This window comes from Oncorhynchus masou, chromosome 18, assembly GCF_036934945.1.
Source record: "Oncorhynchus masou masou isolate Uvic2021 chromosome 18, UVic_Omas_1.1, whole genome shotgun sequence".
NCBI lineage: Eukaryota > Metazoa > Chordata > Actinopteri > Salmoniformes > Salmonidae > Oncorhynchus > Oncorhynchus masou.
The window spans coordinates 64,455,875-64,524,216 of NC_088229.1; the positions used below are offsets into that span (position 1 = coordinate 64,455,875).

Here is a 68,342-nt window from a genome sequence, read left to right on the forward strand (position 1 = left end):
ACCCCCATAACCTCATGCAAGGCCTTCTGCCTCTGTAATGGTTACTTTTATTACGAGAAAGAGTGTAGGTTACCACTGGGAATCTGGGTTCCCTGTGTTTTTTCTTAACAATTATGGAGCCAAATCCATACCTTAAATCCAACATAAGCTGCCTAGACCCTGACACATGGAAGGTTATTTTAAAAGAAGAAATGGCTTTTGTTCATCTCATTCACTATTGTGCAGTGTGGCTGTCCTCCAACGACCACCACACGAACAACTGAATCCATCACAGTTGCCAACTTGCTAAAGACTCTGTGGGGTCTTTTATAATGACAAGGCCAAAACATGACACTTCAATAAGTTACTGTTTTTACAAGTTGCAGTTGGACCCACTTCCAATTGAAGTATGCATGGAATGCTGTTTCAGAGAGTAATTTGTAGCAGTAAAACAAGGGATTATTTACCTCTGGGCCAATTTGACTGGAGCATCCAAGCAGCAAGGCAAGTAAGGGGCCAACACTGGTCTGTGTCTGATGCTCATTTAGAAGTTGAAATGTTATAACATGCTAAACAGTATCTCTGACACATAGTAGTGTAAGTTAGGCATACCAATATACTGTAGCTGTCTCTTAGCTGCTGCAACAGGCCTGAGAAGGAATCGTTAATGTAATGACATGACAGTAGTACTTCCACTGACACACATAGGCGGCTCAAACTTGGACTTACCTATTGAAACAGATGATGATGATGATGATGATGCATTAACATGCACGACCGCAAATTCCTGAATTGACGACTGAATCGGCTGGTTTGATTGAATACCAAGTGCAGGTCCAATTGCTAACGTTGGCTAGTAAGCTAGCTAGCAAATTCAAGCAAGCAGTAGCCTGGCTAGCTAGCTAGTTACCTCAACAGCAAAAATTCAGTTAAATGACCTTACAAACACTGCTTGATATGAAAGCACCATATTGATGACTGAGCAAGTCAAATCCAAAACACTATGGCTAGTTGTCAAGTAACCTTAACACCTTTCCCTGAAACAGATGGTTGTATTTTCTTCAGCCAGGCGTATGGCTATGTATGGTCCACCAAAGCATCAAGGTTTTGTCATCGCCTCTCTCCTAGTGGTCATTTGTTCATTCAAATTTCTTGTCAAATCTTCATTGTCCTAAAAAAACGCTTGTTTCGCTTGTTCAGCAGCTAGCTAGTGTTGCTAAGCTCGCCGCTGTCAAGTGCTCTCAGTTGCTCTGCTCACTGGACTCGACTCTCGCTGAATCATCCACAACCACATGCGCACTGCCACTGGTCTCCTAAACCTGTCCCTAGACAAAAACAGTTAGCATTGATACATTGTGGGAGGCAACAAATCTAACTAGGAAGATTTTCAACGAAACCAAGATAGACCACAGCCTGTCGTGTCAAATGGGAACAAATTAGTCATAGTGGGCAGAACAAACAGGGAGGTGGGCAGAGCCAAGCACGAGATCCTATTGGTATGTTCTAGCAATTAATTTGCATATTTCCGTTAGGGAACGCAGACTCTGTGATTCGAATGTGTGTAATAATTAAACTCGCCCTTTCACTCATAAACGCTATTTTTTTTTTTACATCTTTTGCAAAGGGTAATTTCTAAAAAAAATTGTTCACTCTGTACAGAACATATTTTAGTTTTGCAAACAGAAAACTGTATTGACATCAAACGTTTAATCGATGAGAAAATGTGCAGAAAATCCATCGAGTTCTAATTTCTCCCACTGGGCTGGTAGTGAGAGGAAACGCCAAGCGGATGCTTCACATTTATACATCCGGTGAAATGCAATATAATTTTTTTGGAAGCAATAAAGGATTTATTATTCGAATGTGTCAAATATCCAGCTTTGCAACAGCCCAGACTAATGTCTAGGTTAACAGTGTTATCACATACTTAAATAATACAAATAATAAAAAAATTGGGGAAAAAAATATGAAAAACAACCAAAATCCATTTTAATCACCAAAATGAGCCTCAAAAAGTTCTGCAACTGCAAATGTCAACTTTTCAACTGAGTTTACCATTCATTCATCAAATGTCATTAGCTGTAATTTGGCCAGCAATAACGCAACATAGTATGGTTTCCATTTGAATGTGAATCCATAACTGAAACACAGTTCACACATGTGAAATGCCAAACATTGCAGCATTGCATGTCTTTATTGATTACATTCCTGTAATTTAATGTGATATTTTTTTAACCAATTTGTTCCCTCCCACTACATACGTGTTGATTTGTCTCATTTACATCATAAAGTATAGAAAATAATAAAGGCTATAAAATAGTCTGTAGAAAACAAACCTTAAAAAGGCCCAATGCAGACATTTTTATATCAATATCAAATCATTTCTGGGCAACAATTAAGTGCCTTACTACAATAGATTTTCAATAAAATTGACAAATTGCTATTAGAAAAAAAAGTTACTCAAGAAATAATTTTGCTAGGAGTTGTCTGAGTGAGGGGAAAACTGAAAACTAGCTGTTATTGGCAGAGAGGTTTGGAAGGCTTTGTTATTGGTCTATTAACCGATATACCCCATGTTGATGTCACCATGGAAAGCACAAAACTCCCACACATGTAAAATTGCTGATTTAGATGGTCATGTGTAGATTGTATTTTCAACCAGCAACTATCAGGAAATAACGCAGATTTTTTTTTTTTTTTTCATCAGCTATTGTACAATATGATATAAACACAGGAACATTTTATTTAGCCTGCACTGAGTCTTTAAGAAACAAGTACATGTGGTAAACAAATTAAATCTGACTGATGTTGTGGAAGTACAGGCTATTCAGCTGAGCGGTTCTGTTATAATACAAAACCTACAGCTTTTTCATAGCCCAACCTCCAGATTCAGTTTTACAGGCCTTTTCCAAATAATATCAATGCATCTCTGGCTGCAAAATGTTATCTATATGCTTATTTAAGCCAAATAACTGATCTTATAAAAGTTGCATGATTATGTACAGTATACACTAACATTACATTATTCAACATAGGCATATTTGGTTTCTGCGTTTCACTAGTTTACTTTTCATAATTGCTTAAATGGGAACAAAAACACCTAGCTCCTGACAGCAAATCCTATTTCATTTTTTTGCCCAGGCTAAAATCAAGTTAAAGGGGGTTCCCCTAGCGATTAACGTGCCAGTCTTCAAGGCTCTCTTTAACAGCAACGCAAACGACAACAAAAGCCTCTCAAAGATTGAAACCATTTGCCCATCACTATGTTAGGTTGAGGCATAAACACATTTGTGCATCTTAAGATTCCGTTTGTCTGAATACCTCTTCCCACATTTATCACAGATGTACTGTTTCCCTCCTGCGTGGACATGCCTCTTGTGTGTTCGGAGGTGACTGCCCTGACTGAAGGTCTTCCCACAGATTTCACAGCTGTACGGCTTCTCTCCTGTATGGATTCTCTGGTGCAACTTCAGACTGTTGGCGTTGTTGAATCTTTTCTCGCAGAAGCTACACTGGAAAGGTCTCTCGTTAGAGTGGGTGCGTCCGTGAGACATGAGACTACTCTGCTGACTGAAGGTCTTGCCGCATTCTGTGCAGATATATGGCCTCTCTCCAGTGTGGATGCGCTTGTGTATTTTAAGATTAACCGATTGACGGAATGTCTTGCCACACAAGTCACAACTAAATGGCCTGACGCCTGTATGAATACGCTGGTGGTTCTTCAGATTGACAGCGTGACGGAAACTCTTCTCACACTGAATACACTTGAAGGGCTTTTGTCCAGTGTGAATGAGTTGATGGGTCTTCAGTGTTACAGCGCGTGTGAAGCCTTTCCCACACAGTAAACAGGTGAAGATTTTCTCTCCCGTGTGAATTTGCTGGTGTCTAGACAGATTCTGAGCCAGGTTGAAGCTCTTGCCACACACAGTGCAGCTGTAAGGCTTTTCGCCCGTGTGGATTATCGAATGGGTCTTGAGGTGCGCCTGCTTGCCGAAGCATTTCCCACACACGCCACATATGAAGGGCTTCTCACCAGTGTGGGTGCGGATGTGATCATTACAACTCTGTTTGTGGGCAAAGGCTTTGTTGCAGAACATGCACACAAATGGTTTCTCGCCAGTGTGAAGTCGCTGGTGGGATTTGAGGTTACTCTGCGTGGAGAAACTTTTCCCACACTCTGTGCAAATGAAAAGCTTCTTTTGGGCAAACAAAGTCTCCAATAGGATGTCTGTGGGGTTCACCAGGGGACCATCGCTAATCATACCATACTGGTGCTCTGAAGAAGAGTTCCCTGCAAAAGCATCATCGGCAGCTCCTGTAAGACATGCATAAAACATGTCCGTGAACAAAATATCCATGAAAAAATATCATCTCAGGTGGCAGTTAATACTATGATATGGGCTGATCTTATGCACTGTCAAGACACAAGTACTTGCTTTATACTTACTCTCTGCAATGGCCCCCAGGTCTATTTGCCCATGCTCGTCTTTGACAGAAACAGCCAAGACAAGGGGAGATTCTGGTGTGTCCAATTCCTCCACATCTGCAGACTACCAGCACAAACAGATTGCTTAGGTGTGAAAATGTGGAGCATAATTGGATCATATTATAGAAATGGCACAGAATGGACACAGACTACAAACATTTAATGGTTTGCCTATTGAAACCAGCCAAAGTGTTTGCAGAAACTATTACATTGTGATAATGGCTGCAGTTTTATGCTCTTAACCAATTACCTCGACTAACCGGTACCCCAGCGCATTGACTCTGTACCGGTACCCTCTGTATATAGTCTCGCTATTGTTATTTTACTGCTACTCTTAAATTATTTGTTTCTTTTATTTATTTATTTTTTGGGGGGTGTTTTTCTTCAAACTGCATTGTTGGTTAAGGGCTTGTAAGTAAGCATTTCACTGTAAGGTCTACACCTGTTGTATTTCAGTGCATGTGATAAATAAAATTTCATTTGATATCAATTGCATGACTCTTGAAGCAATCTGCAAAGAACTTACCTCCATTGAAATAGTTTGAGCCGCAGATTTACCACTTCCGCCATAAGAATGTTCCTCCGCTGCACCAATGAAAGAGAAGTGAGGCATAAATAGGTAGTTCTTCTTCTTCAGGTGAAGCTAGTACTTTTTAGTTCTTCTTGAAGTGCAACAGATAAAGAAATAAAAACATCTGTTACTTACCCATTCCTCCAACTGACAGAATATTCAAGATGCTCGCTTGTGGTTTGGCTTTTTTCCCTCTATGGCCTTTGAAGGACTTGGATTCAAAGTCCATCAAAAACTTTGTTTCATCCACAATTTTCATTATTTTACCCAATGCCTCATTGCCCAGTATCTCCATGATGGTGGCAAAGTCTGTCTGTAAATGAAAGAGATTATTTTATTTCACCTTTATTTAACCAGGTAGGCTAGTTGAGAACAAGTTCTCATTTGCAACTGCGACCTGGCCAAGATAAAGCGTAGCAATTCGACACATACAACAACACAGAGTTACACATGGAATAAACAAAACATACAGTCAATAATACAGTAGAACAAAAGAAAACAAAAAGTCTAGATACAGGGAGTGCAAATGAGGCAAGTTAAGGAAATAAATAGGCCATGGTGGCAAAGTAATTACAATATAGCAATTAAACACCGGAATGGTAGATCAGCAGAAGATGAATGTGCAGGTAGAGATACTGGGGTGCAAATGAGCAAAATAAATAAATAAATACCCATATGGGGATGAGGTAGGTAGATAGATGGGCTGTTTACAGATGGGCTATGTACAGGTGCAGTGATCTGTAAGCTGCTCTGACAACTAGTGCTTAAAGCTAGTGAGGGAGATGTGAGTCTCCAGCTTCAGAGATTTTTGTAATTCGTTCCAGTCATGGGTAGCAGAGAACTGGAAGGAAAGACGACCAAAGGAGGAATTGGCTTTGGGGGTGACCAGTGAGATATACCTGCTGGAGCGCGTGCTGCTATGGTGACCAGTGAGCTGAGATACGGCGGGGCTTTACCTAGAAGAGACTTGTAGATAACCTGTAGCCAGTGGGTTTGGCAACAAGTATGAAGCGAGGGCCAACCAACGAGAGCGTACAGGTCGCATGGGGGGTAGTGTATGGGGCTTTGGTGACAAAACGGACGGCACTGTGATAGACTGCATCCAGTTTGTTGAGTAGAGTGTTGGAGGCTATTTTATAGATGACATCACCGAAGTCGAGGATCGGTAGGATGATCAGTTTTACGAGGGTATGTTTGGCAGCATGAGTGAAGGATGCTTTGTTGCGATATAGGAAGCTGATTCTAGATTTAATTTGGGATTGGAGATGCTTAATGTGAGTCTGGAAGGATAGTTTACAGTCTAACCAGACACCCAGGTATGTGTAGTTGTCCACGTATTCTAAATCAGAGCCGTCCAGAGTAGTGATGCTGTAGTGATAAGCAATGTATTATTTCAAAACATACCATGAATAGATTGAGGGTGGCTATTGTATTCATGCATGCCCCTTTCCATGGTATCTGCCACCTGTAACTGTTAATAAACATGATGTCCTATTGGACAACTGATCTGTGTTAAGGGAAAAGCTAGCTAGCTTGCTTGCTTCAGTATCCTAGCCAGCTGCTAGGCCTTTCCTCTCTCACTCATGGTGACTTACCATCTTATTCTGACTCTCCGTCTGCACTTTTGCCGACAATTCTTCATCCTCGCTATGCCCCTGGGTCAGTTCCAGGCTGAACACGAAAACAGAACTGTCCTCTACAAGTTTACCCAGTTCGGCCACCGCCGCGTGAACAAGGGTCTCCATTACAGAGGCCAACTGGGTCTGCAACGCGATGAAATTTGACATTCTGTTTGTTGGTGTTTATCACGAGCGTAGCTAATTGACCACTCTTTTAGATTAGCATTTATGAAATATTAAGATAATACCACATACAGGTGAAGCTAGTACATCAATATATTTGATTAATTAGGAGTACAGAGACTCTTTTTTTGTGAATGTGCTCACACGGAAGTATTTTGTGAACTCCAAACTTCTAGTTCCGGTTTAGAAGTGAGTTGAGTTTATTAAAGAGACAGCTACTATATTTTGAAAGTTACAAAGTTGTACATTACCTTATTCAAACACACTGTAGTGTGATTATTTTGTTTATTTAATACTTGACCTTCCAGGAAACCCCATACGTTTATTTACTTTGGCATTTAAACATAGGGCATCTGGTAATCAAGGGCATTGAGAATCTTTGAAGAGGCTGTTTCGAAAACCTGTGGGGCGATCATATGAATTATACGATGACGCAAATACCGCGCCAAATTTTGTAGAGAGCTACTTGCTTGTTGACAATTGGGAGCTAGAAAGGTACCTAGCTTGCTATCCAAAAGACACGGACACAATCACAATAATAACCTGTCATTCACTCCAGTCAAAGGACGCGTGAGTTGGGAGACATTCTTATTTTTGTTGGCATGTCCAGTCGGAATAGCTAGTTCCACAATTTCTGTAGGTAGAGGCCGGTGCCAGTTCCAGTGTCTGAGATATTTACGTTAGCTAGCTAGCATCAGCTGCTCGCTAAGTAGCGCAATCTAGCTAGCAAGTTAACGTTGAGCGACAAGCTAAATTATTGAAATTGACGGTCATGTTATTGGCGATTTTGTGTGGTTGTAGCTCCGACTTTGTGCGTTTGGTTATTGTTTTGGGGAAGTGAATTTGAGATAGACGCTACTGTCTGGGCAGAAAGAGTCACGTTAAAGGGGATAGCGTAGCGTTAATTGGCTAGTTACATTAGCTATATCACTGCCAGTTAATTCCTCACACATTGTTTACATTTTATGTTGCATTTTTCTTTATTTGTCCTAGTTGCTAGGGGAAGCAGACATGGGTTTACTGGATCAATGTGAGGAGCTGTTCAAGACGTCAAACCTTTATGATGTAATCGGTGTCACAAATGATGCATCGGAGGCAGAGGTTCGACGGGGTTATTATAAAGTCTCACTACAAGTCCACCCTGACAGATCACCAGGTGACGGGCAAGCCACTGCCAAGTTCCAGGTAGGCAAGACAACACTTACATTCAAAAAATAATGTGTGAACTTTTGTTTACCTTTAAAACTTTGGTTGATATATTGGGAGGAGCAGGTGTCCAATGATCAGTTTCTGTCCTGTTTGATATCTTGATGTGTTACTAGACTCTAGGGAAGGTGTATGCAGTCTTGAGTGACAAAAACCAAAGGGCCATTTACGACGAGCAGGGCATAGTAGACGAGGAGTCTGACTCACTTGACCAAGATCGTAACTGGGAAGAATATTGGAGAACAATGTTTCCTAAGGTAGGACTTCAAGTTAAGCATTTTTTCCCCCAGTGCAAGTTACAAATGGATACATTCAGTGCCTAGTGAAAGTCTTCACATCCGCCTTGCACAGTTTTCACATTCTGCAGCCTCAAATTAAAATCTCAGCTCCAATGAATTAACACTGAACATTCAGAAAGTCCCAGGCCTGGACATGATCAGTTAGGTCAAGACTGTGCATTCTCTTTGCAGATCACACTTCAAGATATCCTGAACTTTGAGAAGTCCTACAAGGACTCTGAGGAAGAAAAGCATGATCTGATGCGGGTCTATGAGGAGCACAAGGGCGACATGGACATGATCATGGAGAACGTGCTGTGTGCCACCCAGGAGGACGAGCCACGGATCAGAGCCATCCTCCAGTGCGCCATCGACTCCAAAGTGCTGCTGGCTCACAAGGCTTTCACCAACGAGAGTGCTAAGAAGAAAAGCAGCCGCAAACGCAAGGTGTGTGAACTAATCTACCACTCTATATATATTCCTCAGTGCATTTTGAGTTTGTTTTATCTCATGCTCTTATCACAGAGACATAGCTAACTGATACAGGTGAACATCAGTATGGTCACCATTGCAGCTGTCAATGTTTGTGTCATTGTGTTTCCAGGCCGATAAAGAGCGTAAAGAGGCAGAGGAGATGCAGAAAGAGATGGGCCTGAACAGCGAGGACAGCCTGGTGGCCATGATCAAGGTGAGACAGTTAGTTGACCAACGTGATACAACGTAAATGTACAACCATTACTGACCTTTTTTCGAAGCTGCCGTTGGTTATGTATCTCGTATCCCCCTCCTTTTCTTTTATTTCAGAAAAATCAGAAGTCAAAAGAGGCAGGCTTTAACAATTTTATGGATAACCTGGAGGCAAAGTACTGCAAGAAAAGACCAAGCTCCTCCTCAGGAAGGAAGGGAAAGAAGTGACTTTTTTTTTCTAACTCACCTCTGCGCTGTTGCTAACAGTCATGTTTTCATTATATGTTATGATTAAAAGTTGATCCTGCGCAAAGACAGTTCTTGAGACCACTCTGTCATAGTGAAAGATGATATTCTGTTCATAAGTCACTTAAGACCTAAACATGGTCCGATGATTTGAGTGGCAGGGGATGTGCCTATATATATGGGGGGTGTCACTATGAAAGAAGTAATATGTATATTTCCAAAGATTTAAAAATAAATGATTTACTTGGTAACGGAAAGTCTTATCATACTAGCTTCTGTAACCAGTGGCCTAGATGGTTATGTAGCAACAACACATTATCAAGACATTACGATGTAATGTTGCCGATTGGTTTTATGTATAGCCCTTAAGGATTCTTTTATTTTTCACATTGCACTTAAATGTATTTGGTTTTTAAGTCAAAAAATAAAAGCGTCCAAAACGTTCAGTCTCTCTTGGTGGCAACAGCAGGCTTAAAATGTATATTTAGGCTTTATGGTTTTATTCAGTTAGTTTCTGTACATACACCAATCAGGCTTAAAAAAAACATCAGTTTAGGTTTTATTAATTTAGTCTGTACATATAAGTATGATATTATTACAGGGCTGATACACTTATTACAACCATTCACTTTGTAAATCATTTTGAGAATCATTGCAATACTGTGGAGGTAGTTACATTATTTAAACAAAATCAGTTTAAACTTCATAAAGGCCTAGTGATCACACAAAAATGTATGCAAAAATGTCCTTTACATAGTGTGTGTATATATATATATAATAAGAATAAAAAAGGTTAGCTATAAGCCAAGCCCTTTGATGGTAATACAGTATCTCTTGAAACACAATGTCCTGGTCAAACACTTTTTTTCCTCAAGTGAGATGTATTTCCTGTCAGTTCCCCCCATGTCTGTTCTTGACCTGTATGTTTCATTCCCATCTGTGTGTGTTACCAAGCACTTAAACAGTACAGTGTTCCTGCCTGGTCTTCTAAAATCATCTGTGTGGTGTATTTGCAGCTTTGATGCTCTCTGTTGTCCACCCATCTTGCTATGATTTGAGGTGTTGTTGATTGGCCCATTCCTGGATCAACCGGTTAGCTATGGCGTAGCTTGGTGGGACCCAGAACACAGTAGGCTCTCCTTTGTTGTTCCGGGGTGGTGCCTTGATCGTCAGCGCCTCTTGGACTTCATCTAGGCTGAACCACCGTGCATCCTCTAACTCCACCTTATCCACACTGACCTGTTAGGCAAAGCAGTTCAGATCAGCAACGTACAATTAATTCAGTTTTCAACGTATTTTATTTATTTCAATGTACACTATTGACATGGAAAATATTTTCTAAAATATTTATTACAAATATAATCTCAAAGTCTCCTTAAAAGTAAAAAGAACAAAAAACAATTGAACAAAACAAATGTGATCTGGCAGTTATTGGACACTAAATGTACAACAATGGATAAGCAGGGTTGGATTACTGACCTGATTTTATGTTTGAGTAACTGAAATAGCATATGAACCCTGCATTAACCATGACAAAATGTGTAGAATTGCAGAACATTTGCTTTAAAACTGCAACACTATCTCTGGCCCATGGCAAAATGTGTAGAATTGCAGGAAATTAGCTTTAGAACTGCAAAATATTCTCTCTGCCACCCAGAAATAGGCCAAAAAATGTTTGGACCTAGGCCCCAGATTTGGTTAGTGGCCTGTGGAGAAGGCTTCGTCTAGATGTCTTGCTCACACTCAAGCCAAATGAATGTATGAACACAGAGAAAGTTAGAATAGTGAGGCAGCCATTGACTGACGTGTGTCTTGTCTGGGTTGACGGTGGCGTGACAGGCCACCATGAAGGAGCTCTGTGGGAAGGGCCAGTGCTGAGAGCCTGAGTACTGGATAGACTCTACCTCCAGCCCCACCTCCTCAGCTATCTCCCTGCGGAGTGCCTCCTCCATGGTCTCACCTGTTGACACATTCAGGAACCTATACCAGTGCTTATGCCAACAGTAATATATTAGTCTTAACAAGTACAGTTATGGATAAGTGAGTTACATCTCTCAGGCTGTTTACATCTGGGTAGCATATTAGGACTGGATGTAGCCTATGTAATAGACATGTTATAAATAGTCAATACACATGCCTCATTGATTTGAAATGTGCGGCATGAGACTCACCAATGTCACAGAAGCCTGCCAGTGCACTGTACATCCCCCGTGGAAAGGTGGACTGCCTCCCCAGCAAACACCGTTTCCCATCAGACACCAGTACGATCACCACCGGAGACATCTGTAGAAAAACAAAAGACACAACCAAACTATTTTTCACCCAGCTTGGGGAAATGTACTAACTACTCTATTTCATGATGAAAATCCAATGTGATATGAGAGCTGTTAAATAGCTGATTGACCTTTTATATTTGCTAGATAAGCCCCGTTTCTTACCTTAGGGTAATAAGTGATCCCACTGCTGTGACACACACGCTGACTGCCAGACTGGTTCCTTTGGGTGGGCTGCCCAGTGGAGCTGCAGAAGCCATTGGTCTGGTGCCAGCGAAGGAGAGCTTGCCCCTGACGATCAAAACATACACCCAGGTATTATAGCAAACACAGAGAGACACACGGTATAATACAATACCAGAAAAACACAGTGCAACACTAGATTGGAGACTTGACTCCAATACCCACTCTGGCTACAAGCGGTGCCTCAGACCCTCTCAGTAGGAAGAAGGCTTTCCTCAGGTCTACGAAGGTTCCTCTACACAGCTCCTCCACAGCAGCCTGCTCAATCGCCCCTGCAGCACAGAGAGACAGTCGGTCAACCTGTCGTCTGACCCAAGAGACACAGAGGACAATGTACTGTAGTGGGAGAACGAGATGGATTGTTATTCCAGATGGGAATTTGATGTACCAACTAACTGTATGTTCCATGAAGTAATGTATTATATGGCCGGATGTTCTCGTACCAACATCAAAGGAGAACTGTGCTTCGTTCTGTTCAGTGCAGTTGATGAGAATGGATTCCTTCACCATCTCCTTGTCCTCTCCAAGCTTTTCCAGAATTTCTTCTACATCTGAGAGGAACAAATGTATTTCCATGACGTGCATACTACATGTTTGTGTTGGTATATACAGGTACATCTCTGTTGAAAGTTGTTCCTGTCAAGAAATGCCCATTTCTATTATGTCATTGCAATAATGTCCCTCTCAATTTAGTGGATTCTGAAGTGAGAGGGGGCTGTCCTTGTTATATATAGTTAAGTCTCAATCCTAGCTCCAATGGCACTAATCATCTGGCCATACAATACCTTTGGTCTGGAGCGCTGGGAGCTGGTATATTCCACTGTCAGTCCGCCGCAGTAGAGGAGCCAGTTTGTGATAGAGGAAAATATTCCCAGACTGCAATGCTGCTCGACACGCCTCATCCTCCTCCTTTATCTTATTCAAGTGCCTAAATCAGACATGCCATAACTTTAGCATGAATGTAATCCCATTCAACCATTATCTAACTTGCAGTATGTTTATTAAATGGGTGGGTATATCTGACAGTTAACTGAACTGACCTCATCCTGGACACATAGCTGGCGGAGGACCGTGAGACCATCCACTTGGGTCTGAAGAGAATCCTCAGTGGCTGGAGCATGTTTAGGGTCCCACAGATCTACATACAATGAGAACAATTGGTCCCAGGTGAGTTGTATTGTGTAGAACATCTGAAATAATGAACGTATTACAAATAAATATTACATGTAAACAAATTAAACGGAATCAAGGTGAAACACAAAGTAGATGATAGTGGAAACTGTCTTTGTAGCGCTGTTCTGGCTTAACCAGGGGGCTGAGCTCTGGTTCCAATGGAGCAGAGCCTGCCAAAGAAGCCATATCGTGGTGAGTTCCAGTAAGAAACATTTCGTTTTAAACATAATTAAATAAATGCAGTGAAACCACATCTCAATCAATGTATGTACAAGTATATTATTGCAGTCATATTCTTTGCATTTGAGTGTTGTCCTTCACGTATATGTTCATGAACAATCGCATGTAGAGGACAGTGCAATCTGACAGTAGCCTACACGTTGTACCAACTCATTAGGACTTCAAAATGGAGGTTGTTTCGTAATGTCTACTCTGTGCGGCACAAGTTCTTGCCAAACCATTACTAGGCTAAACTAAACTGAAAACGTGATACCGTAAGACAAAATAAATCTAAATTCACCTTGCTTGCAGTCCAAATCCTCAAACGAAAAAAATAGAAAGGGAAAACAACTTGCGTCAAGACACAAGAGACCAAACGTATTAATAACAGACAGAGCGTGCAGCGACCTCTGCCACTGACAGAGGGTATATCTTCTCTGCAATAGTGGAGTCAAATATAATTTTCCCTCATTCATCTGTAGTTGAGTTGTTTTTTATTGGAAAATGGCAATGGATAAGAATATTTCGTGTTGCAATAATTAACTATCAATTGATTGCATTTCATTGATGGAAAAACAAGATCAAATAACTAATCTCTTTTTTTCCTTTCAATTGACATTCCAGTCTCTATTCACATTTTTCAATATGCTGTTATAGCTGGAGTTAGGCCTGGACTATAGTAATATTCCTCACCTGCTTACCATTGACTGTATGATCCTTCCCAGTTATATGGGTTTTCACCTGAGATAAGAATAATAATTGTAAAATGTTTTAAATAATAATATATAGAGTACCAGTCAAAAGTTTTGACACACCTACTCATTCAATGATTCTTCTTTATTTTTACTATTTTCAACATTGTATAATAATAGTGAAAAACTATGAAATGACACATAGAGAATCATGTACTAACTAACAAAGTGTTAAACAAATCAAAAAATATTTTATATTCCTCAAAGTAGCCACCCTTTGCCTTGATGACAGCTTTGCACTCTTGGCATTCTCTCAACCAGCTTCACCTGGAATGCTTTTCCAACCGTCTTGAAGGAGTTCCCACATATGCTGACCACTTCTTGGCTGCTTTTCCTTCACTCTGCGGTCCAACTCTTCCCAAACCATCTCAATTGGGTTGAGGTCGGGTGATTGTGGAGGCCAGGTCATCTAATGCAGCACTCCATCATGCTCCGTCTTGGTCAAATAGCCTTTACACAGCTTGGAGGTGTGTTGGGTCATTGTCCTGTTTAAAAACAATTGATAGTCCCACTAAGCGTAAACCAGATGGGATGGCGTATCGCTGCAGAATGCTGTGTTAGCCATGCTGGTTAAGTGTGCCTTGAATTCTAAATAAATCACAGACAGTGTCACCAGCACGGTACCCCCACACCATCACACCTCCTCATCCATGCTTCAAAGTGGGAACCACACATGCAGAGATCATCCGTTCACCTACTCTGTGTCTCACAAAGACATGGCGGTTGGAACCAAAAATCTCATTAAACCAACGGACAGATTTCCACCGGTCTAATGTCCATTGCTCATGTTCCTTGGCCCAAGCAAGTCTCTTATTAATATTAGTCCTTTAGTAGCCACCAGGCTGTCCTCGCTGTTCAGGCCCATTTTCTTCACACAGTCTCCTCTGAACAGTTGATGTTGAGATGTGTTACTTGAACTCTGTGAAGCATTTATTTGGGCTGCAATTTCTGGGGCTGGTAACTCTAACGAACTTATCCCCTGCAGCAGAGGTATCTCTGGGTCTTCCTTTCCTGTGGCGGTCCTTGTCAGAGCCAGTTTCATCATAGCGCTTGAGGGTTTTTGCGACTGCACTTTAAGAAACCCTCAAAGATCTTGACCTGTTCCGTATTTTCTGACCTTCATGTCTTAAAGTAATGATGGACTGTCATTTCTCTTTGCTTATTTGAGCTGTTATTGCCGTAACATGGGCTTAGTCTTTTATCAAATAGGGCTATGTTCTGTATATCACCCCTACCTTGTCACAACACCACTGATTGGCTCAAATTCATTAAGAAGGAAAGAAATTCCACAAATTGACTTTTAACAAGGCACACCTATTAATTGAAATGCATTCCAGGTGACTACCTCATGAAGCTGGTTGAGAGAATGCCAAGAGTGTGCAAAGCTGTCATCAAGGCAAAGGGTGGCTACTTTGAAGAACCTCAAATATATCTTGATTTGTTTAACACATTTTTAGTTACTACATGATTCCATATGTGTTATTTCATAGTTTTGATGTCTTCACTATTATTCTACAATGTAAAAATAAAGGAAAAAACTGGAATGAATAGGTAAGTCCAAACGTTTGACTGGTACTGTATATACACAGTATATACAGTGTCAGGACCCGGTTACGAACCCAGGTCTCCGGAGTGAGAAACAGTCACTTAACCAACTGAGCCACGAATAGTCAGCAGAACCCAGAAGATGAGGCAGACACAGCAGTACTTGAGATGGTGTATTTAATAAAGTAAAAAGTGAAGTCCTTCAGGAAAACATGTAACTCCACAACCTCAAAAGGAATTCCACAAGAACAAGGTAATCCACAAGGTAATCCTCCAAGACAAAAAGGTAAATCCACAAGGTGGTAGGTATAGCATAAAAAGCCTCAAAAGATACTCAAAAATAAATAAACAAGAACAAAAAACAGAATTCCACAAGAGCGTCCACCGGGATCAACAACAGTTCACAGAATACTAGGGCTGGGTGCTAACATACAAACACAGAGCAAAGAACTGAGGGAAACTAAGGGTTTAAATACAATCAGGGGAAACGAGGCACAGGTGCAAATAATAATGGGGATCAAGGGAAAGCAAAAGGTCAAAAAGCACAATGGGGGCATCTAGTGACCAAAAACCGGAACAACCCTGGCCAAATCCTGACATACAGTGCCTTGCGAAAGTATTCGGCCCCCTTGAACTTTGCGACCTTTTGCCACATTTCAGGCTTCAAACATAAAGATATAAAACTGTATTTTTTTCAAGAATCAACAACAAGTGGGACACAATCATGAAGTGGAACGACATTTATTGGATATTTCTAACTTTTTTAACAAATCAAAAACTGAAAAATTGGGCGTGCAAAATGATTCAGCCCCCTTAAGTTAATACTTTGTAGCGCCACCTTTTGCTGCGATTACAGCTGTAAGTCGCTTGGGGTATGTCTCTATCAGTTTTGCACATCGAGAGACTGAAATTTTTTCCCATTCCTCCTTGCAAAACAGCTCGAGCTCAGTGAGGTTGGATGGAGAGCATTTGTGAACAGCAGTTTTCAGTTCTTTCCACAGATTCTCGATTGGATTCAGGTCTGGACTTTGACTTGGTCATTCTAACACCTGGATATGTTTATTTTTGAACCATTCCATTGTAGATTTTGCTTTATGTTTTGGATCATTGTCTTGTTGGAAGACAAATCTCCGTCCCAGTCTCAGGTCTTTTGCAGACTCCATCAGGTTTTCTTCCAGAATGGTCCTGTATTTGGCTCCATCCATCTTCCCATCAATTTTAACCATCATCCCTGTCCCTGCTGAAGAAAAGCAGGCCCAAACCATGATGCTGCCACCACCATGTTTGACAGTAGGGATGGTGTGGTCAGGGTGATGAGCTGTGTTGCTTTTACGCCAAACATAACGTTTTGCATTGTTGCCAAAAAGTTCAATTTTGGTTTCATCTGACCAGAGCGCCTTCTTCCACATGTTTGGTGTGTCTCCCAGGTGGCTTGTGGCAAACTTTAAACAACACTTTTTATGGATATCTTTAAGAAATGTCTTTCTTCTTGCCACTCTTCCATAAAGGCCAGATTTGTGCAATATACGACTGATTGTTGTCCTATGGACAGAGTCTCCCACCTCAGCTGTAGATCTCTGCAGTTCATCCAGAGTGATCATGGGCTTCTTGGCTGCATCTCTGATCAGTCTTCTCCTTGTATGAGCTGAAAGTTTAGAGGGACGGCCAGGTCTTGGTAGATTTGCAGTGGTCTGATACTCCTTCCATTTCAATATTATCACTTGCACAGTGCTCCTTGGGATGTTTAAAGCTTGGGAAATCTTTTTGTATCCAAATCCGGCTTTAAACTTCTTCACAACAGTATCTCGGACCTGCCTGGTGTGTTCCTTGTTCTTCATGATGCTCTCTGCGCTTTTAACGGACCTCTGAGACTATCACAGTGCAGGTGCATTTATACGGAGACTTAATTACACACAGGTGGATTGTATTTATCATCATTAGTCATTTAGGTCAACATTGGATCATTCAGAGATCCTCACTGAACTTCTGGAGAGAGTTTGCTGCGCTGAAAGTAAAGGGGCTGAATAATTTTGCACGCCCAATTTTTCAGTTTTTGATTTGTTAAAAAAGTTTGAAATATCCAATAAATGCCGTTCCACTTCATGATTGTGTCCCACTTGTTGTTGATTCTTGAAAAAAAAATACAGTTTTATATCTTTATGTTTGAAGCCTGAAATGTGGCAAAAGGTCGCAAAGTTCAAGGGGGCCGAATACTTTCGCAAGGCACTGTATACACTGAACAAAAATATAAACACAATATGCAACAATATTAAAGATTTTACTGAGTTACAGTAAATTAAAGGAAATCAGTCAATTGAAATAAATTCATTAGGCCCTAATCTATGGATTTTACATGACTGGAAATACAGATACGTATGCATCTGTTGGTCACAGATACCTTAAAAAATTAGTATCTCTGATGGGCATAGATCAGAAAACCAGTCAGTGTCTTGTGTAACCACCATTTGCCACATGCAGCATGATATTTCTTCACATAGAGTTGATCAGGCTGTTGATTGTAGTCCCACTCCTCTTCAATGACTGTGTGAATTTGATAGATATTGGCGGGAACTGTAACACGCTGTCTTACACATCGATCCTGAGCATTCCAAACTTGCTCAATGGGTAACATGTCTGGCGAGTATGCAGGCCATGGAAGAACTGGGACATTTTCAGCTTCCAGGAATTGTGTACAGATCCTTGCAACATGGGGCTGTGCATCATCATGCTGAAACATGAGGTGATGGCGGCGGATGAATGGTATGACAATGACCCTCAGGATTTCCTCACAGTATCTCTGTGCATTCAAATTGCCATTGATAAAATGCAATTGTGTTAGTTGTCCATAGCTTATGCCTGCCCATATCATAACCTAGCAGTTAGCCTAGTGGTTAGAGCGTTGGGCCAGGAACCAGAAAGGTTGCTGGATTGAAATCCCAGAGCTGCCCCTGAACAAGGCAGTTAACCCACTGTTCCCCGGTAGGCTGTCATTTTTAAATACAAATTTGTTCGGCACTGACTTGCCTAGTTAAATAAAGGTTAAATACATTTTTTAAATTAAAAACACTGCCACCATGGGGCACTCTGTTCACAACGCTGACATCAGAAAACCGCTCGCCCACATGATGCCATACACTCTGTCTGCCATCTGCCGGTACAGTTGAAATCAGAATTAATCTGTGAAGAGCACACTTCTCCAGCATGCCAGTAGCCTTTGAAGGTGAGCATTTTCCCACTGAGGTCGGTTAAGATGCCGAACTGCAGTCAGATCAAGACTCTGGGGAGGACGATGAGCAAGCAGATGAGCTGACTTGAGATGGTTTCTGACAGTTTGTGCAGAAATTCTTCAATTGTGCAAACCAACAGTTTCATCAGCTGTCTAGGAAGGAAGCCGGATGTGGAGGTCCTGGGCTGGCATGGTACCACATGGTCTGCGGTTGTGAGGCTAGTTGAACGTACTGCCAAGTTCTCTAATACGATGTTGGAGGTGGCTTATGGTAGAGAAATGAACATTCAATTCTCTGGTAACTGCTCTGGTGGACATACCTGCAGTCAGCATACCAATTGCATGCTCCTTCAAAACTTAAGACATCTGTGGCATTGTGTTGTGTGACAAAACTGAACATTTTAGAGTGGCTTTTTATTGTCCCCAGCAGGCGCAATGATCATGCTGCTTAATCAGCTTAATCAATTCAGATAATTCATTCACCTGACAGGTGTGGCGTATCTCGCCAAAAGAGAAATCTTCACTAACAGGGATGTAAACAAATGTGTGTACAATATGAAAGAAATAAACTTTGTGCGTATGGAAAAATTCTAGAATATTTTATTTCAGCTCATGAAACCAACACTTTACATGTTGCATTTATATTTTTGTTCAGTATATACTGTATAACCACAAAGACCCCCAATGCAATTGGTCTACTGATCATCATTTATTAGGGCCTTAAAACAATCATTTATTTAAAGAATCAGTGTGTATATGACCACATAAATGTTCATTCCAAAGCACAGAGCATCCATTAAAAATATTTTAAGTACATAAGGTTCAAGGAATTCTGATTAACTTGTGCAAAGATAATATAATTATGTCAGAGGTTGGTTTGAACAATATACTAATTATGCATTCTGTGGGAAAACAGTTTTTTTTTTATTCATTTGAAATATAACACAAATACAGTTTAGAATACATAAAAATAGTCATGATATTTTTGGTTGAAAATACATTGGAAGACTTTGGTCTCTGTTCTTCTTGACATAAGAGCAAAATATGGCATTTTCATTTGAATGGCTTCACAATTTTCATTGAAATGTAGTTCTGGAATGAGAAAAATTGTAATTAGGCAAGCATTAATCACATCAAAATGTAAGCAATCTGTCAGTTTGTTATTTAATTTATGTGAATTTCATTTAACACAGTTTAATTGAACAGTATCCCCTCCCGCCTGTTCTTACCGGTAAAGAGTACAACAGGATTCCGACGAAGAGCAGCACTAGAATCAGTAGGATCAGTCCAATGAAAAGCCACTTGAATCTGCGCCACACAATGAACTTCATGGTCTTACAGGGGTTCGTGAACCAGAAGAAGGACGTGTCCGGACGCCTGTTTATGTTGGAAGAGAGGAGGAGACAGTTTAATATGGTCTATATCGGAGGTATACATCTCCGTTAGGCCTATAAAAGGGTGAATATACACAGAAGAGTGGAAATCCTTACTTAGGGAAGTCAAGCTTTGGATTCATGTTGGGTTCATCCCTGCCCTTCCCAGCAGGCTTTTCGTCCACTTCCTTCTCAGACACGATTTCCAGAGTCATCTCAACCTTCCCCTAAACATTACAGATGTTAATTCAGATTTATTCCACACAATGTTTCACATATAGTCTGTAATTTGCAAAGTAGTAACCTTCTTTAGAGACACTAAACATGGTTGAATATAAGATTACAGCTAAACCAAGTTGATTTATATACTCTTGATTTTGTCCGTTTAAAATGAATGACCTCTTAGCCGTACTCACACCAAGGACTTTCTTCCCATCCTGTTCAGTGACACATGGCCACCAGCCTCTGACAGACTTCTGAGCGAACAGCGAATTGGCCAGGTCGGATTTGTGTGGTCGTGCATCCATCACCTCCTCCATCATACTCAGATTGCACGTCTTTGAAACCTTGGCCGGAGGGGTAAGTTTACGGAGATCCAGCTCTACCGTGCCTGTACAATGACCAGAAGACCATCTCAGGACCATGTGTTATATAGCTGATTTGATCAGCTGGAGCAAAATTATCATATGGTCATTTTTGGTTGAAAAAAGTATTGTACGGTAATTCATAGTGCTAAAGAAATGTCTCACCCAGGTAATCATCCAATGAGAACTTGTCATTATCCCAAATTTGAACAATCAACTTGGGGGGTATCCTGAACTCTGTTTTGTCTAGACTCCAGAAGTGCTCCTGTTGAAAATAATAAGCAAGACTTACAAAATTGGCGGCAATGAAATGTACCTCAATTTTGTCTTACTACACTATTCCGTTTGTAATTGTTTCTCAAGCCTAAACACACCTTCTTGGAGACCAGACACAGCTGTTCAGCGGGCAGGTATTCAAAGCCAAAGACGAACCTCCAGTTGAAGTTGCCGTCTCCGTCCAGAGACCTGTAGTGGACGTCAGTCTTCTGCTTGTCCTCCTCCATACCTGGCATCCAGCTGGACCGACAGACTAACTGATTAATTAATTTAGGTTCTCATGTGTTTGAACAAACCACAAGTGTGTTATATGCATGGCTGCCATGGTAATAGTCAGATCATAATATCGCTTCAAAAAACATTTCAACACGGATACCCTTTGACGTAGATATCACTCATGCGCTCCCCAGTAATACTAGTTTCATCCAGAATGACATCAGAGGTGTTCCAAACAACAGCTCGCAGGAAATACCTTTAAATGGAGACATGGTATTCATGAATAGAATAGAATATTATAGACAAGATCACTTTGAAATACCAAATTGTGAAATGATTCTCCTTACTTCTTGGCCTTGCGTGGCACAATGTCGAAGGGAGGTCCGGGAAGGCCCATGTTTTTGGGGAAAACATCCACCCACATTTGAAGGCATCCCTATAAGTGAGGGGCAAATACAGTTAGTCTCAGATATGGAGACATATTGAAGATAAAGAGGAAGAGAACATGGATAGTGACCTGAGAAAGTTGGGGCTGGAAGCTGCTGAACAGTGTCCTTGTCTCCACATGCTCAGGCACCAGTCCATGTGTTCTGAGCACGTGCAGAGAGATCCGTTCGTCGGCAGGACCCAAGTGCTGGTGGATCTCTTTGTTGGCCTCTAAATGTAGATGGTAAATGTGAGTTACCTCATATTTAGGGTCCATGTTTTTTTGCTGGTCAGGAAAAAAAAACACTACAGGCACTACTCATGTCACACAAAACATACTCTGGTCCTCATGTCCCTAAAATGAAAGTTGAATGTTACGAAAAGTCCATAAAAAAAACAGCACATGAATTACCAAATTGAGCCAGGGTGTACTGAGTCCCATTGAATGACAGTGCTTTGCCATCATCTTCTAACATGGGTGGAGGGACGCCTTTGAGGCGGGCCAGGTTCTGAAGGATCTGAGAGGGCTTCAGATGGTCACGCCATTGGTTGATTCCAGAGCTGTTTCATGAAGATCAACACAGCCAATCAATCAGAGTCCCCCATAATGATTATGGGCTCAATTAAATTAGAGTGCCTATCTTTCTCATTCATTTCAGATTGAGGAATGTAGTTGCTATCTGGACCTACACAACAGATGGCATGACACTATGACTCATATCAACACCAAATTAGAGTTCTGAAAATGTCTGACAAACGTAGATTTTTTGACGTGAACTATGACATAAAATGTACAGCAGGAACAAGTCTCCTCACATGCAGTATGTCTGAGGCAGGCCACAGTAGGAGCCAAAACGTGACAGGAAGCGGTTCTCCAGGTCAATCACTGTCTCTCCCACTTTCTCATCGCGGGTCAGCAGATCATAGTCATACACTGAGATCTTCAGGTCTTTGTCTTGAGGCAGAAAACATGACATCTCAAACATTCTGCAAAAAGGAGGTGTGGTATAAGTGTAGAGTAGAATAATATAAATACTGTTTCAAGTTGTACTATGCAGAAATCGCTATGGCATTTCCTGGTTGCTACAACTCTAATAGTTTACCTAATTTCAGTTTATGTGACAAAATAACATAGTATAGTGTAGAAAATCATTGTACCACACAAACTGCTGTGGAAATATATTTTCCATTATCAGAAATATTGTTGTTTCAGCTGGTGTACAAAACCGAAAGTAAAAGACGCAAAAACACAATTTAAGAATGGGAAGAATAGCCCACATAGAACATACAGTGCCTTGCAAAAGTATTCGGCCCCCTTGAACTTTGCGACCTTTTGCCACATTTCAGGCTTCAAACATAAAGATATAAAACTGTATTTTTTTGTGAAGAATCAACAACAAGTGGGACACAATCATGAAGTGGAACGACATTTATTGGATATTTCTAACTTTTTTAACAAATCAAAAACTGAAAAATTGGGCGTGCAAAATTATTCAGCCCCTTTACTTTCAGTGCAGCAAACTCTCTCCAGAAGTTCAGTGAGGATCTCTGAATGATCCAATGTTGACCTAAATGACTAATGATGATAAATACAATCCATCTGTGTGTAATCAAGTCTCCGTATAAATGCCCCTGCACTGTGATAGTCTCAGAGGTCCGTTAAAAGCGCAGAGAGCATCATGAAGAACAAGGAACACACCAGGCAGGTCCGAGATACTGTTGTGAAGAAGTTTAAAGCCGGATTTGGATACAAAAAGATTTCCCAAGCTTTAAACATCCCAAGGAGCACTGTGCAAGCGATAATATTGAAATGGAAGGAGTATCAGACCACTGCAAATCTACCAAGACCTGGCCGTCCCTCTAAACTTTCAGCTCATACAAGGAGAAGAATGATCAGAGATGCAGCCAAGAGGCCCATGATCACTCTGGATGAACTGCAGATATCTAAAGCTGAGGTGGGAGGCTCTTTCCATAGGACAACATTCAGTCGTATATTGCACAAATCTGGCCTTTATGGAAGAGTGGCAAGAAGAAAGCCATTTCTTAAAGATATCCATAAAAAGTGTCGTTTAAAGTTTGCCACAAGCCACCTGGGAGACACACCAAACATGTGGAAGAAGGTGCTCTGGTCAGATGAAACCAAAATTGAACTTTTTGGCAACAATGCAAAACGTTATGTTTGGCGTAAAAGCAACACAGGGCATCACCCTGAACACACCATACCTACTGTCAAACATGGTGGTGGCAGCATCATGGTTTGAGCCTATTTTTCTTCAGCAGGGACAGGGAAGATGGTTAAAATTGATGGGAAGATGGATGGAACCAAATACAGGACCATTCTGGACGAAAACCTGATGGAGTCTGCAAAAGACCTGAGACTGGGACGGAGATTTGTCTTCCAACAAGACAATGATCCAAAACATAAAGCAAAATCTACAATGGAATGGTTCAAAAATAAACATATCCAGGTGTTAGAATGGCCAAGTCAAAGTCCAGACCTGAATCCAATCGAGAATCTGTGGAAAGAACTGAAAACTGCTGTTCACAAATGCTCTCCATCCAACCTCACTGAGCTCGAGCTGTTTTGCAAGGAGGAATGGGAAAAAATTTCAGTCTCTCGATGTGCAAAACTGATAGAGACATACCCCAAGCGACTTACAGCTGTAATCGCAGCAAAAGGTGGCGCTACAAAGTATTAACTTAAGGGGGCTGAATCATTTTGCACGCCCAATTTTTCAGTTTTTGATTTGTTAAAAAAGTTTGAAATATCCAATAAATGTCGTTCCACTTCATGATTGTGTCCCACTTGTTGTTGATTCTTCACAAAAAAATACAGTTTTATATCTTTATGTTTGAAGCCTGAAATGTGGCAAAAGGTCGCAAAGTTCAAGGGGGCCGAATACTTTTGCAAGGCACTGTGTCTACCGCTTCTTAGACTTGCTTTCAAGTAGAATGATAGATCTATAACTCACATTTCTATGTGAATTTCATCAGGTCGCCCAAAAAGTAACAAATTGCCACTTTAAATGAATGTGAGATTTTACCTTCCAAAAACAGGGTTGGTGGTATTTGGTAAGTAGTTATCTCGGTCCTCAATTGACTTCTTTCCGAGGGAAATCTTTATATAGGGATCACACTGTAAAGGAAAGGCACATTTAGAAAACAACATGTCATCATCAAGTATAGAAAAGTAGGTAAGAGAACAGCAACCTGGCAATGCACAGCGTGAGAGCTTAGAATTCTAAGGTTATATAGAGCATGCAAGTTAAGCATTTCACTCTACTTGTGCATGTGACAATAAAACTTTGCCATTTTTGGCAAAACTGAGTTATTGACGTAACCCTTTTCTGTGCAACGTTCTCCACCTATATGGTACTTTAAATACCCCAATTCATGTTGCTAAGTCAAAAATAGTACAAAATGAGAATTGCTCACACCATTCAAACCAATGAGGGTTCGGAACTTTAAAGCCAATTATCTCCGAATAATCTTTTCACAGATAGAATTCCAAGGTCACGGCGCTGGACTAACCTGACCGTTGTTGTCCTTGGGCTGCAGGTCGATGCCTCTGACCACATAGATCCTGACCAGGCACTCCTGAGGCACGCTTTCAGGCAGCTCACGGAACTGGCGAGGAGGAGGAGCCACACCCGGGTCGTCTGATAGAGGGTACACCTTAAAAGAGCCCTGAAAACACAGTCATCCGTCATCAGCCATCACTGACAGGTAGCAATGCCTTAACTCTACCACTAGAAAGGGATCGGTAGCCTGATTTATGATGCGTTCTTGTTGAGCCAATGTGGTTATGCATATGTATGGAGGCATGTACGAGCATGTATATGGAATTTGTGGAATAATAGTGAAACTGCTGTTCCACCTTGAATTCTCCAACGACGGATGGATCATCCTCCTCATCTTCATTCTTGCCTCTCTGCAGTTTGAAGGTGTTGCAGAAATCGGTGAGTTGTTTGAACTCAGGAACATTCTCCAGTTCCTTATCATACACCTGAAAACAGAGATGTAGACAATTATATTTCACAGTAACATTTTATTGGTCACATACACATGGTTAGCAGGTGTTAATGCGAGTGTAGCAAAATTCTTGTAAATCAGAATTCAATTTGAGTCCAGGAAAGAAAAACTAAATGCCAACTAATTATTGGAGTTACTTCAGATGTATGCAGCACAGGTGTATTCTGTGTGAGACATCAAGACTTCACCTTCAAAGTGTCATATCCTTTCTGAAGGTAAGGACGGCACTTCTCATGATCTCCAATGGAAGCGTAGAATTTACTCCACCAATCAACTGTCTCCTTCTCCTAATGTAAAAAAAAGTGAAGGTAGTATTAAATTCAAGACCGTATGTCACAGAGTGCTTCTTATGTGATAGAGAGATGTATGTAAAGTTTCCATATCTCACCTTCTCTGCATGCTTTTAAGGAAGAAGGGGATGAAAGGAAAGATAAGTAAACAAGGTATCAAGTCAATGGGAGAACCTTAATTGCATTTCCTTGATTACACGCGTCCGCTCTCCTCGCCTCTTTCTCAAAACCCATTTGCGGAGAACGTCAGAGGGGAGGGACCTTGGACTTTCTCATCCAATGGGTTTTGTGAACGAAGCGAGGAAAGAGGAAGCAAGGATTCAAGGAAATGCAATTGAGATTCTCTGAATATCATGCCAGCTAGTGAATTTGTAAATCGCTGTCACATGAATCATGTGAATCATTGGAATCATTTAAAACTGTTTCACATGCATGATCAATCTGGTAGATGGTATAAAATCTGTTGTGGAGTGAACAAAAAACTTGGCATACTTATTTGATACAATGATTATACAGTTTGATGCAATGATCCCCGATTGTGATCCAATTTCACAATTAAATCATTATTGAATGAACTGTTAGTGCATGAGCTAAGATTGTCTAGAAAGTTGATAATTGATTAAAATGGTAATGGTATAATTTTCAGTTCTGTTATTTTAAGTAACATAACTTTAAATTATGATACACAATTTAAGATGTTCCCCTAATCAGTAATATCGGTTGCAAATTTGGAATATTGAAATGAGTAAGCAAGATGTGAGAAAGCAAAGTCAAAATAATATATCAAAATAATATAGTTTCAATGTTGTTTTTTTTGCTTGGTTCTGAATAAAGTCAGACAGAGACGTCCGTTTTTTTGTTTAAACTCAAACGTTAAACTTTAAAAACAGGTTTAAAGTTGAATTTAATTATATCTCATTTTGATTTACTTCTTTTGGATGAATCACACACTTTGACTCTGCTCATACTCATTCCTTCCGTATCTGTCATTTCATCTCTCTATATAAACATGTATCAGTGAGGCTCCCTCAACCCTGCGGTGTCATTGTCCAGCCTGTAGAGTTGAACTACAGATGACCATACATACAAGACGAGAAGTAGTGGTGGCCATTTTGTTGACTGCTGCTGACATGCTGTACACAAACTGCAAGTCAGAGTGTCGACTATGAAATTCAGACTCTATTATTAGATGGAATAGATCTTAAAAGCTATCATAGGAGAGCGTAACAAAATATGGTGAATTTGAGAGGGGATTCCTATTCGAATGCTAAAGTATACCTGAGCTTCAAGCAGAGGCCTTCTGTCTTCCATGTCAATTCTGGTGTCGTGAGGAAAAGCAGCCATCAAAGCCACTGACAAAGATAGATAGACCATTTTTATCTCATATTTGTTGATAAATCGTTTCAATTTCACCACAGGGTGGTAGTATGCACGTGTAATAAGTAAGCGAGTCAGAGGAAGAGAATAGTTACTTTTGGATGACATGGATGACTTCTGGATGACGTAGGGGTCACAGCGAAACTCCTCCAGAGTGTCTATGGTACACTGTCCAACCACTGGCTTCCTGCCAAATGGCCTGTGGTCGATCACCTTCAGCACGATGGGAGGGGTGTACATCTCCTCTTTGGGAAGAAGCTGAGGATGAAGATATGACAATCTTGAACTCGATCCGCTGAGTGAGAGAATGAGAGGATGCCTACACAAATGTAGCACAGATAGCCTAGTGGTTAGAGTGTGGGGCCAGTAACCGAAAGGTCGCCAATTTGAATCCCAGAGCCGACAATGCGAAATATCTGCTGATGTGCCCTTGAGCAAGGCAGGTAACCTAATTGCTCAAGGGTCGCTGTTGATAATGTCTTAGGGGGAGTTGGGATTTGCCAAAAACACATTTCCCTTTCACACGTGTATAATACACATTTGTAAAAGCGTGAAACAGGACAATTATAAGCACCCACCCATTGGCACGGTGTAAAAATGTAACAAAAGAACAGGACTCATGCATGTGAGACCCAAGCAAGCCGCTCTTACCACTTTAAGGAAGAGGACAGATCCAGGAAAGTTGGGGCACTTCTTCATGTTCTTGATGACAGCAGACTCGACCATCACCCCTCCACACTCTACCACAAGGCTAGGGGAGGCCACAGTGGCCAACTGGTAGGGCTTCATGTTGCGCAACCCCCAGGCCAGAATCTGAAACAAACACACACTGGGTAACAAAATACATACTGTGGAAAGTGGGAAATAGCAGGTACATTTCTGTGGGAAGTTATAACATTACTGAAGTATTGCAGTTTACCTCAATAGCCATGAGCTGCACCACAGGCCGTATCCCCTGAGGCACCATGTACAGATTCTCCACCCTCTTGGGAGGGACCAGAGGGAGGTCCGTCTCGTTACCCTGAAGACACAGAGGGAGAGAGTTTTCACTATCCACATCACCCCTTTTCCTATAGGCCTACCCCACTAACTAATACTGCTACTCCTCCACATCCTCTTCTGCTGCTGCACCTTATCCTTCAGGATGAGCTCAGCAGCCACCAGCACCTCTCCAGCCCGCTGGTCCTTCTGTATGATGGGGGACCACAGCAGTTTGGGGGTCTGGTCAATGCCGGGGTTCAGTTTCACCAGGGGGACACACACGCTCCGGCCCAATAGCTCATCTTTCCCCTGGGGCAGAGTGCAACATGTTAACCACCAGAATGACAATCCCGGTTAATAGGGAACTATATTTATAACTCTTAAAGCTACAGTATGGAACTTTCTGGACGACCTGACCCAAATTCACGTTCTCGTTGAAAGCAAGTCTAAGAATCGGGAGATCTATTCAATGTGCACTATTTCTATGCTTGCCATTTTTAAGTTTTGTTTTTTGCATCTTTTACTTTCGGTTTTGTATTATTATTATTATTTACTTTTTAAATTCACAGTGGTTTAGATGGCACTATGATTCTCTACACTATACTCGCTTGTTTTGTCACACAATCAGAAATTAGGCGACCTATTAGGATTCTAGCAACCAGGAAATGGAGGAGCGATTTTTGCATAGTGCATCTTTAACCTGGGTGACTGAAGGGACTTTGATCACACCCACCACCTGGTCCTTGTCATAGAACTCCAGCACCACGTCAGGGGGATACTGGGCGATGTTCTGCGGGTTCCCGTAGATCTCCACATCCTGGAAGATCAGGGTCTGGTCCCACGTGGGGTTCAGGGTAGCTTTTATGGTCTCTGTAGTTTTACTCATGTGCAGGAAGGACACATGGGCATATGGATCTAGGACAAGATGGGAAAATGTTTTGTGTGTTAGATAATACGTCTACATTTTCATAATATGTCACATCGTGTCAACTTTCACTAAATCAAAACATGCTTTTGACAAGGAGAAGTGCAGACCCGAGAAGCTGTCTTTGTCCATGGCAATAAGGTTCCTGGCCTGGTAAACGTAGACGCGGAGGTGGTAGAGGTGTGAGCCTAAAGAAAGAAAAACACCCACGGTTAAAGCCAGCATCACAAACAGAGAGAAAGATCCATGCCGACTATGTATAACTAAAGCACTCACTGTCAAACGAACAGGACACAGTAGGAGTATTGGCACCAAAGAGCTTGGAGGCATCAACCTGATCTTTTTTTTTCTCATCTACATCAACCCCCTGCAAAGACAATCAAGAATTCCTCCAAATGAATCAAAAATGCATCTTACTCGACAACAGGGACAGACAACACATAGTGTCTTCATGCCAGGGAGAAGAGGAAACCAGCAGAAGCTGCAGCCCCTGTGGACCAGAGTTGTCCAGTTGCTCACCAGCGCCCCCTCCAGTTTGAATATGGCGGATGCCCCCAGGCGGCCAGCTGGGGCCATTTTCCTCCTCAGGCGTCTGCGTCGGATCGTGTCGGCGGAACGCTCCTGCCTGTGGAACTTCCAGCCAATCAGAGAGGAGAACTCCCAGCCTTCTGGGTCTCCTGGGTCTCGCTTCTGAAAATGGGGGAAATATTTGACATCCACAACATTTGATTATCTCTCAAGACAAACTGTTTCCTACTGGCTCGGTGCACTGACCTCAATGGTTGTACCAGCAGCTGATGTTCTCTTCCTGGGCCTGAATACTCTCCTCCGTCGGTGGACGTGGTACATCTTCTCTGCTGACACCCAAGACTTGGGTTTGTCATCTGGAGGGATGGTGATTCCATACTCCCAGCCTGCATTCAGAATAAATCCATTAGAAATGTATACACAATGCTTGAAAATACTACAGGTCATTCTTACAGAAGTCGATTGCATGAGGTGTAAATGAGGACAAGACACATTAGAAATCCCAATTTAAAGTCACGTTTTCCACTGCAAGGGCAAGCAGTGTTGTAGAGATCAGTGTGAGAGCAGACCTTTCTCGTCCACAGCCCTGTTTTCATCTACGGTCCACTCATCCCCCCAGCTCCAGCCTGCAGGACACTCGATTTCCTCTGGTGTGTGGGTCTTCTCCCCATTCTGCAAACACAACCAACAACGCCTGAGAAACCTGGACACCTTCTACCATGCCAGAGCTACAGGAAGCCCAGACTGAATAGGGGAATCTAAGCATTCATTGTACTAAATAATGATCCTGTTTTTATATAATTTTATTGCATCAATGCCAGCGGTATGAATACACATGGTCATGATTTTTGTAGAGACACTGTGTGTTTTTTTCCTAACCACGTCAGTGTAGGGCTCAGTGGCAGACTTCCACTCTCCCCCGGGGAAGCGAGTCTCATTCTGGAAGACTTCATCCATGAACTCAGTGTGTCCCGCATCTGCCTCTGTCAACAGACTGGTCCAGCCACACAGAAAGAGATTTTATTACACACTCAACCCTCCTCACTAACGGGTGGTTGATGGAAGGAGAAAAATGCTAATAACCAGAGAACTGATAGCTGGGTCATGTTCATTATGAACCAAAGGGAAGAAAACAGACTGAAACAGGGATGAACTACCTAGACTTGCCCAATAAGAAAAGTATTTTTGTTTACCATTTCACTACAGTGTGCCCTACCTACTGAACATGACTGGTCTCTCCAGGGGAGAGTGAGGCAGAACCAGCCCATTTCCTTTGATTGTGATAAAGAGGGCTGATTATGTGTTTTTCTACAACAGTGGAATTCAGTAAAATTGTAAACAAACAAGTCTTACCCCTTCTCTGGGTCGATGAACCAGTCTCCCTCCCACTCCCAGCCTCGCGGGGGAATGAAGTTCTCTTGTTTCAGCTTCAGCTTGCCAGTCACATCAGAGCATTTGTAGCGTAAACCCAGACCAGTAGTTCCCCACTTCCCCAGCATGTAGGCCTGATTCTCATACTGCCAAAGGGGAAAAGACACAGGTCACTTCATTGGCCATTCATATACATTATACAACGATCTTCTCCATTACTATCAAGTTCAACACTCAAAAGGAAAAATGAGTCATTTTAATAGAAACATACCAATTCAGCAAACACACTGAACGTCCCTTCTGAGAAATTGTTGAACTCTTTCTCGTCTGCAGACAGGCCCAGCCACATGTTGACTCTGATCTGGACTGGAACCTTCAGACCCTTGTTTTTATCCATAGGGTACTGCATGAAGACATTCCTAGTCCTGCCACAGAACTGTCCACAGGCCTGTTCGCTGTAGGTGGAGTAGAGCAGCTGGTAGGCTGGGATGCGGCTGTACGCCACTCTCTTCTCCCCCCTCAGCATCCAGATGATCACATCAGGCATGCTGTTCTGGGGCTGGAGAGACACCATGTCAATTACTGTACATCCCCCAGTTTTAATACAACAACACACAACTCTATATCTACCTTCAAGGGTAATTTAGAGGGCATTGTACATTCAAAGTGAAAAGAGACTAAAGTCAAAATATTTGGCCATTATAGTCTCTGATTATTGATAAAAGCTTGCCAAAACTATTTTTTATGGCCAGACAAACAGCTTGAACTCTGACCTACCTCCTCAGCGAGCTGCTTCAGTTTGTCCAGCCAGCCCTCAATGTCCCCCAGGGTATCCTTGATCTCAGTCGCCTCCTCTCTCATGCTCTTGGCCCCCTCCATGATGGTCTGCAGGGTGCTGTCACGTAGCTTCTTCATCTGGATGTCCAGGGAGGTCAGGTTTGAGTGGCCCTCCAGCTCTGGCACTTTCAAACTGGTATGATGGGGATTTGGTTAGATATGGGTAATTCCACAGTAACGGAACTACTCAAAAAAATGTACGCCGAACAAAAAACATTGATTTCAAAGTTTAACAAACCATACAACTCTATGCACAATGATTCAGTTGAACAAATTACAGTAAATAAAACAAATTTTAAACCACATTGGTATGATTGGGATTGGGTTAGATACACATGCTGGGTTAGGAGTCATAATATCTGTGTTTATGCTAGATCTTTGAAACTCAGATTATCCCAATGTTGACTAATTAAATCCATCAAACATGGAAGCATTTACCTGCTGAGGTCATCGATCACCTGATTTACCAGCGTCAGCCAGATCTGAGCCAGACGGTCTTCGGGGACTTTAGCCAAGATGGCCAACTTCATCGCAGTGATGTTAGATTGCTGAAAGGAGCAATAGACTACAATTTTACACTGCATTCATACATTGTAGGCATTCAAACTGGTAAATTGGTGCACAAATCTGCATCTCGTACCAGACGTTCAGCTATGTACAGAATGATGTTGACTGCATCCAAACGGTGACTGATGTCCTCCCAGAATGATGTAATGACAACCACTGGTTTGGCATTAGCCCAGGGCAGGTAATAGTAGTGGTTACCTGTTGAATATAAACAAATTAGTCCAATTCAAAGATTCTTGTTGAGGTACCAAAAACCAGATTAATTTGGTTCCTAAGGTGGCTTGGGCCCTTACCATCAAACACAGCACAGCTGTACTGGGTAGTGGAGGCCAGTGGTTTACAGGTAGTGTCCAGCTTGTTGCCATAGTTGCCAATGCTGACCTCAAACTGGATTGGTTCGCCAGGTTCCTGAAGCATGCTGGCACTATGGAACACTACACACAAACAGTACTTCCTCCTGCGCTGGTATTTCTGATCAGAAGATAAAATGTTTAGTTTAGATAGAAAAAAAATCTAAAATGTAGCATGTATTTTGTTTCTTGGAAAACTACACCAAAACAGGATATACCTGTAGGTAAGGCTAAAGTTGTTTTTTTAAAGTAAAAATCAATTGGGTAATTGGGGTATAGGTTACAGTACCTGGGCCACCAAGATGTCATCACTAGGGATCTCTTCTACAGTCTTGTCAGCCTTGCCTTCCAGTTTAGTTGAGAGCTCAACCAGGATTCTTCCTCGATAGGCCACCCCTTCACCCTGTCAAAAAGAAATGCATAGGTCATTTTCAATGTCAAGCTTAGAGATGGAGAGAAGTTTTAAATTCCCTTGCAGGACCTACTTTGCCATAGTTGAGCTCTTCGTAGGGGTCAGGAAGCCCAGTGAACTCTCTGGGACTTCCATACAGGTTGATATAGCAAGGCCCAAAGGCTGGCAGGAAACCCACCTCAGACTCCCCAGTCTTCCCTGTGGAGGAAATCATGTTTTTTACTAATGTCTCTAAATGATGAGCTACTGTGGAGTTAGTTCTGCATGTCAGAAGCTGATGTCTTGGATGGAGAATGGTGAACATGGCACATAGGGCTAGCAAATCTTCAAAAACTACAGTTAGGGTATCTGCCCAGGCAAACTCACAGGAGTCATATGCAGTTTTGTGTGTTAGGTTACGCAAAGAATGTCAGCCTCACACAGCAACTCAGAAATGCAACACATGCCGCAAATTAAGCAAAGGAGCTTGCTCTCCATCTTTGACACACACAAAAAAGGAGAGCAGTCAACTCTATAACAGCACAAACAAAGCATGCAAATGTAATAAAAAATGTATGACTGGATATCAAGGGTTAAAGGCAAAGCAAAATTGTTTTGCTGTAACCTTTTGAGTACTGAGGAAGGTCAACTATGAACTGATGTGTGTGTTGACTTCATTCAAATATCCTACTATTGTACTCAAAGGGCTACAGAAATTAGTGGACCGGGCACAACTCACGGCATTCACACATTCTCAAAGTAACCTCCAATGCCGTAATCATTGTCTGGGGTCAAATTAGAACCATTCAAAATTCCTTTATCTCCATTCGAAATTCCTTGAAATGTCATGCTGGGCTAGAATCAGTGAAATTTACTAATGTGATGTATAAAATACTGCAACTTGTTAGAGATACTGGGCCAAAAGAAGACAGATTTTTGCACTGGACAATACTTTAACAATTCACCGCATATCTATTCATTAATTGAACCTTCAAGTGATGGCGAGAACCCATATCCCGCATGTTTGTCTATACCAAGAGAAAAAGAAAAGTGCATGTACTGTATATTAGACAGTTACAACTGAGTATAGAGATGAATAGAGTTCATCTGTTCATTTATCAACCAAAGTGAATGGACATAGAAATCATATACTTGAGCTATAGATATTGAGAAAGGGAGAAAGACAGTGTGGTGTAGTGTAATTAATACGAGAACCATACCTTGAACTTCGCCACCAGAGGATGCTATTTTGGCCAGATTCAAGTATATGGTGCCAATCGAGTCATTCCCCGTCAGGCGATCCCTGCATAAGAGGTGCAATATCAGTATGACATTCACACCCACCAATGTGAATGAACTTCACTTTCATCACATTTAGGGGACACATTGTTTTCCTAATCTTTGACTTCCACCCATTTCCTACTATTCCCACTTTTCCCTGTCGCAACAGACTGAGGTTACAGAGGTGTTTCCCTGCCAACAGGATCCCAGCCTGGAACAGGGAGGGACTGCCTGTCTGACTCATACTATAGCACTGCCGGGTTCCTCCCAGGCCAAATAACAACTGTCTGACCACACTCTGGAGATGCATACGGGCAGGTAGCAGGGAGCGAGCACTAAGGTACTGTAAGGGGGCTGAATACACACGATGTACATTCCTGAGGTATTTCTAACCCTTGTGACCAGGAAACACGTCACCCCGCTCCTCCGCTCTCTCCACTGGCTTCCAGTTGAAGCTCGCATCCGCTACAAGACCATGGTGCTTGCCTACGGAGCTGTGAGGGGAACAGCACCGCAGTACCTCCAGGCTCTGATCAGGCCCTACACCCAAACAAGGGCACTGCGTTCATCCACCTCTGGCCTGCTCGCCTCCCTACCACTGAGGAAGTACAGTTCCCACTCAGCCCAGTCAAAACTGTTCGCTGCTCTGGCCCCCCAATGGTGGAACAAACTCCCTCACGACGCCAGGACAGCGGAGTCAATCACCACCTTCCGGAGACACCTGAAACCCCACCTCTTTAAGGAATACCTAGGATAGGATAAAGTAATCCTTCTCACCCCCCCCTAAATGATTTAGATGCACTATTGTAAAGTGGCTGTTCCACTGGATGTCATAAGGTGAATTCACCAATTTGTAAGTCGCTCTGGATAAGAGCGTCTGCCAAATGACGCCAAATGTAAATGTAAAATGTAAAAACTCCTGGCCCTTATTTGTGTAGAAACTGATGAAGTGTGCATCGGAATAGTGTAATAAAGCAGTGATGTGAGGCAGAGGAAAACTGCCAGAGCTCAAATGGAGTGATTTCAATGGATACATACAGTATGTCCATCATAAGTGTTCAGTAGAGGGAATGCTGTTGACTTACCAATCAAAGAGGGTCAGTTTGATTCGTTCACACATGGAGGGGAACTGCAAAAAGATTTTACAGGATCCTCGTTTTGAATCACAATTTACCAAAGCAGAAATAAAGTGCATTAAATTATTATTATTTTTTTTACCTTGACCTGAAGATTCAGCATTTGGTTCCATTCTGGGTTGGCATTCTTCTCAATGACTTGGGTGCACAGCTTCAACAATAAACATTCACATATCAACTTCACTGCACAACTATTTCCATAAAAAAACAAATCCTCCCCTTGATTTGAATTTTAGGTAGAGAGCAATGTGAATACCCTTTTGCCAGCGAAGTGAGCCTCGACAAAAGGATCCACTAGATTCTTCTTGTCCCCATCCACTCCAAACACCCCCTTCAATGACTGGATAAAGGCATCATCCACTATGGTGAAAAACACACAGGTTAAAGGAGCAGTTCACTATTTCAACCTGAAGTTAGATGGTTCCTCACCCTGTAAATACTCTATGGCAGTTTCTCCTGGCCCATAGACTACTTTCAGGGTAAGGAACCATCTAACATCACATAGTAAAATAGTGAACAGCTCCTTTAACTTTGATGTATTTACTTGCATCTTTGAAACAATCTTACTTGAAAGGTACAGATTGAGACACTTCTAAATGAATAGCTAGTTCGGATGCGCACCTATCTTTAGCGTAGAGAGAAAGCACTTAAGAGTTAGGCTGAAGAGTCTTCAAGCGTAAAAAGCCAACCACAACATCAGCGGCAGAACAAGCCAACCACATCAGTAGCAGCAGAACAAGCCAACCACAACATCAGCAGCAGAACAAGCCAACCACAACATCAGCAGCAGAACAAGCCAACCACAACATCAGCAGCAGAACAAGCCAACCACAACATCAGCAGCAGAACAAGCCAACCACAACATCAGCGGCAGAACAAGCCAACCACAACATCAGCAGCAGAACAAGCCAACCACAACATCAGCAGCAGAACAAGCCAACCACAACATCAGCAGCAGAACAAATCAACCACAACAGCAGCAACATAACAAGCCAACCACAACTGCAGCAACATAACATTACATATACACGAGTGGCATACTCTGGGGAATGTCCTCGGCCCGGAACACTTTGAGAGACAGGGTGACCCATCGCAGTGTAACCCCTGCTGGCAGCAGCAGGTTACTCTCTATGTCATCCTGGTCATCATTAATGTCCCTCTTCTCTACCTGCAGAAGCCACACACTGTTGTCACACTTCACTATGATAGGCACAGGTGTTATTTTCCAAGTACACTACCAGTCAAAAGCTTTAGATCACCTACTCATTCAAGGGTTTTTCTTTAATTTTACTATTGTCTATATTGTAGAATAATAGTGAAGACATCAAAACTATGAAATAACACATATGGAATCATGTATAAACCAAAAAAGTGTGTATGTATTTTAATAGCCACCCTTTGCCTTGATGACAGCTTTGACAACTCTTGGCATTCTCTCAACCAGCTTCATGATGTAGTCACTTGGAATACATTTAAATTAACAGGTGTGCCTCCTTAAAAAAGTCAATTTGTGTCATTTATTTTGTTCTTAATGCGTTTGAGCCAATCAGTTGTGTTGTGATAAGGTAGGGGGTATACAGAAGATAGTCCTATTTGGTCACTGACCAAGTACATAATATGGCAAGAACAGCTCAGATAAGCAAAGAGAAACGACAGTCCATCATTACTTTAAGACATGAATGTCAGTCAATACGGAACATTTCAAGAACTTTGAAATGGTCTTCAAATGCAGTCGCAAAAACCATCAAGCGCTATGATGAAGCTGGCTCTCATGAGGACCGCCACAGGAATGGAAGACCCAGAGTTACCTCTGCTGCAGAGGATAGGTTCATTACAGTTACCAGCCTCAGAAATTGCAGGCCAAATAAATCCTTCTCAGAGTTCAAGTAACAAACATCTCAACATCAACTGTTCAGAAGAGACTGTGTGAATCAGACCTTCATGGTTGAATTGCTGCAAAGAAAACACTACTAAAGGATACCAATAAGAGGAAAATACTTGCTTGGGTCAATAAACACGCGCAATGGACATCACACCGATGGAAATGTGTCCTTTGGTCTGGAGTCGAAATTTGAGATTTTTGGTTCCAACAGCCGTGTCTTTGTGAGACGCGATGTGGGTGAACGGATGATCTCTGCATGTGTGGTTCCCACAGTAAAGCATGGAGGAGGAGGTGTTATGGTGTGGGAGTACTTTGCTGGTGACACTGTCTGATGTATTAGAATTCAAGGCACACAACCAACATGGCTACCACAGCATTCTGCAGTGATACGCCATCCCATCTGGTTTGTGCTTAGTGGGACTATCATTTGTTTTTCAACAGGACAATGACCCAACACACCTCCAGGCTGTGTAAGAACTATTTTACCAAGAAGGAGAGTGATGGAGTGCTGCATCAGATGACCTGGCCTCCAAAATCACCCAACATCAACCCAATTGAGATGGTTTGGGATGAGTTGGACCGCAGAGTGAAGGTAAGGGAGCCAACAAGTGCTCAGCATATGTGGGAACTCATTCAAGACTCTTGAAACTGGTTGAGAGAATGCCAACAGTGTGCAAAGCTGTCATCAAGGCAAAGGGTGGCTATTTGAAGAATCTCAAATATAAAATATATTTTGATTTGTTTAACACTTTTTTGGTTACTACATGATTCCATATGTTATTTTTTGATGTCTTCACTATTATTCTACAATGCAGAAAATAGTACAAATAAAGAAAAACCCTTAGGTGTTCTAAAACTTTTGACCGGTAGCGTACATGTGACCTGATAAGGAGATTTATTTAGCTCTGACAAGTCATAATACAGGAATGGGTTCATCCAGATCATTAAGATGCTCCAAATTAGTATTCAGTTACGAATCATGCCAACAGAAACTGTGAGAGGTAACCCCAAATATTACTGTACCAGTGATTCGTCTCCCGCCCCAACGATGAACATGCTGACTTTAAGGTATCCTCTGGCGCCCGAACTGGATTCATCAGGGTCATTCAGGAGGAGCCACTTCCTCATTACAGAGTGAGCTATGAGACAGATCAAGACAGACAGCCACATGCACAACATTTACCCCATTGAGGAAATGGATAACATATGCAAATAAAGTGCAAGGAGGGCCTCCCGGGTGGCGCAGTGGTTAAGGGCACTGAGCTGCGCCACCAGAGACTCTGGGCTCGCGCCCAGGCTCTGTCGTAACTGGCCGCGACCGGGAGGTCCATGGGGCGATCCGGGTTAGGGAGGGTTTGGCCGGTAGGGAAATCCTTGTCTCATCGCGCACCAGTGACTCCTGTGGCAGGCCGGGCGCAGTGCGCGCTAACCAAGGTTGCCAGGTGCACAGTGTTTCCTCCGACACATTGGTGCGGTTGGCTTCCGGGTTGGATGGTGCTGTGTTAAGAAGCTGTGCGGCTTGGTTGGGTTGTGTATCGGAGGACGCATGACTTTCAACCTTCGTCTCTCCTGAGCCTGTACGGGAGTTGTAGCGATGAGACAAGATAGTAGCTACTAAACAATTGGATACCACGAAATTGGGGAGGAAAAGTTCACACATTTCTGTTTAAATACTGTGCAAGGTACCACAAACATACCTGGTTCATCATAGATGAAGCCAACATCAACCTGTGGGAAAGATGGGAAATACCTCAGACTGATAAAATGCATAAGTCAAGAGTAATGGAATGTAAAGTTAGACACTTTGGTCATTAATCCTTGAATGTTTTTTTGTAAGAGGTAGAAGGGAAAGATGGAGTACCTTGAACTCCCCCATGAGACTGTCAGCTCTCAGAGAGAAGGAGTCGTACACCTACAGAAGGAGAGCGCTCTTTATTAGTGTGAGAATGAAATGCAATACATATTATTGCATGATCTGACTGTTCAGATCAGCTAGTTCCATATTACTAACATTGAGTTCAACTTACCCGAATGCTGACATATTGATCAAATAGGTCCGATGGTAACATGTTGACGTTGTAAAAGAACATCTGTAAAGAGAAAAAGGAATCTGGGTGGTTTCATGAGAAAAGCAAATCCACATTAACCTTCAGGACAAATCAACTGCAGTCATTTCTCAAGAAAGAATTCCCCATTTGTTAAGCACACATGGACTTAGTCAAATTAAGTTAAATCAATATGCCTCCTTTTACCTCATCAAAGAAGGGATTGTTTCCCCGCTTGATCCTTGTTCTGTGAGTCTGTCCACAAACATTCACCTTCACAACAGGTTTGATGTTATTCCCAGGGAGCTGTCGTCCCTCTAATATCCTGACACGGATCTGACAGCAAGAGATAATGAGAAAGGGGAGTCAAAACAATGTTAAATCATAATTCATGACATACTTCTGATTAGATAGATGCTAGAACCACTATGCCAGAATTCACCTGAAAGTCCTGAGGTTTATTGGCCAGGGGACGGTTCAATTTCCTGTTTTTCTTGACCAGTCTTTGGTTAGGGTTCCCAGGCTGACCAGGGGCAGAGGGACTCTGTCCTGCATCAGCGATGTCCTCATCCCCCTCTTCACCTCTACCTTCCATTGCAAACACACACAGCACAACCTCAACCACAGTCACCAGATAAAGTACAATCAACAGCACAACGATTAGTTGTTGCCTTTAGTAACAGCTAATACAAGTATCCAAATAAACGCATAAACGCATAGGCCTTTCATAATCCTTCCCCTGTCAATGTCACATGGTCGATAGGAAAACAAAGCAAAAAGCCAATCTTTCCCTGATGTTTATTTCTTATTTTGAGGATTAACACAAGTATACCAGACAGCTCTTTTTCACAATTAGTTTGTTTACCAACTCATAGAAGTAGTATAAGGAAAATTACTACTTCAAAATGGAGATAAATGTGCCTAAATGGCACAGCCAGTGCTCTCACAGGCACCATAATGGAACAGATACAATGAGTCGTCTATCTAAGTCTATGAGAACATATGACGTACCAGATTCCCCTGCAGCATCTCCTGTCTGTGGGTCATTTGGATTTGGAGTGGCATTGGCTGGAGGATCATAGTGAATAACAAGGCTCACCGTGGCCTGGAAGGTAAATAATTGGTGGAATAAATCAATCATCTCATTAAAATGTGCTGATATCAAAATTCAAAATGGAAAATTGCAGATTTTTGGTGTTCGTGGTTTTTGTAGTTAAGCTAATACAATGTAATGAATTAAAATGGGATAATGATATTGCAGCTGTTTCAATTTCAGCTGATTGTATGATTGTTTTGCCCATATCCCTGGTAGCTGGTGAGTAGCTGCAATCTCCATTAGTACATACTGAACAACTTACCCCAGTAGCCTGTCCCTTTTCATTGACAAGAGCCAGATCTTTACATGGAAAGGATTTGACTTGACCAGTTGCAAGGTCTTTCAGTGAGATTTTTGCAGAGCCGAGAAACCTGCAAAACAAGGCTAGACTTCAGATATGGCTCAATGTAAAAACAAATACCACATTCCTACTGTCACGTGTGCTTTTTTGGGGGGGGGGTTCATGTTCCGTGTTTTGGTTCATGTTCCGTTTATTTATTAAAACACTCACTCCCTGAACTTGTTTCCCAACTCTCAGCGCACATCGTTACACCTACTATACAAAGGTGCGGTATGAACACAGGGAAATTCTGTTTTGATAATGTATCTTTGATTAAACTTCAGGTGCATGTAAGAAATGAAAATACTGCAACAATATCCTTATCACTAGAGTCCTTAAGAGTGGCTATTTGGCCACTAGCCAAATGAAACAACTACAGTGTCTATAGAACGTTTACAACTCCCTTGGATTTCTTCACATTTTATTGTGTTACAAAGTGGGATTCAAATTGATTTTTTTTTGTCAATGATCTAGAAAAAATACTCTAATGTCAAAGTTAACTTTTTCTTTTTTAAGAGTAATGAAAAATAAAACACTAATATAACTTGTTGAGATAAGTTTTCACCCCCTTGAGTAAATACATGTTAGAAACACCTTTGGCAGCGACTACCTGTATTGTGCAATATATTCGCCCATTATTTTCAAAATTCTTTAAGCTCTGTCATGGTGTTGGGGATCATGGTTAGACAGCAATTTAAGTCTTGCCAAATATTTTCAAGCAGATTTAAGTCAAAGCTGTAATTTGGCCACTCAGGAATATTCACTGTTTTCTTGGCAAGCAACTCCAGCGTAGGTTTGACCTTGTATTGTAGGTTATTGTCCTGCTGTAAGGCATTTAGGCCATGAAGTATATTCCTTTACTGTGTTTTTGTTACACTTTTACTTTAGTGCCTTGTTGCATACATATGCATGTTTTTGAATATTTTCATTGTTATCACTCTGTCTTACAGTTCATTATTGTGGAGTCACTACAATGTTGTTGATCCATCCTCCATTTTCTACTATCACAGCCATTGAACTCTGTAGCTGTTTTAAAATCACCAATCAGAAGGATGGCTGCATCTTTGATGTGTCTAGGTGGTTTAATACATAATCCACAGCATAACTATTAACTTGATATGCTTCAAGATATATTCAACGTCTGATTTGTTATTGTCACCAATCCACCAATCACTGCCCTTCTTTATGAGGCTTTCAAAAATCTCCCTGGTCTTTTTACTTGAATCTGTGATTAAATGTCAATACTTGACTGAGGGACCTTAAAGATGTTGTATGGGGGACAGAGGAAGGGGTACTCATTCAAAAATCATGTCAAGACATATTATTTCAGACAGAGTGAGTCCATGTAACATGTGATTTGTTGAGCCAAATTTTACTTCTGAAAAAATGTACCCTTTCCTAAACAACAGGGCTGAATACTTATGCAACATCTATATTTTAGTTGTTACATTTTTAGGAATTTGTTAAAATGTGTAGAATTTTCTTTTCACTTTGACATTATGAGGTATTTTGTGTAGATCAAAGACAATTAAATCTATTTCAATCCCACTTTCTAACGCAACAAAATGTGAAAGAGGTTCAAAGGGATGTAGACTTTCTATAGGCCCTGAATGAGAGTTCTGACCAGAACGATCTTTGACGCTATCAAACATGGAAGTATGGAGATTGTGATACATTAGGCTACTGACTCTAGTCATCATTGTAAATAAGAATTTGTTCTTAATTGACTCACCTGTATAAATAAAGGTTTAAATAAATAAAATACAACTTCTTTCTTTGAGAATAGAGATTACATCTAGTCATGAGTTTAGTGAGCAGATGAGGAAGGAAAAGCCTTCTGTGTACTCAGTGACATCACCATGAGCAAGGCACAGGGGTGGCCTCCTCCCAAAGTTAACAAACCCACCCAGTCAAACACACCCACAAAGAACAGGGACCTGGCATCACACACGAGCAATCAAATAGAGATTTCATCAGAGGAGGCCGGTGAGAGGAGCTATAGGAGGATGGGCTCATTGTAAAGACTGGAATGGAATGGGTGTAACGGTATCAAACAAATGGAAACCACATGTTTGACTCCGTTCCATTAACTCCACTCCAGCCATTACAATGACCCGTCCTCCTATAGCTCCTCCCACCAGCCCAACCTGGAGAGCGAAGCTAGTAAATCATTTGACATAACAGGCCTTACCACATCGCGTACGAACAAATGATGTTGGGAAGCAGGTAAATTAGGGGTTAAGAGCATTGGGCAAATAACTGAAAGGTTGCTGTTTTTTTCCTCAATGTGCCCTTGAGCAAGGCACTTAACCCTAATTGCTCCTGTAAGTCGCTCTGGATAAGAGTGTCTGCTAAATTACTAATATGTGAAATGTGATGTTACAACTTTTCCAAGGATTTGAACCTTTACCCTCCTGTCAGGAATAATGTCCATACAGATCCAGGTGGGTATTGTTAATAATGTCCTTTCTCTCTTTGTTTATTTGATCATTTATCTCTACTGGTCACTCTGCTCATGGGGAATATGACATCTCCCAGTCAGTGTTTAGACAAATCTCTTCTATATCTGGGAGGCTGAAACATGAATTCTCTGGAGAGTGACTATCAAACTGGAATGCAGGATAATAAATCAGAGGATGTTCCATCCTTTCCTTGTGACAATAGTAACATTTCTGTTATATTAACAAAACAACCCCCCCCCCCCCCCCGCAATGCCTTCAGTCAAAAAAAGATTTGTGGACAATAGGGCGGGTTTGGTGAGTCAGTGAGCAGAATAGCAGAATATGTTGGTTCTTGTCTGTTGCTAGGTTAACACAGTTAGTAACAGACCACTGTGGAGAAACTCTCTGCGATGTTATTATTGTCTGGATTACAATGCCAGCCTCTCATGATGTTATTTTCATTTCTCCCTGACTGGTGTATGTATGTCTGTCAGCCTGACGTTCTCAGGTCATGAAATGCAGACAGGTGTGCCGTCAGAACTTGATCTGCTATTACCAAAGTGTGGAGTCCTTCCACCCACTGCCCATCATTTTCGCCAGCAGCCTTCCTATGTCAACCACAGTGGAAGTTTCCTTGTCGCAGCCATGTAATTTATGTTGCCCTGTTTTATAGCATGAGTAATCAGGTATGTCAACACATAATGACATTGGCCAACCATAAAGTCAGGATCTGTGACAAAGATATATTATTTGTGTGTCTCTATTTGTCGGGATCATTAGAGGAATTCCTGCCCAAATCTAATAAATCTAGAACCACAAGGTTAAACGTTTCTATCCCAAGTTGCTAGGGTTACAAAGTACCATAACAGACCCTGGAAAGCTAAGTGAGAGGAGAGTCCCTACACCCCCCACCACTAGTGTCAGACGAGGCTAACTCGATGGAAAGTGTTACTCGCAACACAAGGCCTGCACTGATGCATGCTTATACCTGACAAAACTGGAAAATCAGAACCCTGATTCCAACTGTGCTGAGCTGCAGAATGTAGCTAATCTGTATCACATGCAAAGAATTATACTTGCAGAAGCTTTTATCCAAACCGACTTACAGTCACACGTGCACACATTTGAAGTGTCCAGGGAATCAAACTCACTACCCTGGCGTAGAAAGCACCATTCTCTACCAACTGAGCTACAGAGGACCACAGACATGTGGATTCACAGACATGATCATTTTACTGAATTAATCTCACTAAAACCTGGACATTCTGTAACACGTGTATTGTCTTCATAACATACAAGGCTTTGACGATTTTAACTGGCAAAACCTTAGAAACTTTTTTTTCTGTGATTACGTTTCCAGATTGTCACCATATGTCTTTCCGTCTGTGAATGGAAAATACACTACCACAACATTTAAACGTCGGTCTCTATCCATAGTGGCCTGAGCTCTCACGACTGCTTCGTCCCAACTGAATACAACATATCCCTGTCAGCAAGTGCCATCCAGCTCATCCCAACAGAACAAACAGGTATTCATTGTTGCCTTAGGCGGATTACCTCCCCCACTCACTGTGTGCAAGTCTGAGCCTGGCAACTAGGGTGTGGGAGTTACATGTTAAGCCAACAATGTGGTCTCCTGAAAGAGTCCTTATGCTAACATACTTTCCCATGAACATTATCCCTGGAATCCATTGTGCCAGCCCTGATCTGCCTGTCATTATTTAACCATTTTGAGACTGCAGTTGAGTCTTTCCCTTTGGGGTTAATTTGCAGGAGGTTGGTTTAATCTAATGACTACCTTCAGTAATATTGAACAGATTAAGTCCGAGATTTTGTAAGAAGTCCTGCCTCTTCTTGTAACCACGTTGGAGACTAGACAGTTCTTTGCAACTTCATTTAGAGGACATCTCTTCTCTGTTTAAATGTTGAGGCAAACTGGGTTTCTCGCTTTCCTAAATCCCACTATTTGTGCTGGTGTGTTAGGATGAAGTGTATGTCTGGGCCACTTACTTATCTTTTCCAATAGTTTCGTAGTCTTTCACAATCACATCAATGTAAGATGAGGAATCAAGCACAGAACCCTTCAAATCAAACTCAAGGACCTGTAATCAAACATGACATTTCTTAATTATAAATCAGGGGCACTGCCACCCCCAAGGGGTTGAGGTACACATGGCACTAATTATATTATTAAGCCTATTAGAGAATGACAATATTATACAAAAGCCTACAATATCACACACACACACTATCAGGGTTGAAACTATTTCAAGTGTTTCAAGTCTTCTTTTGGTAATGCAACTTTCTCAAGGACAAATAGTCTGAACAGAAAACAAAGTACTTACTTCATTCCAAACTGGGTTGACTTCACTGTCAATTGTTTTGGTTTTCTTCTTTTCATCTGAAAGTTAAATTTGTTTTATTTAAAAAAAACTTATTTCAGTCACCTTTTACACTTGCTAAGAATTCATTAAATTCCTAACAACTTCTAATTTACAGGGTAGATATTGAATAGACACATTCATCAGTTTAGGTCCAGTGAAAAGTTATTGCCTACTTCAAAGGACTACATCTTGATTCAGCCAATCAATAGGTTACACCATCATCGTTCTGCATCTGACAACCTGTGTTCTTTCTCAATTAATAAACATGTTGTTATGACTCTACTGCCTTTTCTGCTACTGGGATGGAGACAATAAAGTAGCCCATCAGAGTTGTGTATCAAGATACAGAAAGAGAATCTTTGGGACATAAAAAAACAAGTGCACTTCCTTACCTTTAAAAATAATATTTGCTATGGGATCCGGAGTACTTCCAAGTTTACTTTTAGGCAGACCTTTCGCAGATTCGACCACAACCCGCAACATTATGATTGTCACTAACAAGAATCAGTATTGTTCTGTAATGACTATAAAAACCAAATCGCGTGCAGCACCATCACCTCCCCATCACTAAAGCCAACTGCATCATTTGAGGAAATAGCTCCCGTGTTAAATTTAGGAAAATAAGGGTGGGTGTGGATTTCTTTGACAATGGCAATGTGCTGCCATCCTGTGTATGTGTTGACAGAGGATGACAGAGGGAAAGAGTGGTTCAGTGAAAGTTGGATAAGATGGTATATAGTTGACTAATTGCATGCTGCTATTAAAACAGGATAGTGATAGGACCAAAATAAATATAGACTTAGCTAATCGTATTTTCCATTCATATTTATCTATTAATTTATGTTACAAGTTTATAGCACTGACAAGTTTATTGTGTGCTCTGTTATTGGTCTGAGCAATAACAGTACTCTGTCTCCATCTAGTGGTGGTTGATTAAAAAAGGAGTGCCCGCGTCATCTGACACCCGGATATGACGCTTGACGCGCTGCATTCAAACTTGTTTTCAATTTGGAAGCAAGAAAGTGTCCGTTTCATTCTCATAAATCAAGCATCCTAGGTTGTTATTTCGGAAACAGAGTTCTACATTGTGAGTTATATTTTCTAAATATTTATAGATTCATCCATACATGTTTTATTAACAACAGAAAGAGTTTGGGTTGAACGAACAAAAGTTTAGCTAGCTAAATAAGGACGGATTGCTGGCTAACTGTAGCTGTGTTGTTAGGCAGACCAGCACCTACTGTACAGTATTTAACTTAGATAGCTAACTATCATTAGCCACCAACTCAAGAAAAAATTATAGCCAACAACCTAGGAGATGATCTGTATGTTGTTGGTAAGATTATGTTCTATTTATGTCATTCAGTTGTAAAGTTTTGGAGAAATGTTTTTTTTTTTTTGGTTAGGCATTTTCTGTTGTTTTGGGCTTGAGTTTGTTTTGTGTTTTGTCGTGCCAATTTCAACAAATAACGTTAGCTCGGCCTCACTACAGGTGCGACATTTAATTGGATGTATGCCTAAAGAAATAAACAAACTTGAGTATTTCCTATTAGATTTACTACCTAGATGTATTTAGCTTTGATTGAAAATGTGCAATTGAATGAGATGTGAGTGATTTGAATTGTTCTACATTGACAACAAAAAAACGTCAAACTAGTTTTTCTAGGTAACACGCCAGACATGGCATCAAAAAGCACCAAGGATATCATTGTCAACAAGTTAGGCTTTAAATCCAGTGGCTCAAAGCAAGCAGACATGGAAATGGACAGACTCAGGAAGGAAAATAATCACCTGAAGAAGATGATGGATGAAATATCAAAACGAACGGCGAGGCCACCAGACTTGGACAAGAGCAAACTGCTAGAGGTAAGTTAACTAGCGAGCAAAATGACAAAGCATAGTAGCTTGTGCAGAAATAGACTCTTGTGAGATGCTTAGGCTAATCTAGTATTGTCAGTCAAATGATTATTATAAAGTCAAAATGGAATGGGGTTGACACAGTAGTGATGAGGTAGCCTACATCCATAAACAGGAAACATTTCAAACCAAAACAACCTTTGTACTTTATGTTCATAAATTTGTTGTGACCACCAATCACTTTCACAATGTGGCTTTGTAGCAGTCTGTGGGTTTAGCATTCAGAACATCATGGGCGTGTTCCTTTGAAGACGGTTGGCTTTTGAAAATTGTCTTGATGGAGTTGTGATAATATAAAGATGAATCGTGTTCATTTTAAGAAGAGAAATAAACTACCAAAATGTTGCAATTGATTGCAGAGAATTCTGTCTCTGGAGACGTTAAGGGAGAGGAACAATCAGCAGCTGCTGGCAAAGGACAAGGAGGTGGAGACTCTGAGACAACAGCTGAGTTCCAGTGGGGGAGAGGTGGTGGCATCGCTCCAGTCTCAGCTGGACCAGGGGAGGAGAGAGGCAGAGCACAGAGAGAAACTCTTCCAGTCCCTCTCGGAGGAGACGGGGAACCTGAAGAACAACTTGGTGGCAGTGTCTGCAAGGTGTCAGGAACTGGAAGAACAGTTTCCTGATTTCCAGGTTGGTGAGCGGAATCTTCAGGCTGCTGAGGAGGCCTAGAACTTGTTCCATTGTGTTAACCAAGGATCCGTTATGGAGAGAATGTATGTGTGACAGGAAGACACTTCAAGGTTCACGCCCCTCAATATTCAAACATTACAGTTTCCTGTATGAATGTTGTGGTGAGGCTGGGACTTTCAAAATCTCAAGGTGAAATATTATTTTTGAACTCTAGATGGCAGCCTTTGCTCTCAGAATGGCCCCTCTGACATAATACTTGTTAACTCTCAGCTCAGGTGGCTTTAGGGCAGGGTTGCGTACAGTACGACAGAACGGGGTGCAACATTGAATTAATCTGAAACGGCACTGTTCTGAACAACCAGTTGAAAAGCGCTGTGATTATGGTGGCCCACAGGGCGATTACTGTATGGTGTACTGCATAGGTTTTGTGTTTTTAGATGGTCACATCCATATTGATCAGGCCACAGCACCAAACGTAAGCAAATTTACCTCAAAGGCTGTTGACAAATGGTGCACACAGTTTTGGGGAAGCGTGTTCAGTACAAACCGTCACGCAACATAGCAAACGTTGAAGCTATCTGAACGCACCACAGGGCTACTCAACAATATTCTTATGGGGGCCACTTTTTTTAAAGGTAATTGCAGGGGCGCCAGACATTTTTGACATGCGATTAATCTTCCGGAGAACTATCAAAAGCAGCACACACCATTATAAAGCACTTAAATGTTGCTAAAAGTAATTAGGTCATTTTTAAAATCCTTTGAAAACAGGATTTTTTTTTTACTGCCCTAAACACACTGATGGTAATAACATGGACCAGCGAGCTATTTGATTCTCTATTTTAGGGGGGGGTAGCCTAAGCTTTGGAGGAATTTCCCCCAGTCATTTTTTTTTTTCACTCCCTTCTAATATTTCCTGCACGACTTCATTGAGAGAAACAGAAGGCACGTACGTGTCCCTGAGAGTCTTAGCTTTCAGGAATGGGGTGATATTAGCTTATTGCACACTGTTCACAGAAGTCAAATTCATAGGAAGATTTATTTGGAGCTGCTAAAAACCACACTGATAGGCCTTGTCATTTTGGCAATAAACATCAGAATTTTGTCTCCAGATTTTTTTTTTTTTACTAATGTTCAGAATTGATCAAGGGGCCAGTCTAAATTGATTAAAAGACTGGTTCTGGCCCGCAGCCACCAGTTGAATAGGCTCTGACAGCATTTCCTATTTATCATCTTTCATGATTCAAATATTACATTTATTTTCCCGATTTCTTATCTATCCAATCTTCTTAGTGTCATATTTATAAGAGTGAGAATGGCAAGTTAGCCATTTTATGATTACAGAGCTTCACAAGCATTTAATTGTTTAACCTCTGACCACTCTACCAGACGAGTATGACAGACTCTTCCCTCTGATAAAATGAGTTTTTCCTCAATTTAAAGCACTGGTATGGGGGAAATGGTTTACCACTAGTCTTATTCATGGATAGAGAACTATTTGTATTATCTGTGCTCTAATCCATATGTAACTTTCAAATAACCATGAGACTATGTTCAAGGCAATCCACCTCCCAACAGGCCCTCATCACCGGGGGCATTACCCTCCGCAACATAACCCCCACCGCACATGTTCAGTCATGCAGGATGGGCAGACCATCTGGGAAAAGGTTGTCAGGTTTATGATCCCAGTCCCTCTCCTCTCGAGGTGGAGTTAAGGGCCTGAGCAGACCAATGGGTCTTACAGTGGCTCAGCCTTGAGACGTCCCGCCTCCTTAGGTCATAGGTATCATGTTCCTGGTCTTACCAGGCAATCAGATGTCAACCTGTGGGCCAACTTTAACATTATTATTATTATTATTATGAGATGGACCTGGCGTCACTCTCCAGGGATTGCAGAACGAAGGCAGCCCCTCCAGGGATAGTTGGGCCTTGGTGTTATTGAGGATGTATCCCAGCCAGGCTGACTAGGCCGCTGCTGCCGAGAGGTGACTAGGCCGCTGCTGCCGAGAGGTGACTAGGCCGCTGCTGCCGAGAGGTGGCTAGGCCACTGGCTGGTTAAAGGACACCCAAGGCATTATATTATTGTATTCAGTACTTAACTAGAGGCGGCTTTGCATTTAGCTGGGCTTACTGCCCTTTTTAATGATTTTATTATGTCCTCTTTAATCTTGATTTCCTTGTTTTTTTATATATATTTCCACACACTGAGTTTGGAATAATAGTGAAAATTATCATTATGCCCTTTTAGTGGAAGAGCTGTTTGACAGGACTTGCCTGAAATTACAGCCTGTTTTGGTGGGATGGAGTTTTGGCTTGCCTGGTGACATCACCAGGTAGTAAATTAGTTTAATAATCCAATAAGAAAGTGTTCCAAACTACTCTGCCAATAACATCTACTTTTCCCTTCCCACTACTTCCAGAAATTCCTAGAAATGGCTTTTTGCTAAGAAGCTATTTTTGTTTTAAATTCAAATGGTCACAGTAAGGTACTTAATTGTTACCCAGAAATGATGTGATATTCCGATTAAAAACGTCTGCATTAGACTTTTTTAAGTAAAACATCCACGACTCGTCTCCCACAGACCCACATACAACAGACCATGTCTTCATGTAGAAAGTGATTGTCTCTATTGTGTACACCTATGCAATTGTTTTGATATATTCTAATACCCGTGTTTCTATACTGTTTGATAGAATGGCAGGGTCCCCACCGGTGAGGTTGCAGTAGTTCAGGATCACCTGAGAGATGTGAGTTGAATAACTTGTCAAGATTAAAATTGCCATTTTGTTTTCGTCTTTGTCTGCTCAAAAATCGTAGTGCATTGAGTGCTAAAGGAAAACTGTATAACCTAACCCTTACCCCCGTGTGTCCTTTTTCCTGGATTCCGTAAGGCTTTGGAGAAGAACCAACAGTGGATGGTTTATGACCAGCAGCGAGAGGCCTATGTCAAGGCAGTCCTGGCCAGAACCCTTGAGTTGGAGCAGCAACTAAATCAAGCCAACCAAGCTCTCCAACAACAACACAAAGAAGGCGATTCAGCCGGTAAAAAAACAGGGCCTCTGAGCCAGTGTGGGATTTGGCACTCGTTTGCTGTTAAGAGCAAATCCACTGTTAAGAATCGGCAGATCCCACAATGTTCTCCGCATTATAAAGGCTTATTTCACACACAAAAAAATGTTCCATGTGGTTAAAATAATTACTCTCTAGGCCAACGCTTGTCAGTCTGTGAATACAGCATTTCTTAATTGGGGTGGTTCTACTAAGCGAACATGGAATTGTTTTACGATAGTCATAGCACTGACCATTTAGCTTTTTGATTTAGAATTTTTGGACCCTTTAGGCCCCCCCCCCCCCCAAAAAAAAAAAAAATAATAAGATAATATTTGATGAAACATTTAGCCTTACTGCTATTAGCCTGTGGAAACCCATTGAATACCAGATTCATACATGGAAAAACTGATAGTACAAATAAATACATCTAAAGGAAGTTTGTTTTGAAGTGTCTGTATTATATCGAAGAGATATAAGAAGGATCAGGAAACTATTTGTATTTTTTTATACAGATTTTGGCACTAAACTATCTACATAATTCCATTCATTTTTAAAGTGGTACCAGGCTGCTTTCAGGTTTGGCTTGTGGGCATCCTAGAGCAAATGTGCGTGTTCGTGAGAGACTCACCTTTCCATAGAGGGGTCATATTAGTGTGTAGCTCGAACCGTTCGGATGCTACTGACAGAAGTTGGCAGATCGGCGATACTGACTTCAGACTACGCCTGTGACGCTTGTGGTTCTCGTAGACCTTATACTGCAGATGCTGAACACAGCTATTGGCAGATGAGGTGGATTGAGACGTACCCCATAGTAAAAAATAAATAAATCTGATATCTCCAGTTTAAACAGATGGATTTTGTATTATGCTAATTTGATTTCATGAAATTAACTGAAGCCTATAATTGGCGTTTACAAATGAGTTATAATTAGCTATTACAAGTGGTAAAGCAAAGTATACTTGACAAACGGTACTTCCTAGTGACCGAATCATAAGTGTTTCATAGAGGATCATATTTTATTGTAACCCTGCTTGATTTTCCCCAGCACCTGAGAAGTCTTCCCCCCAGCTGCAGGAGTACTACGACAAGCTTCTGCTGCAGGCCAAGCGAGACGTGGAGGCCCAGAAGGAGGCTGCTGCGCGGGCCCAGGGGAGGTACGAGGAGCGCTGCCGGGAGGTGGCCGAGGCCCGAGAACAGCTCCAGGCCGAGCGCCTCAGCAGGAGACACAGAGTCAGCGAGGAGAGGAAGTGCTTGGCCGACCAGGCTGACAGGATGAGGTCCGAGCGGGACAGCATGGACGCCAGGTTGGAAGACGAGAGGAAGAGGTCTGCTGAGCTTCTGCTGCAGGTACTGTTATACACCAGGGAGATACTTTGTGTGGTTTATTGTGCAACTTTGTTTGACCAGGTGAGTTAATTTAGAAAGCATTGTCATTTGCAACCATGACCTGTGGATGATTTGCTGGGGAAAAGTTGTTTTTTAAATGAGTCGGGTTGTGTCTCGCTGAATATATACCGATCTAACAACGGTTCAATGTAGTTGGGGATTAAATAAAAATGTTCTGTGCTGAACCATATATGCGCGCTGGAGAAGGGGGTTCGATCCCTGTCTCAGCCACTTTCTCGCCTATGCTCCTCCTTCTTCTTCACACCCTCTACACTTTCCCACTATTCTTTCAAAAGACACAGTAATACTGAATGTCGATAGTACCTCCAATTTCTTTTAAGACAAAATACTGTTTTCTGCTCAGGTGAATCTACTCCAGAAATCTCAGTTAAATCAAAATGAGGAGCAGAGGAGAGTTGCAGTACTGGAACAGCAGGTATGTAGGTCGTTTATCCATGCATAATCACTTTACCCCTACCAACATGTGCAAATTACCTCGACTAACCTGTACCCCCACACATTGACTCGGTACCGGCACCCCCTGTATATAACCTCGTTATTGTTATTTTATTGTGTTACTTTTTATTTTAAAAAATCGCTTTAGTTTATTTAGTAAATATTTTCTTAACTCTTTCTTGAACTACATTGTTGGTTAAGGAATTTGTAAGTAAGCATTTCACGGTAAGGTCTACAGTGCCCTCCAATTACATTGCCACCCTTGGTAAACTTGAGCAAAACGGGCTGTAAAAAAAAAAAAAATGTCTTTGCTGTTTTCCTCTTGGCCTTTCATTCAAAATATTCACAAAGAAATCTAACCTTTTTAATTGAAGTAAAATTATTGGGAAAAAATACATGTGAAATAAATATTTTTCTCCATAACATGTCTGCCACAATTATTGGCACCCCTATAAATTCTTATGAGTAAAATCTGACTGAAGTATATTCCAATTCATATTTTACTATTTAAATTCACCTGAGTGATTAGGAATACTTAAGTGGTAAGCCATGACTTCCTGTTTCACTGGGGTATAAATATGAGGTGACATACATGCCAAGTTCTCATAGTCATCCATCACTATTTGGAAAGACCCGAAAGACAGTAATGATGTGCGACAAAAGGTTGTTGAGCTGCACAAATCAGGAAATGGCTATAAGAAAATAGCTTAACGGTTGAAAATGCCCATTTCCACTATCGGGGCAATAATTAAGAAGTTTAAAGCAACTGGAGGTGTTAACAATTGGCCTGGAAGAAGACGTGTGTCTATATTGACCCCACGCACAGTGAGGAGGATGGTGAGAGTGGCCAAAAAAACAGCTGGAGAATTGCAGACGTTAGTTGGGTCAGAAAGTCTACAAAACTACGATCAGACACCACATACATAACCACAAGTTGTTTGGGAGGGTTGCCATATAAACAACAAACCCGGTCATCAAACAACAAACCCAAGCGCCTATAGTTTGCCAAACGTCACTGGAACTTTCAATGGGACCGGGTTCTGTGGTCAGGTGAGACCAAAATAGAGCTTTTTGGAAACAAACCCCCAGAGGTGGGTTTGGTGTAGACAGACAGAAATATATCCAGGCAGAAAAGTACCTCATTCCCACTGTGAACTATAGTGGTGGATCTTTGATGTTGTGGGTCTGTTTTTCTTCCAACGGCCCTGGACAACTTGTTAGGATACATGGTAACATGGACTCCAAGTACCAGCAGATATTAAATCAAAACCTGACTGCCTCTGCTAGGAAGCTTAAACTGGGCCATGGTTGGATCTTCCAGCAGGACAATGAACCAAAGCACACCAACATCAACACAAAAATGGTTCACTGACCACAGAATCAAGGTTTTGCCATGGCCGTCCCCTGGCCTAAACCCTATAGAAAACCTTTGGGATGAGCTGAAAAACAGTCCACAAGCATGGACCTTGGAATCTGGAGAGATTCTGTACGGAGGAATGGTGTCGGGTCCCTTGCCATTTGTTCTCTAACCTCATTACACATTATAGGAGGAGACTCTGAGCTGTTGGCAAAGGTAAGGAAGGAGTGCCAATAATTGTAGCACACGTATATTTGAGAAAAATATTTGTTTTGAGTTAAGAATTTTTTTTTTTTTTTTTTTTTACTTTAATTAAAAGTTAGATTTTTGTGAATATTTTGAAAGACCAAGAGGATAAACAAAAATGAAAAATGATTTACCAAGGGTGCCAATATTAGTAGTCGGTGCATGTGACAAATACAATTAGATTTTCTATTGGCAACCTAAACCATTCCTGACTCTAGATTGTGAAATAGTCTGTTGTATAACATCTCTTATGCAATACAACATCCAAGATCTCTGCAGTGCTCTCTTGATATGCTGTTGTCTATTCCCCCCAGATCCAGCTGTCTGCCAAAGACTTTGAGAACGAGAAGCTCGATCGGCAGAGTTTACAGCATCAGTTACACAAGGTCCTGAAAGAGCTGCGCAAGGCTCGGGACCAAATCACGAGACTGGAATCTAGCCATCAAGTAAGGAATTGCAAAATGTTGCAGTACACTTAAATTCTTTTCGACTTTTCTGCTTTTCAATTGTCATCATGAATACCTTTGCTATCTTCAGATAAGCAACTGTGGGACAATTGATTGGTTTCTATGTATTTTCAATTTCGTAAACAGCAGAGCGAGTCTCGTTTCTCTGAGCCAAGTTCTTACAACAAGCTGGAGTTTGATAGGCTGTCCATTGAGGATCCCATCCCCACCTCACCCTCCAAAAGCCTTCTGGACGAGAGTTTCCTGGAGTGTCCAAAGTGTAGAGCCCCATACGCCACCAGTCAACACAGAGAACTGCTGGCCCACCTTGACTACTGTTTCACTTGAACAGCCTCTGGGAATTAACAAGGGAGTACATCTGGCCATTTTCGGTCTTGCTTTTGTCTATAAGATATTGTATTTATATCATCTTATAAGAGGAAGTCTATTTGGTTTGTGTTTATGCTCTTTTTATATGACAATGTTTCTTTCCCATTTTTTTTTTTATGTGTCTACTGATGATCTACTGTAAGATCCTGAAGGTGTGTTTACCAATAAATCAGTGACTATTTTTGATTGACAAGAATAAACTATTTTGAATTATTATAATATTTTTTTTTGTGATTTCAAAAAAATCTTATGTGGATGGTTTTGTCATAGAACAAAAGATTAGAACATGAAACAAGTGTTCACCACATAGGTTCTTTATTTTTTCTGTTGTACCTCGTCTTTCTATAAGCATTGTTTGCATTCCTACGGTGTATTCCATCAGTTTTAAAGGCCCAGTGCAGTCAATTCAGTTTTCATGTGTTTTTTATCATATTGGTACAGCTGAGGAAACTAACACTGTAAAAGTACGAACAATTTTGACCAGTTTATTTAACTCGGCAAGTCGGCGAAGAACAAATTCTTATTTACAATGACAGCCTACCCTGGCCAAACCCTACCCCGGCCAAACCCTAACCCGGACAATTGTGCGCCGCCCTATGGGACTCCCAATCACAGCCTGTTGTGATACAGCCTGGAATCAAACCAGGGTCTGTAGTGACGCCTCTAGCACTGAGGTGCGATGTCTTAGACCGCTGCGCCACTCATGAGCTAATGGATTGATCCCCAAGCCACAATCCTAATGCACCGCTTTAGTGTCCTCTACTCAGACCACTCTGATATTCCTAACAAAATTCTTGCTTGAGAATAGTTTTTTGCTAAAAAGCAATTTTTCTTGATTTTTGACCATTTTAATGGACAACTATCACAGTAAGTTACTTGTTACCCAGAAATGACTAAAAATTGCTGCACTGGGCAATGTTACATGTGTGAGTAAGGCCCACTTCCGCCTCAGTTCTTACTTTGCAAACCAGCTCGAATGAGATTGCATGAGTAAGTCCTTGCATTAAACTATTTAAGGCCAAGGATTAGCGAGGCTTCTCTTGGGTAGGGGAAAAGAGGTTAATGTGTCTATTCAAGGAATGTTACAACAAGGACTTAGCTGTAAGGTTACTGCTGCAGAACACTCATATGGTTGGTTCCAAGCAGTGCGTTATGAATAATTCTCAGTTTGATGCCTTTAAAAAAAATGTATTTATACATTTTGAAACCAGTTTGGTGATAAATAGATTATTGTCCTTTTTCAGATAATTGGGTGTCTTTGTTTTTCATTTGATAAGATTTTTGTTTTGGCCGGTATCCAAAAGCTGTCTTTGCACTTTGTTATACACTGTACAAAAATGTGCAATAAAGATGATTGTGCAATGGCTATCAACACAATCTTTGAGTAATTGTCTTTTTGTCATTGTTGAATGGAAGCCATGTGGGACCATGCAGTTGTATGAATGGCAAACCAACCTGATGACAGAGCACAAAGTATGACTTGAAACCCTTGATGCTAATAATACAAAATAAACACTGAAATAGTACCATTGTGTTTTTATTTATTTCAAAAAGTCATTCAAGACTACATCATACAATGTCAATCAGTAAAGTATCCTATATCCTTCCTGATACATTCGGATACAAATCATTTGGTTGGTTGATTGATGGCTGTCTTTGGTAACGGCAAAGTTCCACAACTGCTGGAAGGGGCTGGCCAGTGACTGTTGGTTTGTTTTGTTGTGGAACATGGTTTATATTTACAGCCTGATTCTGATATGTGGAATTTTACACCCATGATATCCATCTGACCAGTTCCAGATCAGCTGCTTTCACAGAAACCTGCAATGGAGGAATAAAACATGTTTACACATTCTGCATATACTGAGCTTATAATTGATATTTGAATTCCATAATAGTTAATTAGACCAGAAGTTGCACAATTGGTTTGAAGGACTAAATTGACTTATAACAACTCTTACCAGTGTGTGAAACACGTCTGTATTTGCCGAGGAAGCAGATGTCCTTTTTCTTGTCAGTGACAATCTTCTGGTCTTCAGGCCTCAGACCGGTAGGGTGGCGGGAGAAGATGAAGGAGTATCCATCCAGGCAGGTGCCGTCCAGGTCAACTTCTCTGCAGGAGTAGTGGATGGCATAGTTGTCGTAGTCAGTGTCAATGACCCAGTGGTCATCGTCTATGTGGAGGAGAGAGGAGACAGAATAATAGCAATGGTTGGTTTAACAGCAGGCTTTGGACAGTAGGCAGCTTCATCAATGGCATGCTATCATGTACAAATGAAGAATAGTCAAGTTATCCTCAATAGGTAGTGGTGTAACTCAATAGAACATTCTGTACAACAATAGGAGATTTTAGTCTTGTATTTTGAGTCTGTCGTCTTTCTTACTTCCAGACTGGAGGTATGCAGCAGCGCCCCAGTATCTCATCTTGAACTTGGCAGGGTCTGGAGTGTCCTCGAAGGTGCCGAACATGTTGGCACACATTTCCCAGTTGCTAAAGGGAGGAAAAGGAGAGTTTAAAGGGAAGATATAGGGAGTAAAAGGGGAGGATGAAGGGAATAAAAGGGGAGGATGAAGGGAGGAAAAGGAGAGTTTAAAGGGAGGATAGGGGGAGGAAAGGGGAGGATAACGGGAATAAAAGTGGAGGATAAAGCGAGGAAAAGGAGAGTTTAAAGGGAGGATACAGGGAGTAAAAGGGGAGGATGAAGGGAATAAAAGGGGAGGATGAAGGGATTAAAAGGGGAGAATGAAGGGAGGAAAAGGAGAGTTTAAAGGGAGGATAGGGGGAGGAAAGGGGAGGATAACGGGAATAAAAGTAGAGGATAAAGCGAGGAAAAGGAGAGTTTAAAGGGAGGATACAGGGAATAAAAGGGGAGGATGAAGCAAAGATAAATGAGTAAGTTCAGTAGAAGTGAATGCATGATGAATTTTAGAAGGTTTGAGAAACTATTTTGATCGTTTGGAAGTAAACAGAACTCACTTAAGGATGATAACTCTTCCCTGGGCAGTTGCAGTCATTTTGCCACTTTCATCTACTGAGAACTGAGCAACAACATTGTCCAGGAGGAACAGACCAACAGGATCTTTCTTGGCCACAGCATACCACCTACCAGTATACTGTAAGATGAAATGAGAGCTCTATCAATCTCTGCATAACATACAATGAATGAAATTCCAGTTACATTCTACATTGAACATTCCAAGGCTGATAGATCAGATTGGACAAGAGCAGAGATACTTTATGGAAAGTGACATTTCGGAAATGTGAATTTTGTTCTTACCCTGCTTCTGTCGAAGTTCTGCATGACCTGAATGTTTGAAACCTGACAGTCCTGTGCCCAGCATGTCGCCAGAACACAGAGGGCCACACAGATTCTCAGCATGTTGCCTTGTTGATGGATCCGTGGAAGACAGAGCCCAGAGTCAAGAGAAAATATCACAACATCACAATCAGTACATCGGGCAATATACCACTCCATTACAGATTCAATCTAAAAAGGTTGCAAACCAATCAAAAATATGAAAAGTGAGTTAAAAAGGTAATTGATAGTAATAAAAAACAGATCTGCCAGAAAAACCCTAAGCAGAGTACATGTAAAACCCTAAGCAGAGTACATGTAAAACCCTAAGCAGAGTACATGTAAAACCCTAAGCAGAGTACATGTAAAACCCTAAGCAGAGTACATGTAAAACCCTAAGCAGAGTACATGTAAAACCCTAAGCAGAGTACATGTAAAACCCTAAGCAGAGTACATGTAAAACCCTAAGCAGAGTACATGTTAAACCCTAAGCAGAGTACATGTAAAACCCTACTATCCCTTCCCATGCAGTTCATACCTTGTAAAGTCTGAGGTGCCTTAGAGCTGCTGTTCATCTACAAACAGAGGTTTTTATAGTGTAGAGTCCTGCCACAGCCTGGGTTGAGTAAGAACAACAACAGATGTGAGACAGCCCCTAACCAATTGGGAAAACATTACGTAACTCCAACCAAGACTCCCATTTTGTCCAGATGTGTTCTGCACATTTGACCCCAGTCCCAAAAATGTGTTTTTGCTGCCTTATAAAACATCTGTTGTGGGTAAAGGCAAGAGCATATCTGGAATACTATACGTTATACATACTCACTATCAATCACTAACCGTGAAATGTTCTGCTTCGGCAGTACGAGCCCCAGGTTAACATCCAGATCCAGACTGTGAAAGAAATGTTTCAGCTCGCTTTTTCCCCCTGGAACAACTACAATATGTTACTTCTGGTTCGTCTCATCCCACTGGGCAAAAACTGGTTGAATCAATGTTGTTTCCATGTCGTTTCAACAAAAATGTCAAGGTCATGATGTTGAATCAATGTGGAAAAGTGATTGGTGTTGAAAAAAGTAATCAACGTAAGGGAATTTTGTCTTTTTTCACCCTAAATCCAATGGCATGATGACTTCACTTGTTGATTTCACTATGAATTCATGTTGAATTTATGTTACTTGATAACTCAACCAAATGTAAATTAAAACTAGCTGTTGAACTGACCTATGTGCCCAGTGGGATGTCATTACTCGACTTTTCTTAAAGGTTCAATGCAACCGTTTTTATCCCAACATCGAATCATTTTTGGGTAACAATTAAGTACCTTACTGTGATTGGTTGAAATTTAATGGTCAAAAATAAACAAAAATAGCTTTTTGGCAAACAGCAATTTCTCAAGTAATAATTTTGCTCGGACTGTCTGGGAGTGGTCTGAGTGGGGAGGGGAAAACTGAAAGTTAGCTGTTATTGGCAGAGATGTTTGGAACTCTCTTTATTATTGGTCTATTAATTAATTTACCGCATGGTTATGTCACCATGGAAAGCCAAAACTCCATCTCTCCAAAACAGGCAGACATTTCAGGCGGCCTTTTCAAACAGCCAAAAAGGCAAAAAGGCAATTTTCACAATTTCACAGTATCATTCCAACCTCATAGTGTGGAAATATTTATAAAACACAGGACATGTCGTTTTTGACTGCACTGGGCCTTTAACATTTTTCACTTTTCACTCGAAAGCCATGTTAGGCAATCATGTTAAATATTATTTTATTGCTCAATGTTAGATAAATCTATAATAGATCCTATCCTGTATATGACATCCTGTGGAGAAAAGAACATTGACTTCTAGTTTGCTATGCAATCAATATCAAAGAGAAAAACATTTCAGTGAGTGATCAAACAGAATGAATCAATAGTTGTATTCCATTGATCATACCACACCAGCAAATACCATAGGACATTATAAAAGGCTCATACACGAAAACAAGATATAAAGCATTATACCTGCAGGCTGTATGCAAAGTGTTATGAAAAGGCCATATACAGTAAATGAGGCTACAGGCACTTACTTTTATGGCCATAAAACCTTGATTTATAGTTTAAAGCTGCCAGTAAGCATTCCAGGTAGACATTTGTTTTTCTTTCTAGGACTATATAACTGTCACCCAAGGGTCCAGCACCCCAGAAAAGGAAACTCGGAAAAGCCAAACATATGTCTTATGTAACTTGGCACGGCTAAACAGCAAAAAGCACAAGTTGCCCCAAAGAATGGCTGGACCAGTACCAGAGTCAGGAAAAAGTTAGATTTTTATCTGCTGGACATGTAACATAGTATTTCAAACTACAGTATATATGTATATACAGTACCAGTCAAAAGTTTGGATACACCTATTCATTCGAGGGTTTTTCTTTATTTTTACTATTTTCTACATTGTAGAATAATAGTGAAAACATCATAACTATTAAATTATCATGTAGTAACCAAAAAGTGTTTATAAAAATCTGAATATATTTTAGATTCTTCAAAGTAGCCACCCTTTGCCTTACAACTGGCTCATTCATACCGCTCCTCTCCCCTGTAACTATTCCCCAGGTTGTTGCTGTAAATGGGAACGTGTTCTCAGTCAACTTACCTGGTAAAATAAGGATTAAAAAAATATATGAAATCAATAAATTGAGTTGGTCAGCTTTGCACACACTAGGCATTCTCTCAACCTGGAATGCATTTACAACCGTCTTGAAGGAGTTTCCACATATGCTGAGCACTTGTTGCCTGCTTGTCCTTCACTCTGCGGTCCACCTCATCCCAAATCAAATGGGTTGCGGTCGGGTGATTGTGAAGGTCAGGTCATCTGATGCAACACTCCATCATTCTCCTTCTTGGTCAAATAGTCCTTACACAGCCTGCAGGTGTGTTCGGCCATTGTCCTGTTGGAGAACAAATTATTGTCCCACTAAGCATAAACCAGATGGGATGGCGTATTGCTGCAGAATGTTGTGGTGGCCATGCTGGTTAAGTGGACCTTGAATTCTAAATCAATTCTAAATAAATCACAGACCATGTCACCAGCAATGGACCCCCACACCATCACACCTTCTCCATGCTTCACGGTGCGAACCACACATACGGAGCTCATCCTACTCTGCATCTCACAAACACGGCGATTGGAATCAAAAATCTCAAATTTGAAGTCTTCAGAACAAAGGACAGATTTCCAACAGTCTAATGTCCATTGCTCGTGTTTCTTGGCCCAAGCAAGTCTCTTATTATTATTATTGCTGTCCTTTAGTAGTGATTTCTTTGCAGCAATTCAACCATGAAGGCCTGATTCACACAGTCTCCTCTGAACATTTGATGTTGAGATGTGTCTGTTACTTGGGCTGCAATTGACTGTATATACAGTCCATTCGGAAAGTGTTCAGACCCCTTCCCTTTTTCCACATTATGTTGTGTTACAGCCTTAATCTAAAATTGATTAAATTACATGTTTCCTCATCAATCTACACACAATACCCCATAATGACAAAGTGAAAATAGGTTTTTAGAAATGTTTACAAATGTATATAAAAAACAAAACAAAAATACCTTATTTACATATCTATTCAGATTCTTTGCTATGAAACTCTAAATAGAGCTCAGGTGCATCCTGTTTCCATTGATCATCCTTGAGATGTTTCTACAACTTGATTGGAGTCCACCTGTGGTAAATTCAATTGATTGGACATGATTTGGAAAGGCACACACCTATCTACATAAGGTACCACAGTTGGCAGTGCATGTCAGAGCAAAAACCAAGCCATGCGGTCGAAGGAATTATCTGTATAGCTACAAAACAGGATTGTGTCAAGGCACAGATCTGGGGAAGGGTACCAAAACATTTCTGCAGCATTGACGGACCCCAAGAAGCCAGTGGCCTCCATCATTCTTAAATGGAATAAGATTTGAACTGAGCCAACTGAGCAACTGAAGGATAAGGGCTTTGGTCAGGGAGGTGACCAAGAACCCGATGGACACTCTGCCAGAGCTCCAGAGTTCCTCTGTAGAGATAGGAGAACCTTCCAGAAGGCCAACCATCTCTGCAGCACTCCACCAATCAGGCCTTTATGGTAGAATGGCCAGATGGAAGCCACTCCTCAGTAAAAGGCACATCACAGCCCACTTGGAGTTTGCTAAAAGGCACCTAAAGGACTCTCAGTCTATGAGAAAAAAAAGTATCTTGTCTGATGAAACCAAGATTTAACTCTTTGGCCTGAATGCCAAGCGTCACATCTGGAGAAAACCTGGCACCATCCCCAGGGACTGGGAGACTAGTCAGGATCAAGTGAAAGATGAACGGAGCAAAGTACAGAGAGATTCTTGATGAAAACCTGCTCCAGAGCGCTCAGGACCTCAGACTGGGGTGAAGGTTCATCTTCCAACAGGACAACGACCCTAAGCACACAGCCAAGACAAGGCTGAAGTGGCTTCAGGACAAGTCTCTGAATGTCTTTGACTGGCCCAGCCAGAGTGTGGATTTGAACCCAATTGAACATCTCTGTAGAGACCTGAAAATATCTGTGCAGCGATGCTCCCCATCCAACCTGACAGAGCTTAAGAAGATCTACAGAGAAGAATGTGAGAAACTCCCCAAATACAGGTCTGTCCAACTTACCGTCTCATACGCAAAAAGGCTCGAGGCTGTAATCGCTGCCAAATGGGCTTCAACATAGTAATGAGTAAAGGGTCTGAATACTTATGTAAATGTGATTTTTCAGGAGGTGGGGGGGGGGTTATAAATGTGCAAACTGTATATAGACCTGTTTTTGTTTTGTCATTATTGGGTATTGTGTGTAGATAAACGAGGGGTGGGGGGAAACTATTTTATCCATTTTAGAATAAGGCTGTAACGTAACAAAATGTGGAAAAAGTCAAGGGGTCTGAATATTTTCCAAATGCACTGTATATATACAGTGGGGAAAACATGTATTTGATACACTGCCGATTTTGCAGGTTTTTCTACTTACAGAGCATGTAAAGGTCTGTAATTATTTATCATAGGTACACTTGAACTGTGAGAGACGGAATCTAAAACAAAAATCCAGAAAATCACATTGTATGATTTTTAAGTAATTAATTTGCATTTTATTGCATAACATAAGTATTTGATCACCTACCAACCAGTAAGAATTCCGGCTCTCACAAACATGTTAGTTTTTCTTTAAGAAGCCCTCCTGTTCTCCACTCATTACCTGTATTAACTGCACCTGTTTGAACTTGTTACCTGTATAAAAGACATCTGTCCACACACTCAATCCAACAGACTCCAACCTCTCCACAATGGCCAAGATCAGAGAGCTGTGTAAGGACATCAGGGATAAAATTGTAGACCTGCACAAGGCTGGGATGGGCTACAGGACAATAGGCAAACAGCTTGGTGAGAAGGCAACAACTGTTGGCACAATTATTAGAAAATGGAAGAAGTTCAATCACCCTCGGTCTGGGGCTCCATGCAAGATCTCACCTCGTGAGGCATCAATGATCATGAGGAAGGTGAGGGATCAGCCCAGAACTACACGGCAGGACCTGGTCAATGACCTGAAGAGAGCTGGGACCACAGTCTCAAAGAAAACCATTAGTAACACACTACGCCGTCATGGATTAAAATCCTGCAGCGCACGCAAGGTCCCCCTGCTCAAGCCAGCGCATGTCCGGGCCCGTCAGATGTTTGCCAATGACCATCTGGATAATCCAGAGGAGGAATGGGAGAAGGTCATGTGTTCTGATGAGACAAATATAGAGCTTTTTCCACTAGCCATGTTTGGAGGAAGAAAAAGGACGAGTACAACCCCAAGAACACCATCCCAACCGTGAAGCATGGAGGTGGAAACATCATTATTTGGGGATGCTTTTCTGCAAAGGGGACAGGACGACTGCACTGTATTGAGGGGAGGATGGAGGGGGCCATGTATCACGAGATCTTGGCCAACAACCTCCTTCCATCAGTAAGAGCATTGAAGATGGGTCGTGGCTGAGTCTTCCAGCATGACCACGACCCGAAACACACAGCCAGGGCAACTAAGGAGTGGCTCCGTAAGAAGCATCTCAAGGTCCTGGAGTGGCCTAGCTAGTCTCCAGACCTGAACCCAATAGAAAATCTTTGGAGAGAGCTGAAAGTCTGTATTGTCCAGTGACAGCCCCGAAACCTGAAGGATCTGGAGAAGGTCTGTATGGAGTGGGCCAAAATCCCTGCTGCAGTGTGTGCAAACCTGGTCAAGAACTACAGGAAACGTATGATCTCTGTAATTGCAAACAAAGATTTCTGTATCAAATATTAAGTTCTGCTTTTCTGATGTATCAAATACTTATGTCATGCAATAAAATGCAAATTAATTACTTAAAAATCATACAATGTGATTTTCTGGATTTTTGTTTTAGATTCTGTCTCTCACAGTTGAAGTGTACCTATGATAAAAATTACAGACCTCTACATGCTTTGTAAGTAGGAAAACCTGCAAAATCGGCAGTGTATCAAATACTTGTTCTCTCCACTGTATATAAATTATCTTTAGGGGGCAGGACAAAGCGTATTATGAATGTTTTGTAAATTTATGAGGTGTTTTGTAACTTTGTGGTACACCCCCAACTGTCCAATCCATCAGGTAGGTTACAGTCACCTGTGAAGTTTGTTTACAACCAACCACAACGATCTTCGCCAAGCAGCATCCGATCAGGGATCTACAGTGTGGAAAGGTGATGATAGGCTGATTAATCAGTAGCAGATGGTGATCGAGGGAAAGTCCTCCACATGTTTTATATCAACACAAGTCACCGGGTTGGTGTGGCTGCCTTTCTGGACACAGTGCTGCTTGTTCTTCACTTGGAGTCTGTTGACCCGAACATAACTGAGAGGCAGCAGCCGGTTCACACACTACTGCAATGACAGACCGTGGGGTTTGATGGAATGGGACCACTTTTTGAACACAACCAATCCAAATTGATTGCAGACTTTATGTATCTAGTCTATTGTTGTTTCCCTATTTGTCTCATTGCAGCCAGCGACGTTATTACCACATGGCTTTCTTCATGAGATTAACTCCTAGGTAGGGTGTCCATGTGACTAATCCATTCCACTGTACCAGGCCAGGCCCCATCTCTCTCCTTCTCTGTCAGGGAGGACATCCCACTAATCACTTTTACTTAATAAGGGATTTAGACTGCCAAGTCCCATTGATACAGATCTTTTATTGCCTTGCTCTCTGACTAGAATTCAGTGGCTTGCTGTGTTGGCTGGGAGAGAGAAAGACCCATTGTTCCCCGTAAACACATTATGGGCCAGTCTTAATCCCACATGTGAAAATAGACAGAGAAACTCTCCCTGTCCTGCCTTGCCAGACTGTGTGATAGGGTTACAATAGGACCATCTTTCTCAGAACTCTGATTCTCCTCACTTTGCAAGGCTTCCAGACTGCCCTATGACAGTGAGATTGAGGTCATTAAGATCAAGCACTTCTCCCAACACTGTTGACGTAATGCAGTAGGTTTATCAATGTTTTAGTGGGGTGGTATGCACACATCCATAAAAATACTTGTCCCAGGTGCCTTTTGTTCCACTGTATGTTTACCACACTGGATCCTACCAAGACAAACATGGACTGGTCAAAGACATTACAGAGGGAACTCGTTTAATTTAGCTCCTTTTTGAAATGCTTCACTGATGCATTTAACCTACCTACTTGGCATTTGTCTTCACTTTGACTGTAAATACAGGTAGGGCGATTCTTATGAAAACAAATCCCTGTGAGAGAGAATTCTGTGGTGGGGAGGCTGGGACCAGCTATTACTTGCATGACCCCTCCACAAACCTTTCTCAAATGTTTGCTTGGAACTATAGTGGAGAACTGAAGAGTGGTTCCTTAAGGTCAACTGTCCAACTACTTTCTACACAAGTGGGAATATTGGGTGGATAATATATTTGATGAGTCAACAATTTTGTCCCAAATTGAACATTCTCTACCACAGCTGCAGTAGGGAGATAGCGCGACAAAACAACCTGCCCTGCTTGACTCAGATTGGATTGTCCAATATAAAATGATCTGTGTTGGGATTTGCAGGTTAAGAAAGCTTAGGGCTTTAATGTCATGATGTCACATTAATTAGAGGGCCCTCTTATCCTTTCAGTCTGTAAGCCACTACATTCTGTCAGCTTGTAGCAGAGTAAAGGTCCAGCACCACAGCAGAGGATGCAGGTCGGTGCAAACGGAGGCCACTAACTACCCACCGTTTACACCTTGCGACTTTTCCGGGTGATGCGTCTGTGAGAGAAGGGAGGCAAACGAGAACAATTCAAAATGGGAGACAAGGATAGTGTGGAGAAGTACCTGGAGAACAATCCCCAGTTCGCCAAAGAGTACTTTGACAAAAAGTTGAGCCCGGAAGTGATAGCGACAACGTTCGCAGAAAATCTCAAAGATCAATCTTCCTTCAAAGATGTCTCCCAAATTCAGGAGGCCAACATCATCTATGACCTGGTCAAAGAAATGCAATCGCAAATAGTTATGGAAAAGGTATTGCACAAGGTCCTGCAGAGAGTTTGCTTGATTTTGAACGCAGACCGGTGCAGTTACTTTGGTCTTCGAGCTAGAAATGGAATACCTGAGCTTACAACGACGCTCTTCAATGTCACCCCTACCTCCAAATACGAAGAAAACCTTGTCAACCCCGCTAGTGAGATTGTGTTTCCAACCGATATGGGTGTAGTTGGATACACAGCGCACTCCAAAAAGATGCACAACATTCCGGATGTTACAAAGGTGAGTGTCATTGTCAGCAGGTGCCCATGCGCCAAAGCACATATAAAACGGGTACACGCGCCAAAGCGGGCGTAAAATGTTACCAAAAGCAATCCCAATGTGTTCACACTTGTCCTGTATGCACACTGTTCTTGTCAGATAAATGAAGACGTTGGATAAAACATTTTTGTTTTTAAGTCATTTGTTTCACACATAAGTTTGACATTTGAACGTATGTAGATTTGAGAAGATAATGAAAGAAGTACAAAGTGTTCATCCATGTCTGTTCTCTGTGTCATCTATTTTTGTTAAATTCACTTTCATGGAATTTTTTGAAGGTGTTGCCTATAGTCGTCTGTCTGGAATTGATTATCTGAGTCCTGAAGTCTGACCAATGCAAACCTTGATTAGTTCCTTTCACAAAGTATGCAGTGAAGTTACATGTATCATTGAATAAGGGATGCACTTTAAATGTTAATCTGGCCCATGTGTCATGGTTGTTATCCCTCTATATAGTGCAGAAAATCCCTTTTGCCTCCAGAAGCCATGAAACTCTTTATTCTGGTTAATTTGTCATGAAT

General features: G+C 41.5%; 7 protein-coding genes across 15 annotated transcripts in view; 3 read left to right on the forward strand and 4 right to left on the reverse strand.

The window, feature by feature from the left end:
• Window positions 1-1,806: 1,806 nt before the first annotated feature.
• Window positions 1,807-7,002, reverse strand: si:ch211-207i20.2 (uncharacterized protein LOC568537 homolog). The gene is made up of 5 exons (XM_064924199.1): window positions 6,632-7,002; window positions 5,172-5,349; window positions 4,992-5,050; window positions 4,427-4,529; window positions 1,807-4,294 (listed from the first exon to the last, which is right to left on the reverse strand). Exons 1-5 carry the CDS (start codon window positions 6,821-6,823, stop codon window positions 3,246-3,248), a joined length of 1,581 nt encoding a protein of 526 aa, XP_064780271.1. The 5' UTR covers window positions 6,824-7,002; the 3' UTR covers window positions 1,807-3,245.
• A 53-nt stretch (window positions 7,003-7,055) lies between these two features.
• On the forward strand, window positions 7,056-9,697 carry dnajc9 (DnaJ (Hsp40) homolog, subfamily C, member 9). 3 transcript variants are annotated; one of them, XM_064924204.1, is made up of 6 exons: window positions 7,056-7,194; window positions 7,832-8,023; window positions 8,161-8,301; window positions 8,515-8,769; window positions 8,927-9,010; window positions 9,127-9,697. In XM_064924204.1, the coding sequence occupies exons 2-6, from the start codon at window positions 7,850-7,852 to the stop codon at window positions 9,235-9,237; spliced, it is 765 nt and encodes a 254-aa protein (XP_064780276.1). In that variant the 5' UTR covers window positions 7,056-7,194; window positions 7,832-7,849; the 3' UTR covers window positions 9,238-9,697. The 3 variants fall into 3 exon arrangements, with proteins under 3 accessions (XP_064780276.1, XP_064780274.1, XP_064780275.1); XM_064924202.1 differs by lacking the exon at window positions 7,056-7,194 and adding an exon at window positions 7,222-7,408; XM_064924203.1 differs by lacking the exon at window positions 7,056-7,194 and adding an exon at window positions 7,222-7,333.
• Window positions 9,698-9,738: 41 nt separating this feature from the next.
• Window positions 9,739-13,553, reverse strand: nudt13 (nudix (nucleoside diphosphate linked moiety X)-type motif 13). 2 transcript variants are annotated; one of them, XM_064924201.1, is made up of 9 exons: window positions 13,465-13,553; window positions 12,812-12,961; window positions 12,557-12,699; window positions 12,215-12,322; window positions 11,937-12,043; window positions 11,694-11,819; window positions 11,427-11,538; window positions 11,061-11,215; window positions 9,739-10,494 (listed from the first exon to the last, which is right to left on the reverse strand). In XM_064924201.1, the coding sequence occupies exons 2-9, from the start codon at window positions 12,889-12,891 to the stop codon at window positions 10,303-10,305; spliced, it is 1,023 nt and encodes a 340-aa protein (XP_064780273.1). In that variant the 5' UTR covers window positions 12,892-12,961; window positions 13,465-13,553; the 3' UTR covers window positions 9,739-10,302. The 2 variants fall into 2 exon arrangements, with proteins under 2 accessions (XP_064780273.1, XP_064780272.1); XM_064924200.1 differs by having other exon boundaries at window positions 12,812-12,909; window positions 13,465-13,549.
• Window positions 13,554-19,268: 5,715 nt separating this feature from the next.
• Window positions 19,269-46,410, reverse strand: LOC135505112 (myoferlin-like). Of its 3 annotated transcripts, XM_064924205.1 has the most exons (54): window positions 46,208-46,410; window positions 45,777-45,832; window positions 45,442-45,533; window positions 40,913-41,021; window positions 40,566-40,659; window positions 39,997-40,142; window positions 39,762-39,890; window positions 39,537-39,599; window positions 39,371-39,421; window positions 39,207-39,237; window positions 38,533-38,648; window positions 36,669-36,795; window positions 35,884-35,987; window positions 35,710-35,778; window positions 35,577-35,620; window positions 34,431-34,513; window positions 34,200-34,238; window positions 33,305-33,429; window positions 33,109-33,222; window positions 32,763-32,940; window positions 32,543-32,667; window positions 32,341-32,450; window positions 31,843-32,035; window positions 31,337-31,624; window positions 31,048-31,211; window positions 30,574-30,688; window positions 30,264-30,366; window positions 29,941-30,080; window positions 29,686-29,856; window positions 29,443-29,533; window positions 29,277-29,354; window positions 28,975-29,156; window positions 28,392-28,550; window positions 28,180-28,281; window positions 27,912-28,073; window positions 27,356-27,518; window positions 27,162-27,235; window positions 26,971-27,027; window positions 25,982-25,993; window positions 25,782-25,880; window positions 25,439-25,567; window positions 25,093-25,248; window positions 24,606-24,697; window positions 22,378-22,548; window positions 21,974-22,122; window positions 21,653-21,792; window positions 21,483-21,571; window positions 21,296-21,391; window positions 21,018-21,159; window positions 20,809-20,908; window positions 20,476-20,669; window positions 20,177-20,286; window positions 19,916-20,063; window positions 19,269-19,778 (listed from the first exon to the last, which is right to left on the reverse strand). In XM_064924205.1, the coding sequence occupies exons 1-54, from the start codon at window positions 46,296-46,298 to the stop codon at window positions 19,740-19,742; spliced, it is 6,204 nt and encodes a 2,067-aa protein (XP_064780277.1). In that variant the 5' UTR covers window positions 46,299-46,410; the 3' UTR covers window positions 19,269-19,739. The 3 variants fall into 3 exon arrangements, with proteins under 3 accessions (XP_064780277.1, XP_064780278.1, XP_064780280.1); XM_064924206.1 differs by lacking the exon at window positions 34,200-34,238; XM_064924208.1 differs by lacking the exon at window positions 26,971-27,027.
• A 403-nt stretch (window positions 46,411-46,813) lies between these two features.
• LOC135505114 (centrosomal protein of 55 kDa-like) lies at window positions 46,814-57,223 on the forward strand. Of its 3 annotated transcripts, none has more exons than XM_064924212.1 (9): window positions 46,814-47,151; window positions 47,473-47,681; window positions 48,092-48,364; window positions 51,059-51,112; window positions 51,257-51,407; window positions 52,462-52,763; window positions 53,167-53,238; window positions 55,176-55,307; window positions 55,455-57,223. In XM_064924212.1, exons 2-9 carry the CDS (start codon window positions 47,496-47,498, stop codon window positions 55,653-55,655), a joined length of 1,371 nt encoding a protein of 456 aa, XP_064780284.1. In that variant the 5' UTR covers window positions 46,814-47,151; window positions 47,473-47,495; the 3' UTR covers window positions 55,656-57,223. The 3 variants fall into 3 exon arrangements, with proteins under 3 accessions (XP_064780284.1, XP_064780283.1, XP_064780285.1); XM_064924211.1 differs by having other exon boundaries at window positions 46,814-46,902; XM_064924213.1 differs by having other exon boundaries at window positions 46,814-46,902; window positions 48,110-48,364.
• Window positions 57,219-59,615, reverse strand: LOC135505115 (retinol-binding protein 4-B). Its single transcript, XM_064924214.1, has 6 exons — window positions 59,532-59,615; window positions 58,976-59,082; window positions 58,675-58,811; window positions 58,082-58,188; window positions 57,659-57,871; window positions 57,219-57,518 (listed from the first exon to the last, which is right to left on the reverse strand). The coding sequence occupies exons 1-6, from the start codon at window positions 59,566-59,568 to the stop codon at window positions 57,499-57,501; spliced, it is 621 nt and encodes a 206-aa protein (XP_064780286.1). The 5' UTR covers window positions 59,569-59,615; the 3' UTR covers window positions 57,219-57,498.
• Window positions 59,616-67,262: 7,647 nt separating this feature from the next.
• Window positions 67,263-68,342, forward strand: part of LOC135505113 (cone cGMP-specific 3',5'-cyclic phosphodiesterase subunit alpha'-like) — an 11,034-nt gene continuing 9,954 nt past the window's right edge. For both annotated transcript variants that reach the window (XM_064924209.1, XM_064924210.1), the window contains exon 1: window positions 67,263-67,782. In XM_064924209.1, the coding sequence (XP_064780281.1) occupies window positions 67,321-67,782 (462 nt within the window). In that variant the 5' untranslated portion in view covers window positions 67,263-67,320. The remainder of the gene's footprint in view (window positions 67,783-68,342) is intronic.

What these genes read in the sequence shown, in the direction of transcription:
- nudt13 (XM_064924201.1), bottom strand. Translation starts at nt 12,891, where the DNA reads ATGCTCCAGCCACTGAGGATTCTCTTCAGACCCAAGTGGATGGTCTCA. An exon ending in AGGCACCGCTTGTAGCCAGA is followed by an intron (nt 11,820 to 11,936) that starts GTGGGTATTGGA and finishes TTTGATCGTCAG; the next exon opens with GGGCAAGCTCTCCTTCGCTG. An exon ending in GGATCACTTATTACCCTAAG is followed by an intron (nt 11,539 to 11,693) that starts GTAAGAAACGGG and finishes GTTTTTCTACAG; the next exon opens with ATGTCTCCGGTGGTGATCGT.
- si:ch211-207i20.2 (XM_064924199.1), bottom strand. Translation starts at nt 6,823, where the DNA reads ATGTCAAATTTCATCGCGTTGCAGACCCAGTTGGCCTCTGTAATGGAG. An exon ending in TCTGTCAGTTGGAGGAATGG is followed by an intron (nt 5,051 to 5,171) that starts GTAAGTAACAGA and finishes TCATTGGTGCAG; the next exon opens with CGGAGGAACATTCTTATGGC. An exon ending in CCTGGGGGCCATTGCAGAGA is followed by an intron (nt 4,295 to 4,426) that starts GTAAGTATAAAG and finishes CATGTCTTACAG; the next exon opens with GAGCTGCCGATGATGCTTTT.
- LOC135505114 (XM_064924212.1), top strand. Translation starts at nt 47,496, where the DNA reads ATGGCATCAAAAAGCACCAAGGATATCATTGTCAACAAGTTAGGCTTT. An exon ending in TTCAGGATCACCTGAGAGAT is followed by an intron (nt 51,113 to 51,256) that starts GTGAGTTGAATA and finishes GGATTCCGTAAG; the next exon opens with GCTTTGGAGAAGAACCAACA. An exon ending in GACTGGAATCTAGCCATCAA is followed by an intron (nt 55,308 to 55,454) that starts GTAAGGAATTGC and finishes TTTCGTAAACAG; the next exon opens with CAGAGCGAGTCTCGTTTCTC.
- LOC135505112 (XM_064924205.1), bottom strand. Translation starts at nt 46,298, where the DNA reads ATGTTGCGGGTTGTGGTCGAATCTGCGAAAGGTCTGCCTAAAAGTAAA. An exon ending in TGCTGAATCTTCAGGTCAAG is followed by an intron (nt 35,621 to 35,709) that starts GTAAAAAAAATA and finishes ATCTTTTTGCAG; the next exon opens with TTCCCCTCCATGTGTGAACG. An exon ending in CTGTCCTCTTCCTTAAAGTG is followed by an intron (nt 27,519 to 27,911) that starts GTAAGAGCGGCT and finishes CTTCATCCTCAG; the next exon opens with CTTCTTCCCAAAGAGGAGAT.
- dnajc9 (XM_064924204.1), top strand. Translation starts at nt 7,850, where the DNA reads ATGGGTTTACTGGATCAATGTGAGGAGCTGTTCAAGACGTCAAACCTT. An exon ending in AAAGCAGCCGCAAACGCAAG is followed by an intron (nt 8,770 to 8,926) that starts GTGTGTGAACTA and finishes TTGTGTTTCCAG; the next exon opens with GCCGATAAAGAGCGTAAAGA. An exon ending in GCCTGGTGGCCATGATCAAG is followed by an intron (nt 9,011 to 9,126) that starts GTGAGACAGTTA and finishes CTTTTATTTCAG; the next exon opens with AAAAATCAGAAGTCAAAAGA.
- LOC135505115 (XM_064924214.1), bottom strand. Translation starts at nt 59,568, where the DNA reads ATGAACAGCAGCTCTAAGGCACCTCAGACTTTACAAG. An exon ending in GGAAGAGTTATCATCCTTAA is followed by an intron (nt 58,189 to 58,674) that starts GTGAGTTCTGTT and finishes TCCTCCCTTTAG; the next exon opens with CAACTGGGAAATGTGTGCCA. An exon ending in CAGACGTGTTTCACACACTG is followed by an intron (nt 57,519 to 57,658) that starts GTAAGAGTTGTT and finishes CCTCCATTGCAG; the next exon opens with GTTTCTGTGAAAGCAGCTGA.